The sequence below is a fragment of the Cucumis melo genome, chromosome 2 (assembly GCF_025177605.1).
Source record: "Cucumis melo cultivar AY chromosome 2, USDA_Cmelo_AY_1.0, whole genome shotgun sequence".
Classification (NCBI taxonomy): Eukaryota; Viridiplantae; Streptophyta; class Magnoliopsida; order Cucurbitales; family Cucurbitaceae; genus Cucumis; species Cucumis melo.
In genome coordinates, this window is record NC_066858.1 from 21,372,105 (window position 1) to 21,440,553 (window position 68,449).

Sequence of the window (68,449 nt, forward strand, 5' to 3'; positions counted from 1 at the left end):
TAAACATTCAAGCGAGAGAGAACCATATGATTAAGTATTAGAGTATGAACCACATTTGTATCAAATTTATATCAACTTAAGTTTAATTTCACAAAACATGTTTCTCTCGAAAACTTTTTCTCAAGGTTGCGATATATTTATTTATATTTTAATATTGTTTAATATAGTCTCTCGTGATGCAGGTTAAAATTGACCAATAATAAGTTACTGTAACATATTATTTTTGTACCTCAAAAGAAATTAGATGAAAGAAGAGGCTAAGGTAAGAGAAGTAAAAAAAATAATAATAAAAGAAAACTTTTTAAAAATGTAAACTTAGAAATTTAGAATATTCTCCTCTTGTTTCTTTTTTTTCTTTTTTTTTTTTCTTTTTTTTCTTTTTTTTTTTTTTTTTTTTTTTTGTTAGAATTGTTTCTTTTTTAATACTGCAATAGATAGTTTTCTCATTTAAAAAGCTTTAATTTTAAATGTTATTAATAAATAATATGCATTAGATCGAATTAAAATTATAATTCCATATTTGCCAAACTCAAAAGTTGTAACTAAAATTTGCACTTAGGACAAATAATTTAGCTCCTTAAAAACTCCCTTAAACTATAAGTTAGGAAGATTTTAAAAACAAACATTAGGTATGAAAATTGAGGACAGGAATACAACATCTCTAAATGAAACAAACAACAATTCAATTAATATATCTAAAGGTTACATCGCTAATAGGTAACTCAAAACATGTGGATTCCAAAAGATTTAAATCTTGTTGACAAACCCCAAATTGCATAAAGCTTTTCAATGGATATGAATGAATGAATGAACACCAAACAAACACAAAGCGGCGGCTGGTTTTTGTCTCTTTCTTTTCCCTTTCATCCACACAAATAGCCGAAACTGCTAAGCAACTTCACCCTTCATTTATAATTTGTTTTTTGCCCTTTGAACTCGCCTTAGAGTCAGTGACATGACCACCTCATTTATCATCTTCTAACTAAAAAGTCCACTTTACAGAGTCCTTCAACCAAAAATGGACAAACAAGCTTATGTTCATTTTTGTCATTTCCATGTTTGTCCCATATCATTTGCTCGTGCAAATAAACAATCCCTCTTTTAATAAATCTCTTCAATCACCACCACCACCCTGCTCTGCTATTCATTATTGTGTTTGCTTCTTTCTTCAGGAATGTATATTTTTATTTATGTCATGAATATGGAGTTGAAGACAATTGAATTAAATAATTCTCAAGGAGAAATGAAATTACAACACATTGTTTTGTTTCTTCTGTCAAAGATTTTCTATCCATATATACAAGATTTTATGTTACCTTCACTCTATCCTTATAAATTTATAATCCATCTACTGCTGTCACTACTTTTATGTTACTAGGTAGCCAATCTCCTCGGTTTCGATTGCCTGATTCACGGTCTAGTTCGAGAGCAACGACTATAGGCTTGTCTCTTGTGCTGCCTGTTGTCTTTGGAAAGCAAGCTTTGAGATGGTTGAAGCTTGGAACTAGGGCTTTCTCTGCCCATTCTTCTAAACTAGTGTTGCTTAACCATACCCCAGCTAAGATTTTTTGAAGAGCCTGGTCTTGTAACTCGATTGAGACTCCCTCAACCCCAATAATGGTGAAGAATTTTTCGTTGATGAATGTTTTGATGTCTTGGGTTATATGATTGAAGTTGACTGGCTTGAAGACAATGGCATCGTCGACGATATCTTGAAGTTCGGTTAGTGCTGGTGAAGCTGTGGTTGATTCCATCTTGCTTAGGCCATATTCATCTTCATGATCGATTGTGAGGTCGCTTGAGTTGTGTGATCCGTCCGGAGTATCGTCCTCTGCATTGGCAGCCTCATTCAAATCAAAAAACAAACCAGGATTAGTATCTTTCCTGGTTTTTGTGAACCTTTCTTCATTGCAAAGCCAGTTGCCTCTACGTTTTAATTGCTTTTCGGATAGAGATAACCTCAATTGCCAACTTTCACTGGCTAACGTTGCGAGCTCCTTTTCACTGAAGGAATTGTGATCTGAGAAGTACTTTAGATCGTCCGGTAGCCAAACAGTTGTGAGGATGAAAATAATATTACCGAGGCTGATTTCTCGACCATAGGAATCAATGAGACGACCACTTTCAATTGCTCGTTTTAAACTCCCACGAAATAGAACATCTGCTTCATCAATGTTCTCAAGAACTATCACTGAAAATGGATTCTTCCTAACAGCCTCTGCAATTTGATCTAACGGGGTTCTACCGCGGAAATTATTGTCCAATCCTCTACCATTACGTTGTGAACCAAGACAAATTGTAACCAGGATGGACCCAGATACCAGCTCTGAAATAGCTGATGCCATCTTCCTCTTGCCAACTTTGTCAGGCCCCGCAAATAATAGCCAAATGTCTCCTTTCGACCCAGCACCTTGACGTTTCCTGTTGCCCAATTTGCGTTGAGTTATTGTGTTAGCCACAGTGGAAGCCGCATCTCGCTGCCACCAAACCTTTCCCATAAGAACTTTAAGGATCTTCTTGTATGAATCAACATCTGTTATACCTAGAAGTTTGGCACTCTGAATATCCACAGACTTCATCTCTGATCTGGAAGAGTTATGATTTTGGTCCAAAAATTCAATGGTGCAGTCTTTACGAGTTTGTTCGGGGATGTCACTAAACTTCTCTTGCCCAAGAATCAAGTCCGTTCGTATTGAGCTGCAGTCAGATGGCTGGTTGGGTTGTGGATTCATATTCAGCTGAAGAGTTCTCCCAAGGCTTTTATTCAATTCTAACCTAGGCTGACAAGGCTGGCACTTGAGCAAGTTTTGGTTGTATAAACCCATCGTTGAGATCCCTGTTGGCATATTTCCTGTCGAACTCAAAATTTTCGATTGATAGAAATTGGGATGAATCTGCAAGCATGTTGTATTCCATTTCTTTTGTAGCTCTTGAGTCCTCTGCTTTACCATCAATTCTTTGTCCTCCTTATTCTGCAAAAAAACACAAAACATAGCTTAGCTTCGTGATTTCACTTGAAACTTATCACCCGAGGAAACAAAAATGTTACCTGTTTGGAATCAACTGATTCAGCATTAGGAGAATGATCTTTAACTTTTTGCAGCCAATGTGGCAGGGGAGAACAATTACTGTCTGTTTTGACTCCTGAAGAAGATTTTTCAGACTCCTCATTTATGAGTTTTTGTAACTCTTGTTCATACTTCTGCATACACTGTGAGCAACAAGTTATTCTCGAACCACAATTTAAAGACTCAGATTCATTTCTCAGCTGGCTAATGGGAGTAGGAAAAAACTTCAATGAAGACAAGCATTCAATTGGACTGCCAAGAATCTCCTTTGTTCCAAACCTAAATGAACAAAAGAAATCAATCATGAACGATTATGGCTAAACAATTGAACAAAATCATATAATGGTAAAATAATCACAAGATCTACAAGTCTAAGTCTAAATTTTCCAGCTTATACTCGATTTCTACAATGACTCAAAAGTTCTTAAGCTCAAGCAAATAAAAAGGATAAGAATCCAGAACCGAAAGTACCTTGGATATAAACCAGAGCGAGGGGCTTTAGCCACAACAGGAACAACATGTAAATCCCAATCACTTTCGATTGAAGGATGATAGATTTGGCATCTCAAGAAAGTTTCACAAGTAGCGGTTCCGATTAACCACAGCCGTCCGTTGAACCTTGTCAATAGCTTTCCAATCTTCTGAACGGCAGCACGGCCGGCCTCGGATATAGAACTCGCCGGCTGATCAAACAACCATTCTAGATTCCCAAGGTCAAGAATTATACTCCCAGAACTAGATTTGGCTAATTGGGACGCTACCAAATCTTCCAATTCATCAAGTTTTGTGGGTATTTGTACTCTATCTGATGCAAATTCCTTCTCTAAATGGATAATCTCAGCGTTCTCCAGCGACCCTTCACTCAGTTCTTTCTTGTTAATTCGTCTAAAAAATTCCTCTAACATTGCATCTGTTTCCGAATCCCCAACTACGATTGGATTTCTCTTGGTCGGTCTAAGCAAAATATCCACGATTCGTTTCACTTCCTCCTCTCTCGGTTTCCCCAATTGGTTAACGCTACCCTGATGCAAGCGTGGATTCAAATAAAGACTCCGATTAGGCGACGGCGAAGAGTGGGAAGAACCTAATCCAATCGGAGAGGAATTCACCACAGATGCCGACGAATTCAAAGACCGTTCAATAATACCCTTAACAGCAGGGCTCGAAAAGCTCGCTTCCCGCATAATCCTACTGACACTTGGATCATCGAGAATCGATATAACTAGCTGCTCGAACTCAACCTTCACCGCTAACAAAGGTTGTTGCTGCAATTCAGACGAGCCGCGGCGTTGATGAGCTTGAGCACGTTTAAGGGCGGCCATCAACGCATTGGAAATGGGTGGTTCTGAACCGGCGGAGACGTTTTGAGCCGTCGGTAACCGCTCGAGAGCAACGCTGAAACAGAGCTCAAGAGCTCTGCACTGAAGTGGGTGCGAAGAATTGGGATGGGACTTGATACAGGCTTGACGAAGAAACCCAGTTGGTGAAGCCAACAAAGTTGCAGCGACATGAACCGGCGTGGTCTGGCCATGGTTACGACGACCGGCCTCGGCAATTGCCTGGTTCAAAATAGTTGCCGCCTCAGACGTCAGAGTTTGAAGGATCGTACCAAGTCCAGCTCTCATTTCCAGAAATCGGGTCTAAACGAATTAAAAAAGCAAATCAATTTGGAAGTAGAAATCTGGTAAAATCCTTCTCCAATCCACCATTGAAAAAACAGAAGGTTGATAGGTCTCTGTTCGTATAGGTTTGTTTGAACTTTGAAGAAGTAAATTAAAAAGAAAAAAAATAGAGAAGAGGATTGGAAGGTGGTGAGAAGTAAGACAAATGCTCACTTTCAGAATAGAAATAAGGAAATGTGAATAAATAAAATTAGAGGCCTTTGTTACATACTTCTTATTGTATAATATAATATAATGTAGAAGAAGAAATAAGGAAATAAATATAGTTTGGAGTTTTGTTTGTTTTGATTTCCTAATTAAAAATCTGTTCCATTTCACTTTCAATTCCACATCTTATCTCTCACTTCTTGTCTGTCTGTTTGTACCAAATTTAACTTTTTATAATTAATTAAAAAGTAAAAAATTTTAATAAGTTAGAATTCCACCTCCCAAAAAGGTGACATTTAGATGATTAGATCCCTCCTCTCACATGAACCTCTTTTTCCTTTACTTTTCTCACCTTTCTTTGTCTTTTCACCTCCTTTTAAATGACAGATTTACCCTCCACGCCAAAAAGTATTCAATCATATTCTCTCACTCTTTTGTCCTATTACCTACTTTTGCTCTTCCATTTAATTTCTCTCAAATTACAATTTTTCTTTGGCTGAATTTCTCCAACAATATCATCTATCTTTATGTCTTTACTAAATTATCTAACTATTAAATACTAACCCACAAATTTTATTCTTTTTTCTTTTATAAAATATTTTATTTTTCAAAAAATTTATAATTCTTTTTCGTGTGATAGAAAGTTGAGTATAGGTACATATTGCACCTAATTCTTCCTCTCTTTTTTTTTAATGTGAATGATAAGAAAAATGCACAAAATAGCTTTCTCCTTAATATTTCAATTTTTTAAACTTTAAACATTTTCATTAATAAATAATAAATTGGGGCCCATTACTAATTTGCTATTAGTTTTCTAAAGAAAGAAATTATAATTTGTTAAAAAATTTCATGTAAAATGAGGAAATTTTAGATTTATAAAGTATATGAACAATATTTTAACATTTACATTATTACAAATGTTTCTTTTTTCTTTGAGATTTTTTTTTTTTTTTATTGATGAGTTTGTAGCATTTTTTCTTGCAAACATAACAAATTATATATATCGTTTTTAACAGTAAAAGAAGTTTGTCATGAATAATTTTCTTTATTACAATCGTTTTTCTAGTATTGCATTTGAGAGGACAAGATTTTTCTAGTAAAATAAGTGAAAATTAAGATTTGAACTTTGAGTTTCAAGGTTGATAAAGTATTCATATTACTCCTCTCCTAGTTATTATTGTTTTTCGCTAATTATTGTTATTACAGTGATAGCTTGCTAACTTCTAAAATAGAATATAATTGTTACTATCAATAATAGTTCACCAATGATAGGTGTGACACTCCAATACGCACATATATAAGTCTAATGAAAATAATACAAGTTTATCCATAACAACCATACAAATTTATTATTAAATTAGAACTATGAAAAATATAAATGTGCAACTTATATATATATATATATATATATATATATATATATATATATATATATATATATATATTAGACTTCAATTATCGATGATTTAATATTATTAAAGTTAATCATTCTAACGAACGTTATTTTTCATGATGGTTTAATTTATTGTTCTTTTTACACCGAAACCAAACTTTTAACTTTAAGTTTGTTTAAAGCAACCATCAATTAACGTGTCAGTTGTGTCATATTGATGTATATATCCTTAACCTAGAAATTAGAGATTTGAATCTCATTCTTACTTGATGTTATAACTATTGACATCTCCATCGTAGTCAAATTTATTATAGAAGGCATGCTTAATTTCTTTTTAAATAATGAAAATTTGAAGAAAGTAATCCATATTTAAAGATTGAAATTCATGTTGAATTAGATCAGAAATTTTATACCAACAGTTAGTTATTGTTTTTCTAAAGAAAATCTTGATCGTGATTGGTCAAAAAGAAATATTTTCAAAGGAAAGGGGGTATTTGAATATTCAAGTTTAGTCCGAGGGATAGATTCATCCAAAAATTTACTTTGCCCCTTCCTTATTTTTGGTCCAGCCTAATTTGTCATATGATTTCACTTTGGATAAGGATTCCTTCATATCTTCATTTATTAAGTTTTACTTTACAATGTATTTTATGTTCAAAATTGAAAAGTGGCAACAATAACAAAAAAAAAAAAACCTTATTATTAAATATATCCCATGCTAATATATAATGATTCAAGTTATTTCTCTTTTTATCATATATATATATATATATATATATATATATATATATATATATATATATATATATATATATATATATATATATATATATATATATATATATATATATATAAAGAGTCTTGAAGTCAAAATTATTAAAAGTAGAATGTAAAAGAAATGAATCAAAAGCATTTTTAAACATAGATGCTAAAAGCATTATTAAAAGTTAATATGAATCCAAATTTTAGAATTAATAGAAATCCATAGTTATTAAAATTTATAGCATGATTTCTTTGAGGAGGTAAAAGTTAAGGTCAACGTAATACAAATTGGATGTAAATTGAGTTAGACTTAATTATTTTCTTTTAACAACATGATTTAATAATTATTTAATATTCATCCTAGCAAGTATAATTAAAATTTAGGTATATAAACAACTTATTCTTAAAATATATTGCAGCCACTAAAGTTTCTTTGTGTTTTTTGGTTTACTGGCTTATCCACATATTTTTACAATAATTTTACATTGTCCTACCATATTCCTTAAATATAAATTTACTTTTAATTTATGTATATTTTCAAATATAATAAAATAAATTAAAATATTTATAATATATAGTAAAATTTTAGATTTTATCAATGATAAAAACTGATACACTTTTATCACTATCTATCAATATGACTGATAGAAGCATATTAGTGTCTATCCATGTCTATTATTGACAGAATCTGAAATTTTGTAAATAATTTGTCAAATGTGTTGTTTTTTTTAATTCTCCTTAAAAAATACTTACTTTTAATTTGACTTAAAAAAAACTATCATATCATAATCTAAATATATACTAGAGGTCATTTCTCTATCTAGTCAATGTTTCAATTTGATCGCATTTCCAACAAATTGATGGTCACATTTTTCTACAATATGTCACGATTACCAAAAAGTTTTACTATTGGTATAATCACCTTGATTCTAAATAATCAATCAATATTGACACTTAAAAGTCTCTTACTTTTGAGAGATCTTAGATGAAAAATGATCAATAAAAGAAGGTACATACAGAAGAACTAACCTACTAAACTCTACTAATCAAAGCATCATGAGTATTAAAATTAATTTAGAAAAAATAAGTGAAAGGCAGATTGAAATAAGAGGATTATTATTGAGAAATAATTAGCAAAAGTGTATACATACATACATATATATATATATATAATAAAGAAAATATATATTTGATGGGAAGTAGTTATAAAATTAAATAGGTCGGTGAGTAGTTGGTTGGCGTGGGTGGAGAAACAAAAACATTTGTACAAAATGGGAAAAACGAAAAGGAAGGGGCTGGGGCTGAGGCTGAGGGCCGTTTCATTAATTAGTTTTTGACAAATAAAACTGAGAGCATTATTTTGCATTACAAATTGCAAAGCCGACCAATAAAGAAGAAAGGAAAGAAAGAAGTCTATTTATCACGGATACGCTTCGGTTTTGGTTTTGGTTTTGGTTTTGGTTTGGTTTAAATTTGATGCCATACGGTTTCTCCCAGTTGGCGCCCCCTATGTCTATGCCCCACACCATTTGGCTGACTCCATCGCCACACAAAATCTCCACACCCATATTCTTCACTTTCACTTTCACCCAATCCCCACCCATTCCTTTCTTCCAAAATATCTAATCCTAAAAATGAAATCGACAAACTTTTTTTGTTTATGTCCAAAATTATGTTTTTGCTCTACAATTTTCAACAATGGACTTCTATTTTTTGTATTTTCAGAATTACATGTCCGTCTTCTTAGCTTTTCTTATTTGGTTATAATTGACATCGACTTCTCTGTTTTCTTTTTTGACCAAATTGTTGACTGATTGAACTTTTAAATTTATCATGTTCACCTATGTGTTTTAATGTTGTTGTGATATTTGAATCAATCAATAAAAATCGTAAGGAAAGAGAATGAGATCAATTAAGGAAGAAAAAGAAGAAAATAAATAAGGGAAAGAAGAAAAGAGAGAGAAGATGATAAAGCGAAGGAAATAAAAAGCACAGGAGTCCTTCTACGTCCTTCTCCGAACTTATATCTTATTCATTTTCCTTATGAGCTTCATGGAGCCTTTTTAATCTTAAACTACTTATATCTTATGAGATTTGATTATTTCTTTCGCACTTCTCTGACTCACTGCTCGAGCTACAGGAATGAGCTATAGAATTGCACATAACCTTTACACTGAAAGAGAAAGATTTCCAATTCAACACCAATTAGGGAAAGGAGATATATTGGCGAGACCGTACAACTTGTGATTTTGTAAGGACAAGTGTTCAATAAACCTACAAGATTGAAAATGATCAGTTTAGGTGGGAAAAGAGTCTAGATGCTTACGTTTACGCACGAGAGGAGGTCTTTTTCCTAATAGAGAATGTGCTAAGCATATGCTAAGATCGACTTATCATTCTTTCTCACTTGGCTATTTGCCTCTTTTTTTTTTTTTTTTTTTTGTGCTTCTAAAAGTACCATTTGCTCTGAATATGCTACTTTAGTTTTTAATGATAAAACTAGAAAGTCCAAAACCATTGAATTTCATCAAAAAGTGAGAGCTCATTAAAATAAAAAGAAGAAAGAAAATTGGGGGCTTCCCTCCGACCACTAGACCTTTCCCTTCTCGTCTGAGATTCATGCGCCTTTTTCTGCCTAGTAGAGCTTTTCTTTTGGTGGAGGAGTTCTAGTCTACAATTTATTGGGACTTTTTCCCTAAGCTTTCTCTTTCTGATCCAGGACTCTAGGCATTCTTCTTTTCTTCTTGATCATAATAGCTTTTAATCAAAGCGACTTCAGAAAAATAGAGATTAAAGGCTCTTCTCCTTACTTCTACTTTTGCTAATTAATAAGTCATGTACCGAGAACCCTTTACGGGCCTTTCGACCCCGATGCCTCAATGAAAACAAAAACTACAATTGAGCCTATTTTAGCTTCAACCAACTATTATATCTGAATTCTGCTTGCTTTCTGATGATTCCATTTCTTCTCATGTGAGAAAGGGGTTCAATCTTTGCAAGGAAGGTGAGACCTCTAATACATGAGGCTAACTTTTTCTTTTTACGTTGTAGTTTCACTTCTATTATTTATGTAATTTTATATTCATAATGAGTCAAATCCTAATGGATGAAATGAATAAAGAAGTAGTGACTTAACTGTGAACCTTGAGGGGCCAGCTATCCTTAAGCGTATTCACACCTCAACTCAAATACATTGAGAAAGGTGAAAGTGGATTCATCTATTTAAAGGATGTGTTAAATGAATGAACCCATTGAAAAACCCTAGGCTTTCTTGTTTTGGTCAGACACCGGAAGATCACTCACCCCGAAGCTAAGGCCCCACGTAGCGGTTAAGGGACAAAGGAAAGGTTTTGGGAGCAAGCTATCTCTCTTATATTCTAATGCCTACGTTGTTGCATCAATTCTTTCATAAGTTGTTTTGTTTCGTTAAAAGTTGCATCATTTCTTGATCCTAAAGGAGAAATAATTGGTTCAACTGGGAAGGTCAATTAAAGGGTAGAAACAAGGCGAGATATAATGAATGATTATTACAGAAAGAGGTTCTCGAACGCGAAGTCGTCCTCCCTTTCTGCTTAGTTGGCAGCGATTCTTCTTCCTTTAGAGGTATTATTCTCAAAAGTCTTTCATGGGGTTTTGTAGTAAGGTAATAGGGTTTGGTCTCACTATGGCGGTTCGAATCCTTTCGCCCCTGATAATTAAGTAAGAGGTCGTAACACAACCATGCAAAAGTTACTCTTGTATTATTTATATTCCCTTATAGAAGCTTTTCGCTCTAACATAATGGAAAAAAGATGGTCCCATCAAATGCACCATCACACTTCTTGATTAATAAGTGTGGCAGCAACATTTGTTGTCGCAGAAGTTGTTTACCCCTATCCCAAGGTGCGTGAACAGTTTGTTGAAGCATCTAGTTGTGCTCGAAAGCTTGAACGACATTCTTCTGAGATCGAAAATTTCTCTATAAGTAGAGCCTTTTCTGTCGTTGTGGCAAAGCTTATATTCTGAGTTAATCCACTCAATAAGGTGATAACCTTAATAATTGGAGGAGAGATAGGGGCACACGCAGAGTCATCCATGGGTTAGACCTGAAGCCTTACCTGACCAATCATTATAGAAAAACAGAAGAAGAGGCAAACTTTGAGATCCCTAAAAAAAGTAGACAAGTCACCTTTTTCATAAGTCACGAAACATCTTGAGGCAGCAAGGGATGTTTTTGTGGATGAGAAATTTTGCTTAGTTGTGTTTGCCTTTCCCACTACGTGAGGGTCTCTGATATCTTTCTACCTTTCCCCTCTCCTCAAGAGTGAGAGAAAAGATGAAATACCTCTAATCCCGCTTTGTGGGTAGGTAGGGAAAGTTGATTCGCTTCCTCCTGATGTGACTCATACAAAATAGTCTTTTCTGACTATCTTACTTAATGATAAAGTCAAAGATTTCTCGTTAAGTAAGGTTATTTGTCTTACTCAAGAGATCTCTCTCATTCACATGTCGATCAAGAAAAGCCTATGCAACAACATTCTCAACTGAAAAAGCAAGAAGAAAGCAAAGCAAAGATTCCACGTAGATTCATTCGTTTGATCGAAGGCAAACGGGGTAAAGATGAATATAATTAGTTTATTTTGATTTTTAATTTCAAATGTCACACGTATGTTTGGATTAAAATATTTAAAATATTACTCTTCTTATTGTAGCAAAAATTAGCATGCATTGATCTATTGAACCTATCATTGGAAAAAAAAATGATAGATGTATTAGAATTACATTTCGAAATTTTAGGAACCAAATAAGTATACAACCAAAGTTTTATGAATTGACGTGAGCTTATCGATGTGGGTTTTGCTTTACTTCGATAGAAAGATTTTGACTTTCGTACTTTCGTGAATCTCTAACAAGATCCTTTTAATGATTCACATTGAAAACTCAAAATCAAAAACCAAAAATTAAAAATCTTAAATCCCCTAGTATGGTGTTGTAAATTTAACACATATTCATTTTTTATCTTAAAAAAGTAAACAATTATCAATATTAAATATTAGTTAGTCTAAAGTTAGTTAAGTTTATAGCTAAGTTAAGTCATTACATTATGAGAATATCACTCTAATACTATTAAGAGATCAGCCTCTTTAATATTTACACCATAGCATATTCAATTCGAATAAAGATATGCATTTACGGTATAATTAAAAAAGAGTAGTTTGTTGGAATTTTTTCTTTTACGAGGTCTTACTATTCAAAAGAAATATAATTGTTAATAGTACTAAAAAAATACGAAGAAGAAAAAAAAGAGTTGTTAGGTTTGATTTTAAAAAGAAAAAGGTGAGGAGGTTGAAATAGTTAGCATATTTGATGATGATCAGGTCCCCTTTTTGTAACGCACGCTCTCCCCTCCCTTGGATTGTCTTTTTTCCCCCTCATCATACCTTTTGCCATCTTTCTTTATTCATATTTCATTAATCTTTTCTTTTCTTTCTTTCTTCTCTCTCTCTCTCTCTTTTTTTTTTTTTTTTTTTTTCATTTTTGCCGTTGTTTTGTGGGACCGCCTTACTTTTCAATTATTAAAATGACAATTATTCATTTTTTTTAATTTGTACTATTATATCTTTTCTTTTTCTTTTTCTTTTTTTTTTTGAAAAAATGGTTATTATTTGTAATAATTAGAAAGAAGAATCTATTTTCACATAAGAAAATAACAAAAAAAAAAGTTTTTTTTTTCAATTATTATTTTAAACAATCATGTTAACTTTGCCTTTTGAATTCCTCTGCATAAACATATTTTTAATTTATCAATAAATCCTTGAATTTAGAAAATGTTCTAAAATTTACTTTTTTTTTAGACTAAGATAAAAAAAAATTATCTTCCCTTTTCCCTTTTCTTATTCTCACGCTTTAATACAAAATTTATAAAAATATTAGAAAAATTGTTATGTACAAGAAAATATGAACTATTTAAAACATGAGAAACAGTTACGGTGGATAGTATAAAAAAAAAATTAAACTTTTTACGAAATATAACAAAAAAATTAATTGGACTATAGAGATTTCGATGAATTTTGCTCTATTTTGTAAATAGTTTTAATATTTTGCTACTTTTGAAAATGTCTCTTACAAAATATAGCAAAAAATACTTAAATAAGATATAGAAAGTCGGATGAATTTTACTATATTTTGTAAATGTTATAATATTTTGTTATTTTTAAAAATGTTTTAAAATCTTATCTAAATTTAGTTTTTAAAAATAAAAATAATATGAATCCTGCTTAAATTTTCTCCCATAATACAATAAAACAATTGATAAATTAGTATTTTTAATTTCTTAATTATCATTTCAAAGTGAATATAAAACTTTTTTTAAATGAAAATATTTCCCTTTTTAAGAATGTAATTACATAATATCCACTAGGACTACTTTATAATCCTTCTAGAATAGAAAACGTAATGAAAAGAAGGATGAAAAGACACAGTCTACCCCATTTTGGCTTCTTCTATCTCCACTTTTACCTAATAACATTCATATTTACAATCCATAGCTTTTCTAAAGGTGTTACTTGTTAGGTTGATAGCTAAAGGATTGCTTTCCAAGATTTATGATGAAATATAATGACATAAATAGACGACACAACAATTCAAAAGAAAAAAAAAAAGAAAAAAAAACCCCCAAACTAAACCTTAACTTTAACTTTCGGTAAATAATTACTACATGAATGGACAATATAGTAAATTTGCCATTATGAAGGTCAAACTTCAAGATGACACACATGGGAATAAAAAGCACTTGCAAAAAAAGTTATGAGAGAAAATATAGAAGAAGCATCCTCTCTAAAAAGTTTTGGTGGCTTCTTGCATCCAAAGCATGCATGTGGACTTTTCTCTCCAATCCCCACCATTAACTTTTCTACATAGTTTTAGAATAAAGCTAAGTTGTGTTGCTTTTGAGATGACCAAAAGAAAAGGCACCAAAAAGGTTCCTTTTACAAATCCCACATCTTTCCATTGTTTAATTTGATGATTCCATTATTATATTAATTAATTTTATAAATAAATAATACACTTCTAATTTTATACCTCAACCTTTTCAAAATTCAATTCATAACCTCTCCCTCTCTCCCATAACTTAAAAGTTTTTGTTGTAAGAGTGTAAGCAATTAAAATGACGTATAAGATAATGTGAAATAATCAAACCAAACCACTTTATTTTACCGTTGATTAATGAAGACAATAATAATAAGGGCGTGGACGCAACTTGTTTTTTTTTTTTTTTTTTTTTTTGTCATAATAATAATCTATTATACTTCCAACACAAGTTTCAAAAGGTGAAGAAATTTACCAAAACAAAAAATAAAGAAAGGGTCTATAAAGTTAAAATCAATGGCATGCACTTTTAGATACATTTGCAAAAGGACAGACATGCTTACCTAAGACCCTTGAGTGTAAAGTCTTGGAATCATTTCATCAAGACTTTAATGTCAAGATTTGTATAAAATAAAATAATACATAAATATGTTTTCAAGAAATGTCCCAAAGAGAATTCAATTTCAAAAGGATGTGTCTTTATTGTTGTTGTTGTTGTTATTAATTATTATAACTCTATCCACATGCTAAAGAATTGCCTTTTGCAATAACCAAAAAAAAACTCCTCCAAGTCTAACAATGTTAATTTATGACTACAACTAAATTAACATAGTTTATTATTTAAAAATAATTTTCAAATATATTTGTGTTTGGTAAACTAGTGGTGACCTACTTACTATATATATTTGGTAGGGTGTTTTAGTACTTTATACATATTCTTGTATTAAATAAAAATATTTTTCAATTATCATCTTATATCATTTATCGTATGTTAGAAAAATTGGAGAGTTTGATTAGACAGCCTCATTTTCTGAAATACTTACAAATGTGTTTTTATTAAAAAAAAATACACTTTTGAAAATTATTAACAAAATAATAAAATGAATAAAAATGAAGCCAATAAAGATCTTCTCTAAAAAAATTTAAGATATTATTTTGTCCCTATATATACTTGAGTTTTATTCCGTCTGCATTTTAACTTAATCCATAATAATTATAATAGACAGTAATTTTAGATATAATAATTTAGTGTTTAACAACATTTTTTAAAATTTATCAATCTAACAAAGGCTATCAATGATAAATCTTCTATCGTCTTTGATGGATTCTTATAGTCTATTAAGGATAAACCAATATTTACTAATATAATCTATCTATGATAGACTTTTATTTATAGACAGACTTTAACCGATTTTGTGCTATATACTTGAGAAATTTTTATAAATATAGAAAAGGCTCATGTAACAAAGCGTATGAAGTTGGCCATTTTTTAAATATTTCAGGTTTGTCCTTCCGTCTTTTTTCCTTTCTTTTTTCGCTGCGATTTATCGTCTTTCTCCCTTTTCTTTTGTTGCGATTTCTTTCCATCGTCTTTCTTATTTTCCTCCTCTTTTTTTAGGTGTAAAAGAATCGTGTATAAATAATCGTTTAGATAAATCTAAACAATCCCGTAAAAAAAATGATTGTGATAAATCCAAAGATTGTATCAAAAAATCTTTAAAAAATTGGTTTAACAAAATCTAACCAAATTTTGAAAAAAAAAATCAATACTAAAATAATCTTGAAAAAATAAAACAAATGTAATGATCATGTACCAAAAAATATTGAAAAAAAAAATTGTTTAGTCAAATCTAAACAATCCTCTACCAAATTTTGGAAAAAAAAAATCTAAACGATCTTATAACTAAATTAAACGATCATGTAACCAAATTAAATGATAGAATTGAAAAAATAAAACATTTAGACTATATTAAATCTTAAAATGTATTGACATGTTATTTTACTACCCATATTTTTTAAAAAAAAAAAGAGTCTTTTCAAGTAAAATATTGAATAGTGACATGAACTTGGACCTCTCATCCTTAGAAATAGACATGTAGCTCATGCAAAAGTTTAAAGAAAATTACCAATTTTTACTTCTAAATAAAAATTAAACTCTATAATTATTATATTAATTTAAATTCTAAACTTTTTCCTAAATTTTATTCTATCGATATCGTGAAAAATTTATAATTTAAGTCTATTAGACTTTTACACTTTTATATAAATCGATTAATATAAACATTTCATTACAAATTATCTTTGAAAGTGGATGTATTAATTTTTAAATATGGGTAAACTTTCTACACGTTACAAGGTAATTGATTTTACAAAAATAGATCAATATATTTTTGGGTTTAGTGAGAATAGAATGATTAAAATCAAAAACGAAAGTTTTGAAGGACAAAAATGTGATTGGAACAACCGAGTGAATTGCACTTTGAATTGATCAAGTGAACTAATAAATGAAAATGGGGCTGTGAAGTGTGAACTCCCAACCTCATCCTCAACAATGAAAAAGAGAGAAAATCACTTGTCGGCATAATAATGAATATTATCAGCACACTTACAAAATCAAAACTTGCACAAATATATTATGACACGCCACCTTTTTGCCAATATAACACAATAAATATTGACTTTTAGATCCACATATATTCATCACAATAAGTTGAGGATGGTCCAGGTAAGGCTAGTGTTAACAAGCCCATGGACGGTCCATGCTCAAGGAGAATTCAGAAATGACATGAAAAACCACCCAACTCCATACAAATATATATCACTCCAGAAATATTTAAAGTCGACTCGATTTGGCACCTTACAATCTCAAACATCATAGCATTAATAGACTTGAATGCAACTACAAGTGATTGACAAAAGAAAAACATTATATATGTTCTTATTTGACGATCTTAAAATAGTAGAAGGGTAAATAGTTTCCGCATAGAAACCTTAACCTACTCTTTTTTTTTTTGGGGGGTTGACTAAATTACTACAAACTCTTTTGTACAAATTTAAGCGTTAGAATATGATACGCTTGACAAGTTTCGAAAATCTTTCGTGCATTAGTTCAAAAGGCAAGACCAAACTAGGAGAAGAAGTTCATAGATCAAACCCTATGAAGAGGGGTACACAACAATGACAAACGCATGTGAGATATATCCACGTACCAACTCAATATAAATGTAACATAAAAAGGAATGCATCAAGCGGAAGAATCTGGATTGGAAATCTCAATAATTTGGAAGCTGAAATTGGTAATTCTTAGTGGTAAAATGTGGATGTATGGAAGGAGGGAATTAAAGGTTAGAGAGACAGTGGAGAGCAATGGACACATGTTTTGTTTCTTCTTTTCTCTTCCTACCATTACCATCTGATGAAGAGATTCTGATTCTCAGGAGGTGTGTAAGTATAATGTAACGTAAAGGCAAAGAACATTGAAGTTTATTTTTTTCTGCATTTGTTAAAAAAAAAGCCCACAAAAGCTGCAAATAGAAAGGTCAGAGGGAAAAACATGCGTTTGTAAAACAGCCGCCCAAAAAGTTGCCATCCAGAAAAGAAAAGAGATTGTACTAATTTAAGTCAAACTTCTCACTTTTTTCAAATACTCTTTCTGGATCTGATTCCTTTTCCTCCTCACATACCCTTTCCTTTCACTTTATTATTGTCTGCGTAGCTACATTAATCTCTAACCATTACGTACTAAAAATATTCTTAACGTTGCAGTATATGTATCTCTCTAGACACAGTACTTTTCAAATTAAAAATTGGATTCTCTCCATACAATGAACAAAACCCGATATAAGTAGATAAGTGACAGTTAAATCTCTAATGAATCAAAAAGTTTAGGTTGATAGAGGAAGGTAAAGATAGTATTATATTTTATTGATTAGTGATAAACCTTTGATACCGAGAAAATTCTTTCAACGTCACTAGTGATAGAATTGTATCGGTTCATGAATATAACAAAACTAGTGTAGATAGATATTAATCACTTAGTTTTGATTTGATGTATCCTTCGGCATATTAAATTATTGTTTATGTTTCATTTACTAGTTTTGATGTAACCTCCTAATGCACAATTTCGCAATGGTTTGAGAGAGATTTTTTTTATACATACAAGAATGGAGAGGAAAATGTACCCATCCATTCCAATTTCCTAAAGAAAAACAAGAATTTATAAGACCAACCTTTGGGGCCTCTGCACTGACCATAGTGCATCCCAAATGGGCCTCGTGAACTGGAAGCATGAGTTTTGGGGCAATCAACTTAGCTTTAATACCAAGTCGATCGATTTATATCCTTATTATTAAAATTCAATGATCTTGAAATTTCCCAATGAATATTTCAGATTTTATAAGAAAAGTATCAAATTATTCTATGGAAATATGGACGTGCCACGTTCATATTTTATTCCTTCATTCAAACACATCTGAACTGTTACGATTACATTCATTCTCACTCCCCCAAAAGAAAAATGATGGTAGTACATACAAGAGTTCTGCATAAGCTCAATCCAACTCATCTTGATGAATACACCACATGAAAGAAACAATCATACCCAAATGTACAAATGATGCTCCTTAACTCAGTATTTTATTCCAAGATTAGAAAGTTTGGATGTTGCTGATTATTGGCCTTGGTCATTTAACTCTTCCAACAGATACAGAGCTTTGCTTTCTTAGTTTATCATCGTTAATGTTTCTCATGCGCTTTCAGTTTGAAGACAACATGCTGCTCAAAAGAATCATAGGTTAAGAAATTTCAAAACTAACAGAGCAATCAATGGAGAAGGGGAAAGTAGCCAACGACAGAAACTTGTTGGTCATGAATGTATCTTTTGGATTAGATAATCAACCACTTCCTACCTTAATCTGCTTTCTCTTGTATGTGTATGTGATGTGAATTGAGCCATCACTAGCCTCGATGACGGCTGGATATGAGAATTCATTTTCTGGCTCATCCTCCAAGGTCATAACATCTTGCCATGAGTCACCATCATCCAGAGACAGGCCAACCTTAAGCACACCTCTCGATACCGTGTTATAAACAAGTAATAAACGACCATCCCTCAGTTTGACTCCATCAATACCTATAGATAAGGTTACATACTCAAAGATGAGACGTTTGAAATTTGGAATCTTAGTTGTAAGATCAGTCTTCTCCGCTTGTGCAGACTGAATAAAGAGCTTATAAGATCAGAAATTGCTAAATTTGGGAAGTAATCCAATTTCATAACGAAGATTCTAGCGAGATTGATCATTGCGCTTAAAAGTTCATGTCCGTGTTAGTAATTCAAACACATAAAACATATCAAATTAATATATCGCAATATCAAGAAGAATTTTATAGAAACTAGTAATTCAAGGTACTTGCACCCTCTCTTGAGATCACTCTCAAGCCCACCCACTAAATGCCTAACTCCCACTATTTATAACTAAACTCCATAACCGCCTCCCTGTCTAGCTACTAATATAACCTTAATATTCCTAAGAGTATGCAGATGCTTACAGTTACAGGTAATGCATGTAGCTCTGCCATGTTACCTGAGTTTGGATTAGGAAGATTTGTAGGGACTGCAAAGCTCCAGTTGTGACCACCATCAGTGGATTCGGACATACAAATACTACCGATACCTGTGAAGGATCGAAGTAAAACCCGCAGATTTCCATTTGCAGTCTGGTAAGGAACTGGCTGAATGACACTGAGAGATCGATTTTTCATGTATATTGGACCAAACTTTCTCCATGACCTACCTGAATCAGATGTGACCTGTTATATTGACATGTCAGCCACATTTTCCAGATTTTGAGACAAGCGAAAACCATAGAACTATTCATAATAACCTCCATCCATGCACCCCAAGAGTTCCAACTTTCAACTGAAGATCCGCAGAGCAAAACCCCATTTTCCAGCAAGATTGGCTACAGCATCAGACAAGAAAAGACAGTTTCTTGAGCAAAAACAGTTTAATTGAATTGGTAGATATCAGCACATATATTATACCTTATTCTTTATCGGTCCTAAGATACCAGGAGGAAGCTGTTCTCTCGCTGTCCAAGTAATGCCTTTGTCATATGACCGCTTCATGCACCCACTCCATCTGATTGTTATCTCCATCAGCATAAGATAGAATCAAACAAACTTGGAAGCATGAGGGTTTAACTTTTCACTCAAAAAGTTATTCAATATGTTAGAAAGTTGGGAATTGGACACTGGAGTGAACCAGTAAACAAAGGGTGCACTGGGATTTCAGGGAAAAGGTATGGAGGCTCTTTCTAGAAAATTCAAAGTCTAATTAATGAAACCAGCTAATGTGAGCATATCTGCTTCCTAAGATCATTTTATTTAAGACACCTTATATATAGCCTTGGTAGTTCTTGTTGGCCTGTTAAAGATGAAGAATTATACAGGGCTTGTCGGCCCTGGTACTGAACTTTCCGATATGATAAATGATGTTTTCAAATGACATGGATTTCAAATCATGTCTCACAAATTGCTGGCTGTAAAGACAACGCCACTGCACCACGGGAGGTCCAAGAAATCAATTGGAACTCGAAACAAATATAAAGAAAAAAAAATTAATGAATATGGCCAGAGCTGTTATTTCAGAAAACCATTATGAGCTTAAAACTCACACTGTTATTTCAGAAAACCATTATGAGCTTAAAACTCACATACTTTTGAACGTCTTGGCCCACTTTATAAAACAGAAGCAGCTCATCTGATGGAAGTTTGAATAAGACAGGGTTCCACATTGGAATGTCAGGCTCCTCATCAGCCACAATAGGGGAGTGCCAGGAGCCATTCTGCAAGTTATAATTTTAACAAGAAATTATTGCAGAAATAAGGGACTCAACGTGGGTATGGCAAGATAAAAAAGAGTTATTGCTTGTCCAACTATGTCTACATAACTTGAGTAAAATTGTTAAGAGCCCAGCCCTTCTAATGAATGCTAGCAAAAAATTATGTGTGGACAATCTAGCCAGAAATGAACATCAATGAGAAAAGTTAAAAGTAATACAAATATTTCCTAAGCCACTCAATATTATATGGAGTATGGACAAAGGCCAACAGCCGGTTGCGAGTCTTGTGACATAAACAAAGGCAAGAAGGGAGAGTAAATTTTATAAAAGTATAATTTGAGAAAGCACATCACCAAGCAAGTAGAACATAACTCAGATGAGAATAATGTCTAAGTATTTAGATCCTCTTGCATAACCCTTGTTTTTGGTTTTCGGTTTCTGAAAAATTATGCTTGTTTAACAATTAAATGTTATTGGGGAGTGAGAAAATCGGATCGGTTTGCTTACCTTAAAAGCCTGCAACCAAATCTTCACATCCGGTGCGCCCTCTAATGTACCACCAAAATATGCAACCAAGTAATGATCTTTATCAACCTGCTCTATCCAAAAAGAAAAAACTCAGATTCTCCTCTAACAAAATCAGGGATCCAATTATTATAAGACCAAATGAAGTTTCTCCATCAAACCAAACCTCCACAATTGTAGAAGCATGACAGTTGTTGAAAGGAACAGAATTGGCAGGAAATGTAAACTCCTCTAGCAAAGGCCCTTCAACATAACTCCCCTTTCCCATTTTCAAACTTCTAACAACTATATTCGAATGCCCTCTAACTAATATTCTGCACAACAAGTTGAACATAAGGAAAAAAAAATATATCATTTGCGCATTTAACCAAAGTTCATATTAAAGAATTAACATACAACATCAGCTCAAAACAGAATCCCAAACTTAAGTATCTAAAATACTTCATACAATATGAAAAACTTCAATTGTGGGTGTAAAAGAATAAGGGATAAAAAAAAAAAAAAAAGTAACAACCTTGGTCCAAATATATGAGAATGATGATACAAGCGATGAATACGCGAGGAGAACTTTGGGGTTAATAAATTGAATTTAGAGGTGAAGGTGTTTCCAAATCCTGGGGATGAAATACTGAAAATGGAGAGCAAGAAAAAGGAAATAAGAACAGCCCCCACTAATTTCCGCATCTTCTAGAAATATTGTGATGGGAAAAAAGCGGTCAACTTAGGAAGACAAAGACATTGCATTTTGAATAAACAGAGAGGGAAGAAGTAAGAGGGAAGTAGTTGAATGGTTTAGTACCTAAACAGTGGCACTCGCAAAGTCTGAAATTTGATGGTCTGATGTGATTCAGGTAGGAAATTGACGAGAAAACTCGAGAGCTGAGATTGAAAGTGTTGACGTTTGTTTGTAAGCATAACCGGATCGGCTCACGGTTGGATAATTACACATGTCTCTACTCAAAATTGAGTATAAAAACTCTAACTTTATCTGTCTTTTATTCCAAAGAAAAAGTGAGACCTTCTCATTTCAAAAAATAAACTAAAAGGTGATATATGGATCATTGTTCCAAATGTCAATTAATATTATCTCAAACTATATAGAATGACAAAAGCAAAATTTATTCCTTAATAATAGAACTAATAACATTGTTTAAAAGAACTTCAATAATATAATATAAAATAAAATCTCATGTTACATTATTTAAACCTCGTAAAATTTTTGAACGAAGCATAAATTTTTTGCATAAACAAAATGATCATTAGACTTTTGTAAAATGCAAGAGAAAGGTTGATTTATCGGTTGCATATATCGTTTATTTGTATATTTGGTTGATGAGTCAATATGAAATGTCGACTAGAGTATGGTTGTACATAGATAAAGCTTTCCAACTCGTGGAACCTTGTTAGGGATCCGATCAATGAATTTGGAATTGTAAAACAAATAATGAATGCAATATTTACGAAATCTTGGATAATATTCTTGGAAAATCTCAAGATAGAATATATAAAATGGAGGGTTTCGTGGATATCGTTAAAGCCACAGTTTATAGATGTGAAAAAATGCACAATGTCTCAAGGCTTAGTGACGGATGGAATTTCGTCGGCCAAATATGTGTCAAATAATAAACCTATTCACATACCAATGAGTAATCTTGGCGGCAAGTCCAGATCGATCATAGAGAAAATAATGATTCTCAAACAAATCAATTTTCAATTCGAGGTTACCAAAATGAGGGTATTTGATTTGAAATTGATGCAACAAAGTAATCTGCAGAGTAGAAAAGTAGAATGAAGAAAATTCCATGTTAAAAGACTCTAGCTTGGTTTACGACGATTTCTCCCTTATTCGAATAATTTCATTCATTGAACTATCTTTACTTAGTAATATGTAATTTTCACATAACTAATTTAATTAGAACAACCAGTTAAATTGTCTTAAGGTTTTAATTGTTCTAACCTCATACGATTCAACATAATGTCCAACACATAAAAAATATCAATTAAATTCATAGTTGAACCAAATATTACAATAGAAATAAGTGAAGTTCTCATGAATTCAAATAGACAAAAGGATAATATAAGAAACCCAAACTAGAAAATGAATACCTTTCATCCACATATCGGATGACGATGAGTTGTTCGGGATTGAAAACAACATGAAAAAAAAAAACAGGGTGGAAAGGGGTGGAAGTCGGCTAGAATGCGAAATAGGGTAAACATGGCAACGAACAAAAATAAATATAAAATTGAGGCAACACTGCGACCCCCAAGAGAAGCGTCGTTGTACTTAAGCATAACCACGCAGGAGCCTTCTACCTCAACTTCAGAGCACTAGGACAGCACTACGACGTTTGAACCATTTTTTTGCAACACAAAGGCTACTACCTTTTGACACTGCCTTCAACGCCATGGAGCCTTGTGGCGTTGAGGCTTCGACATGAGATTCCTCATATTCTTGCTATGTGCTGCCTCGAGTTGCTTTCGTTGATGTTGTATAACTTTAAATTGCCTGAATTAGCTCCAAAATGACATTAACTCCAAATTAAATCTATAAATTGCTCAAAACCTATAACACAACTAAATAAGAACGTAAAATTATGAAATGAGCTTGAATGAAACCGAAATAGATGACATATTGAATACGCTATCACTTAGCCCTTGAAGAGATACTATCTATAACCATCTTTTAGTCCCAAGGTAGATTTTAAAAAGCAATATATTTCAATAATACATGAACACAAGAACTTCAATTTTTTACGATTAGCTAGAGAGCTCATAACCAAGAGTGATACAAGTGATAAATATGTCTACTTCATGGGGACTCCTTTTTAGGCCAACAAGTAAATAAAGTTCATAATTCTTGGGAAATTGCCAAAAATAGGTTAAAAAAAGAGATTTAAATGAATTTTGGGACAAGTTTTCAAAAGAAAGACTTTTAGGACAATTTGGGTGTGAATAGACAAAAATGCCCTTCATTAAATTTCTATCGCTCTCTATTGATTGTTTCGCCTACCCACGTTCGCTTTCCCTTCTCTTTCGCATAGAACACCTGAAGTAAAAAAAAAAAAACATCTCCTTTCTTTGGCTTTTCAAATTTCCCGCTCTGCTCTTCGAAGATACTCCGACTGTTCGTCTGTCGTCGGTCCTCCAGTGCATTTCGTCGCTTCTCCTTTTCGAACCTAAGAATCAACTTTGAGCGTGTTCTCTTATTTCAGTGAGTTTTATCTGTAACCCATTTTCAATATATTTGCTTTTTCTTGGCTTGAATCATGACATCGACTTCAACATCGACCGACGGACCCTTCTACAAGATTAATCCTTCCCATCATTTTTATTCCCTAGTAAGCTGTTTGTCTCATTTGGAAAAGACAACACATAATATTAAGGCCAAACTCAAACCCGATCAATTAGCCTTATTTAGGAAAACAAAGTTTGGGCACTTTTTGGACCTAAATATTGTCTTCAATGGGCCACTCATCCACTACTTACTGTTAAGGGAGGTGGAAGATGAAGGAAAGGATTCTATAAGTTTCCTACTAGGGGGCGTTGTTTGTACTTTCGGTAGGAGAGAGTTTAACATCGTAACTGGACTATGGGGTCCTAAAGAGGACTATATTCAGTTGGGTGGGAACAGTCGACTGTTGGAGAAGTTTTTCAAAGACAAGGACTGTGTTTACGTTAGCGACTTAGAAGATATATTTTTGGAATACGAGGGTGATGACGATGATATCGTCAAATTAGCTTTAGTCTACTTTATAGAGATATCTTTGTTGGGAAAAGATAGGCGAACCAAAGTGGACATTGGTTTTTTGAAGATTGCTGATGATTGGAATTCATTTAATAATTATGATTGGGGTCGGATTGTTTTTGTACGCACGCTAAGTGCATTGAAAAGAGCCTTGGACAAGCAATATGCCAAGGGAAAGAAGAAATCAACACAGACAAAAAAATATACTATCAATGGATTTCCGCATGCATTACAGGTATTTGACTTCTTACTTCTTACTTCAAAACTTTAAAAAGATCGTTTAGTTATTTGAAACGATCGTTTAGTTATTTTAAACGATCGTTTAGTTATTTTAAACGATCGTTTAGTTATTTAAACGATCGTTTAGTTCTTTTTAACGATCGTTTAGTTATGTTAAATGATCGTATAGTTGTTTTCAAACGATTGTATAACCACTTGTTTATATATCTATATATATCTTGTGGCACTTTCTAAACTTGTTTGTCAAATGTGGAATAGGTTTGGGCATATGAGTCTATACCAACCATCATTGGATGTGGTGTAGATAAAGTAAACGATCATGCCATACCACGAATGCTGAGGTGGGTGTGCCAACAATCACCAAAGTCCCAAACTATAAGCCAGGTGTTTGACTCGCCAATGGTAAGTAGCAAGCAATAGTAACTTACTTAAGGATCGCGTGATTTTGTGCTTATTTCTTTGTCCTAAATACATTTGCCTTTTTCTATTTGCAGTTTATAATTAAGGCGGTCATTGAGATGACACCTGAAGAGGAGCAATTGAAAATTGCTTCAGGTGAACTTTTTGAAAACTTCCGCTCATCTACCATTATTCAGTCGAAGAATGGTGGTTCAAAAAGAGTACGAGAAGTTGTTAACGATGAAGATGAGTTGAAAAAGAGTAAGAAACAGAAGTCCAAGATTAAGATGAAAAAGGCTATTCGAAATCTCCAAGATCGAGTAGCGGTTGTTGAAGGCCAACTTAATACTATAAAATCCGATATTGACGAATTGAAGGGCCTGATGTCAACCATATTGAAGCACATTGGACTTCAAAGAAAGGTTAGGAATGAAACTGTTAAGTGTATTCACGTTAGTTGTTTCATATTTGGTAACCATGTTCTCGCTAATTCATTTTGAGGTTCCATAGGGTGACGAAGGGGACCACAAGGTGTCCGAAGGCTTGGAGGATGAACACATTGAAGTTAAAAAGAAGGTTTGGTTCCATGTTCATGCTAATATTGATGTTTAATTTCTATCATTATATACACTAATGCATTATGAGCTTCCATAGGGTGACGAAGATGTGTTGGAGAAGAAGGTTGATATTGGTTTAGAGGAGCCAATAGATGTCGTTGACGATGAGGACGTCATAGAGATAGAACCATTTCTCACTCAACGACCACACGTTCGGCCCGCCCGTAGGAAGCGTGCAAGTGTTTACCTATCAACCCCATTCACAACTCTACCTAAACGGTCTCTGACATCAACCACCAGCACCTCTGAGTCTGAAGCAATTGTTTATGATCCTATGCACAAAATACTTGACGTCCATTTAGATAGACTTCGAGCGTGGATTACAGACAAGCGTACAGACGATGAGCTGCGTGAAACCTTTCATGGGAAAAAATCGAAGGCTTTTTTCAGAGACTTGTTTATGTGTCGCCGGTGGTTGTCGGATGAGGTATGGGATTATCTTATCATTTATGCAATTATAATTTTATCATTGTTATGGTTCTATACATTTACTGCTTACTTTTGTTTGTATTAGCATTTGGATGCACTTTTTCTTTTCATTCGCTTGAAGATTAAGGCAGCCGGGATACCTTCTTCTCAGAACTTCACAACTGCGGACACAATCTTTATGGTTTGTAATCGTCTCGTTACTTTATGTATGTATTTGCGTTTGATATTTGTCTTTCGGTCTGCTATTTGCGTTTGTATGTTTTTCTTTGCAGCGCATTTTAGTTTCGAAGTGGCCCCTATACAAAGAATGTATTAAAGAGAATCGCCCGTTTGACTGGGACGAAGAGTATAGGTTGGTTGACTATGTTGTCGGGTCAAAAGTGGACTTCCAAGATCCTTGGGCAAGTGTTGATTACGTTTACTCTCCATTCAATGTCCATGGCAACCATTGGGTTCTATTATGCTTGGATTTGGTAAGTTGTCAAGTGAAGGTATGGGATTCGCTTCCGTCACTTACAACTGCCGAAGAGATGACAAACATATTACTGCCCATTCGACAGTTGGTGCCAAAGTTGTTAGATAGTACTGGCTTCTTTGATAGGAGAGGTAGATCATCGACATACAAGGAACCTTGGCCAGTTGTCATTGTTGACCCAATTCCACTTCAACGAAATAATTGTGATTGTGGCGTATTCGCAATTAAGTATTTTGAGTACATAGCTGCTGGTGTTGGTTTAGATACATTATGTCAAGAAAACATGTCATACTTTAGAAAACAATTAGCATTTCAAGTATGGACCAACCAACACTCCTATGTATTGAAATATTAACATAAATCACAAGTATCAATTGGCTGTTCTATTATTGTGTATGTTGCATTTCAATTAGTAGTATCGATTATTCTCTATGTTGCAAAACTACTTGTAGCTAAACGATCGCTGAATTTTTTTATGATTTTAAGAATATCGTTTAGACTTTACCAAACGATCGTTTAGACTGTACCAAACGATCGTTTAGACTTTACCAAACGATCGTTTAGACTTTACTAAACGATCGCTTAATATTTTGACGTTTATTAAGAAGATCGTTTAGACATCGTTTATTAAGAAGATCGTTTACACTTACCGAACGATCGTTTAGACTTTACCAAACGATCGTTTAGACTTTACTAAACGATCGCTTAATATTTTGACATTTATTAAGAAGATCGTTTAGACATCGTTTATTAAGAAGATCGTTTATACATATGTGCGCGATGAGTATTTCTCTACACGAATATTTTGTGATATGTATCTAAACGAATACAAATATTAACTCAAATATTCTTTCTCAATTTTGGTCGCGTTTAATTGAAAATATCACAAAGTATTTATTTTATAACAAAGTTTAAAATTATAATATGTTATTCTCTCTATAAAAATTACATAAAAAAATTATATAAACGAATACAAATATTAACAAAAGTATTTATTGGCCCAAAGTTCCAGCACATATTGTTGTCTAAACAGTTTCATGTTTGGCACAGTTAGACAACCAAGGTCACTAGCAGTTACAAGGCATTCAACAAATTTGGTACAGAAAATTCCACAATCCAATGAACGCCCTTTCTGTAATGTGGCCTTCGATCTGCGTATTGGCCAAGGGCCATATGTGAAACGATCTGAATGGAGGTTGACTCCAATTGCAATCGCGAGTGAGGCAATGCATCGTGCAGGCATTTGAAGAGCTTCATCAACAAGTTTCTGCTCAACATAATTTGGCATTGAGTCGAACACGTAGATCCTGCATTTTCTCATATCAGCTGCAATAGCCAACCAGTGTTCTTTTATGTTGATGCAGGTAATCACGTAGTTGACATCTCCCCACCCTGGTATGTCGTTGTAATCACCAACAGCAGTGTTGAAATAGTATTCGACATCTTTTTCTGTCCATATACTTAGGTGTGCTGTTGGGTCTGTCCATTCAGCTTTCTTATTATCTGGTGTCACCAGATGAGTATCAAAAATGTGGTTCCAAACAATGCAGTCTGGTTTATTGATTCCAGTCTTCAAGAACAAGTCAAAATTTAATCAGAATATAATGATGCAGTTTAACTTGTATACAAAAAAAAAAATTAAAGAATAACAACTTACCAGAAAAGAGGAATGTAATATTCTAAAAGAACGCTTGCAATGGTGCTTGAGATGCAACATTTTATTCTGCAAGTGGGCGAATAGCAGATCCAATGTCTACAAAGAAAAAATAAACGATCGTTTAATGAATGAAAGGAGAGGATAAGCGATCGCATAAGAAATGTACATGTGATCGTTTACGTAGTAAGCGATCGTGTAATATTAACTTAACGATCGTTTAGTTAATAGAAGCGATCGTTTAGTTAATAGAAGCGATCGTATATCAAATATAAGCGATCGTTTGGGAAGAGTACTTACGTCTCCATGTACCCATGTGTTTTCTTCAAGCTGTCTGAAAAAGTCTTTCTTTCTGGTTGTGGAGACTACTTTCCTTTCTTCATGGGTTGTTTTTCTTGATTTTTTCCATTGCAAGTATTCCTTCCATAATTTTGGATCCACTTTCCACATCGGATTATATGGATCTACTTCTCTGATTTCCACATCTGGGACAGGTGTTGTAGATACTGATATGATCTGAGCAGATGTTGTGGGTGGATTACCTTGTTCATCTTCATGTTGCACCTCTTTATTTGCTATTTTACATAGCTTTCTTCTCTTTATTGGTTTTTCTTCCACATCTTTATCAGGCACAGTTACTGGTTCTTTTTCAACCAAAGTAACTGCTTCATCATTTTTTTTCATCTCAACCTGTTTTTTTGTTGTTTCCTGCAATGTAATCGTTTAGTTTATGTAAACAATTCGCGGGTGTCTTTCGTTGTTTCAAAAGATCGTTTAGTTTATGTAAACGATCGTTTAGTTTTTTATAGTCGATCGTTTAGTTAATTTCAAACGATCGATTGGTTGTTTTAAACGATCGTTTAGTTTTGTTCGACCAATCGTTTAGTTTTGTTTAACTGATCGTTTAGTTAATTTCAAGGTATCGATTGGTTGTTTTAAACGATCGTTTAGTTTTGTTTGACCAATCGTTTAGTTTTGTTTCACCGATCGTTTAGTTTTGTTTTAAACTATCGTTTAGTTGTTTTCAAACGATCGTTTGGTTGTTCTTAACCGATCGTTTAGTTATTTTTAAACGATCGTTTACATATTTTTAAACGAACATTTAGTTATTTTTAAACGATCATAAAACCAGTGTTTGTGTTCTTAAATGAATAAGTCAATCGTTATTTTCGTCTTCTTCATCCATTTGGACGCACAGAAAGTAAGAATGTTGGGACAAATCATTAAGAAAACACATCATTAACAAACATTCATTAATTAGTGTAATACTTGGTACATTGGTAGGGAAATTTCTAATCTTGTATGCTCGACTTGTCGGTATATGAAATTGGATTGGTACACGTTAATCTGTTGTGACCTATTTGTTTACACCGACCACACTTATGCAATTTCGGAGCTTCACCAACACTTGGAATCCTCTTTTTCTTCGGTCGACCAACTCTTTTGACTACTTTTGGAGGTAAAACAGTCATATGTACGTAGTCTTCGCTTGTCTTCCAATCTGACTGATTCCCAACTGGGTAGACGGCCTCCGCATATGCAGCCAACAAACATTCATTAGTGTAATAATTAGCACATAAACTATAAACATTTATATTACGAACCCGTGCTGCAGCAATGGCATGTGAGCATGGTAGTTGCTCAGCTTGAAACTCCTTGCAAGTGCATTCTTTAGTCTGAAGGTTTACGACCTCCTCCTTATCTAAATCTTTGACATGAAATTGGTAACAGTCAATTGGGTTGACCTTCATTGTCAAAGCTCCTTCTTGTTTCTTTTGAATAACTAACTCTGCCCATTTGGTCAATGTAGACGTCACTTTAATGCCTTCTTCTCGACGCTCCCAAAACCAACGTTGTAGCAAAGCTCGAACATTTTCAAGGAATGAAGCAATAGGCAAATCTCTAGGTTCTTTCAGTATAGAATTCATGGACTCCGCTATATTTGTTGTCATCATGTTATACCGTCTTCCTGGGCAGTGAACACGAGACCATCGTGCTATTCCAACATCATTTAAATATTTCCCTGAACCATTAGGAAATGAAAGAAGATGTCTCCACGCTTCAACAAACGTTGATTCACGATATGTTCTCGATGCATTATAAAACAAAGTAGCAACCGTGTCATTCTTATATTTATCATGCAAATTTTGACTCAAATGTTGGACACAAAGGCCGTGGAATGCAGATGGGAAAACTGATGAAATACCCTTGGCGAAGCATGTTTTCCGATCTGTCACAAAGCCTAGATTAGGCACCTCCCCTATTGCACCTTTCAATTTTTCTAAGAACCACTGTATTGAGTCATCTGTTTCTCTATCAACTACTCCAAAGGCTAGAGGATAGATCTGATTGTTACCATCTAAACAAACGGCCACTATCAACTGACCCCGATATTTGTTCTTAAGAAATGTTCCGTCCATGACTATGACCGGTCTAATGCAATTTAAGAATCCTCTAACACATGCACCAACAGCCATAAAAAGATATTTAAAGAAACGATCATCTTCGAGTTCCATGTGAAATATTGTACCTGAATTTGTAAATTTGAGTGCTTCACCATATCTACGCAAAAGATTATATGACTCTTCAGGAGACCCTCGCACTCGTTCATATGCATTTTCTCTGGCACGCCATGCTTTCTCATAACTCATATTTATGCCATAGTCTTGCCTCATGTCTTCTATGATATCACGTGGTTTGTATATGCGACCGGGCCCCTTGAATTTGGACTTGATTAATTCTCCAACAACCCAAGATTTTGCTTGCCTATGGTCACGATTCAAAAACTCAAGAGAACATGAATGAACTTTCACATACTTTTTAATCTTGAATATATTTGAATCCTTCAGTCTAACCGCTCGCAATCTCCAACCACACTTGTTGTCGATGCATCTAACGAAAAGAACCTCTTTTGTAGACTTTTTTACTACAAACTGAAAATTTTTTTTCATTGCCAACACACTTAATCTCATTGACAAATCTCTCTTGCAAAAAAATATTTGTCCTACATCCAACTCTTCACTTGTAGAGCTTTCTTCCGACCAGCCACTTCCTTTTGTCTTCAACTTCCGACTAGAGGACCTGTAGTCAACTTTACCTTTTCCTTTGCAATCTTTTGTAGGAGCATCTCTTTGTTCTGGGATGTCAAACAATTCATTGTACATCTCAACTGACTCCAATGTAAAAGTATCATCTATTGAATGATATGACTCATATGATTCCCATATAGCCGAATTGGTCCCTATCATGTTATGACACAAGCCACCCTCGACTTCACCAATATCAACTTCATTCTCATCTAATCTATCCATTCCAATTGGAGGAGGATGAGGGTTTAAATTTTGAACTTGGTTGCTCCCAGATACTGAATTGTAATCTTTGTTTAACACTTTCATGCTTCGATTGCTTGTAGGCTCAAACGATAGGTATAGGGGGACCTCCAATGGATTTTCACTAAGAATATAAAACTTCAAATCACGGTCATTGCTTAACTCAAATGGAGGAGCTTCCTTTTCCCCTTTGATCTCATATATACATCTTATCTTTATGTCAAACTTTGTAGGGTCAACTTCTGCAAGGTCATATAGTTCAGACTGTAAATCTTTGTGTGTTATTTCTTTAGGGACAACAATGCCTTTTAACACTCCTCCTTCATATTTTCTTCGTCCCTCATCCCATTCACCACCGTGACGCACTAAAATCCGAACATGTGCCATCCTTAAACTACCTTAAGTACTTTTGTATCTTAAAAAATTGATTTGAACTTAAGAACCTACAAAATGCGTGCAAGATGTAAAGAAATGAATTAGGAGGTGTACCAATTTGATTTTGAAATAAATAGTGGAAGTTTGGAACGTGCGAGATGTGTGCGAGATGTGTGCGAGATACGTGCGAGATGTGTGCGAGATACGTGCGAGATAAAGCATGAGGGCCTAAGAGAGTTACTAAACATGCAAAGAATAGCTCTAAATGGATTAGGAGGTGTACCAAGTTGATTTTGAAATAAATAGTGAAAGTTCGGAACGTGCGAGATGTGTGCGAGATACGTGCGAGATACGTGCGAGATAAAGCATGAGGGCCTAAGAGAGTTACTAAACATGCAAAGAATAGCTCTAAATGGATTAGGAGGTGTACCAAGTTGATTTTGAAATAAATAGTGAAAGTTTGGAACGTGCGAGATACGTGCGAGATAAGTGCGAGATAAAAAAAAAATGCGAGATAAAAAAAAAAAACCTTAATTCCTTCTATTCCTATTGCTTACTCCTCCTCTATTTGATCCAACTAAATCCTCATCCTCTAGTTCAATTCATTTTTCACTAGCCATTGAACATTGAACTTTCTAAGAACCTAAAACCAAAATTTGACTAAACTAATTTACGGCAAATAAGTCCAATTCCAAAAACCAGACAATTACGGATGAAAATAGCACCAAATACCCTAACAAACATTTACTTACAGCAGATAAATTGAAAATCGGTTATACATGAAACTCACCTAAATAAGACGCTCGAAGTTGATTGAATGGTCCGAATAGGAGCGACGAAATGCACTGGACAACGACCGACGAAGGGCAAGCGACGAAGGGCAAGCGACGAAGGGCAAACGACGATGGGCAAGCGACGATGGGCAAGTGACGATGAACAACTGACGATGGCCGGAGTAGGTTCAAGTGTTCTACACGAAAGAAAAGAGAAGGGAAACGGAACTATACGCGAAAGAGAACGAATCAGAGAAGGGAAAGCAACGTGGAAGAGGGAAAGGAAAGGAAGGGCATTTTTGTCTATTCACACCCAAATTGTCCTAAAAGTCTTTCTTTTGAAAACTTGTCCCAAAATTCATTTAAATCTCTTTTTTTAACCTATTTTTGGCAATTTCCCATAATTCTTTTGATTATTTTAAAATTGAGGGCAAATCGGGCATTTCACCTTTTTCATAAAATTAAAATAAACATTTTGAAAAATCAATTTGAAAAATGTTTTTGGATTTGGGGTATTGGGTAATTTTCCAAAATAAAACCCCAAAACCGGAAATTGGTCGAACCTCAAGCAGCCGGATCGAGTTCGTCTGAACGCTGCAGACTAATGGCCTATGCGGCGGAGTCAATATGGTCAACGGCCGCCATGAGCGTCGCACTGACGTTTATCTCTGCCTCCGCCATCATATCTCGTAAAACTTCGAAACTTTTTTTCAGATCATATATGTCCTCTCTCTTAGTTTCTCCCATTTCCGATTTGTTTCTTACCGTTGAAGTTTTGTGGTTTTCCTCAGTTTATCTTGTGACAAAGAAGTCGAGAGAGTTGGGTACCAAGGTTCAACAGCTCGAGGCTTCTCTAGCAGCTTCGTTAAAGAAAACCGCCGCCGAGAGACAAGGCCGGATACGGGCACAGCAGGTATTTCATATCATTTGCTCCTCTGCATCGCTTCATGTTCCAGTGTTGCTATTTGATATTTTGGTTTCACTTTTCTCCCTATTTTTAGGCTTTAAGGAAAGCAGTTGCGGAACCCAAGTCTGATAGTGTGGAATGTACTTCATACCCCATGACGCCAATCGGTACTATCCAATCATCCTTCACTACTAGGTTAGTTTTTTTATTGCATTATCTGGTAGTTGAAACATGAATTTTTGGGTTTTTTTTCTCATTGTTCTGTTCACAAAACTTTTGTCAGAAATGGATATGTGTTAGCCATATTCTTCAGTTAGCTTTAAAATTCGAACAATCAATAACCTTTTTTTGGGAGGTTTTCTTTTTAGGAATGGGACTCCAAGGCAATCTTTGCTCGTACCTCTTGCAAGGGCACGGTTGGTGTTTTCTGCTCGCATTCCTCCAGCTTCCATTGAAGGTCTTGTAGAATATTCCCATTGCTGGGTCATATATGTCTTTCATTTGAACACAGATCTCGACAAGTTGTGGAAGGATCCCTCGAAATCAAAATTCAAGGCAAAAGTACGTTTTCTTCATTAGTTGATGCTCCTTCAATGTGGGACTCATATTTTTATTATTCTTATAATTTCCTCAAATCCCATAAAAGAACAGCTCAATGGTAGGTTAGAGTACCGAGGTTGAAAGGCGAAAGAGTAGGAGTCTTTGCTACGAGATCTCCACATAGACCATGCCCAATCGGACTTACCGTTGCAAAGGTAAGATAAAAATTTTGAGTGCTGTCGATGTGTCTTGCAAGTTTTTGGAGAAGCCCATCGTAGATCACAGACATGGATGAAATGTGTTTTCCCCCAACGAGTTCTAGATAGGTTTTGCCGTCACATGAACATTGTCAAACATGTTTTGTATGGTTAGGCTGAAATGTCATTTAATTTAGTATTAGAAATTCATGGTTTCTTCAAGCTTGCAGTTGTTGTAACTTGCAAGTGTTAGACAGCATTCAGATGCAATAGATAAATGGGGAAATTAAATCTAAGATTAAAATATCTGCTATGTTACCACTTCAGGTGGAGGCTGTCCAGGGACATGAAATTCTACTCTCTGGTGCCGACCTTGTTGATGGAACTGTAAGAGTTTGTTTTCAATTTTTCCGACCATCGAAAAAGGTTTAATTGAATTTATTCGTTACTTCTTGGGGTAATGATTGTTATGAGTTCTTGCTTTGTTTGAATTTTGTTACAGCCGGTACTTGATGTTAAACCTTATCTACCATACTGTGACAGTGTCCAAGATGCAACAGTCCCAAAGTGGTTACTGGTATGTCTTCATGTATTAATTTCTATGACTAAACGTTATTTTAGAATTTCCTCGATGCTCATGTTATTGCTATTCATCTTTTAAATTGTTTTTTATGTTGTAACTTTTAGCAACCATTCCGTCAGTTTGTCCCAATGAAGATTTATTCTGAATGTTGTGCTTTTCAAACTCCAAAATGTGGAAAATCTATTCTCTTATGCATGCCGGATGTGATATGACTAGTCGTGTGCAAATAACTTGAGAAATTCAGCTTTCCATATACTATTAGGTTCTTGTGCTACTCTCATAGTTGGAGTTATACTCTGTGACCATGTAATATGTTTATGTACATTCCTCTTGGCATTCTTAAATGTTATTTACGCTAACACAGGGGGACAGTGTATTGACTGTTGCGTCCATTTGCTTCTCTGAAGAATTTACGTCCGCTCTATCCAAGTGTTGGCCACTAGTGGTGAGTTTCTTTTTCTTTGATAATTAATTAATCATTGTTGTTTCATAATCATCATTATTATTCTTACTACTACGTAGATGTTCATGAGTTTTCGGGCCAACTTGGAATATTCGACAATATGCCAGAAATGTTCTCTGATTGTTTTGCACAGGACATGGTAAAATCAGTAGACAATATTTTACTTAGCCAGCATAAGTTTTCCTTAAAATTTTGGGTATTGGAAAGGTGTAATGTAAAATCAAGAATCTGGTTTCTTTGGTTTCAAAACCCACTTTTCCAATTGTTATATTTCATACCTGAAGGGGAGGGGAGGGACGTCTTGCTGGAGTTTTGGGTCATAATCACCCTTAGGTTGGTTATTCTGATAGAAAACTTAATAAAAGTGAAAACCTTTGTTGTCTCCTGGTGATATTGTTGCTTAAGGAGTCTAAATGCCTAAAGATAATTACGCCTCTGGAATTTTACATTATGGACGTTGGGAGAGAGAGAGCTGTTTTGTAGTCTGATTACCATTTTTGTGAAACTCCACGTTACGAAGAGCTAGTGCTCTCAACTTTCATATGGTACAAAGTAGGATATTCTGGATGGGGTATGCCATTTAGAGGTGTTTAGTGGTTTGTAATGGGATGAGTTTGTAATGTAATGTAATCCAAAATCCATATTTGGATTGAGCGTTTTGGGCTCAACTTGTAATATAAACTTCATTCCATCTTATAGGTTTCAATCCAACATTCTCTCTTCCTGTTCTCATGCTTCACAATTTCATTTCATTTCTAACACTTCTTTTGATTTTCAGATTACATTCCAACTGTCTAAACAACCCTTTAATTTTTTCTTCGGTTTCCATCATTTGCCACATAAATTTCTCAAGTATCATATTTTTCTTGTTTCAGGAAAAGAAATCACTTTATGCGTCGGAAGAAGAATTGAAAAACTTTGTGAAACAGGTGCTTTCTTGGGATATTCGATCAGTGTCTCAACGAAGTCGACCTCATTGCTCCCACATCAAGACAGTAACTGGAGACGAATTGTTGGATGAGAGTTCAGATTCAGATGGTCACGTAGATGACAAAGTTTCGAGTAGTTCACAAAGTTATTCTAAGAGCACAATCTATCACCTACTTGTAGATGGCTTAGATGTTTCATACACAATTGGTTACCATGGGGACGTGGTTGTGGACAAAGTAGAACTTGCATCACCTAGCTCGAGAACAAGAAGCAATTAACACAGAGCAAATTCTTCCGAATAGGCAAATCAGGGTTGTCTCATTACTAACCTTGCATTACTACAATTAAAAGGATCCCCTTTCTTGGGATTCTCCATTGAAATTATACTGCCTTGAATGGAGCTTAATCTTGCTCATCTTTCTGACGGAAAAAAAGCTGTAGGTTGAAATTGAGACTAGAATGCTGGATGAATTATGAGTTTGTTTGATGGTTAATGAAATGGTTTTGGTTGAAAAGGAGCAGCTGGTTGCTTACGAGTGAATCTTTGACTTTTACAACCACAATCTTAAAATAAGAAAAGGATATGTTTGTAACCTCTCTATTCCAAGTCACTATCAGGCTAAACTGATTCACGTTTGGGTTTGGATTTTGCTGTTCTTTTTTTTTTTTTTTTTTTATTTTCAAAAAATTCTTTGTTTAGGTTTATCTCTCTCTCTAAAAACGCGAATGAACTTAATGTCACTTCTCGATAATATTTTCGGTACGGCTACCCTTAATCAACTGAACGACAGCTGATATAATATTGCAAAAAGAAAAAAAAAAATTGTTCCTCTCAAGTTTTTGGTAAAATGTTTTAGTTTGATTTTAATTTAATTTATATGTTTTAAAACGTATATCCTAATCTTATTTGTTTTACTAAATTTTGACTTTAATTGATGTCTTGTTATTGATTTAAAATAAATATGAAGTAAAACTTTAAGTTTTAAAATTAAAGTGTAAATCTTATAATTTATAAATTAAATTAAAATAAAGCTCAAAATATGAATCAACACTCATAAGTCGAGGGTAGTATGTTTAATTATAATAATAATATAAAGTCCACTATTGTATGTTTTCATTGATGTTGTTGATATGCGTTGGTGGTAGTTGAGGTATTAAAGAACTTCATTAATGTTTTTATGAATTGTCAACATGTTAGCTTAATCTACCGTGTGTTAATTGAACGACATCTCAAATTCTTAATTATTGGAGGGCCACTTGCCTATATCACCAAACAACAAATGTTCTACTACCAAAAACATTATATGTATTCAAATATAACAATTTCTTCAATATTGAGTATTTTAAAAGCAATTTTCTTAATATAGTATTTTAAAGAAATTCTCTTTCAAGTGTTTTTATCTCACAATTACTTTGACAAAAATCAAGAATTGAGAAATGCTACAGATAAATGAACTCATGACAATCAAACCAAGGGTAGATATATTTTTTTAAAAAAAAGAAATTTGGGTAGATAATCTTTTTTACTTTGATTTACTTTTGATGACGAAAATTGTCTCCTTTCTTTCTATATATATTAATTTCTCTTTTGACTTTTGATGATGAAATTTGTCTTCTTTACTCACAACCCGTTTTCAAGGTTTGGCTTGTTATACTAAATATGGTATGTTTGACCTGTTTTGGTTTGTTTTCTTTTTTCTTTTTTCTTTTTTACCGACCATTAAGATTAAAGCAAACATCTTTTTATAGTTGTGATATGCCTACTTCTAACCTCTCGTCTTAAACTAATTACAAACATAACAATTAATTTAAAATAGTAACTAAATTAACACATTGTAAAAAAAAAAACTTAAAGATATATAAAGATAAGGTTTGATTCTTAAAATTATAAGTGATAGATTGTATCAAGACTAGAAATTTATCGGCAACAGAAGTTGTTGTGAAAAAAATTAAATTATAGAATATAATCAACATATAAGATGAATAGGAATAACAAAATAAAAAAAAATCATGACACCACCAAAAAGTGGAAACTTAGGACGAAAGTGGGTTGGAAAGGGGACTTGGCCCTTGGCCTAAGCCCGTGTGTTGTGATCTTGGTTAAAGTTAAAGTCGAGTCTTAACCAAATGTTTAATGCTTAATGAAGTATGTTTCACTCATTTGGATCCAAAATGTTATTTTAGACCATAATATGTTCTAAAGAAGATGCTCGATTGTCAAGGTCATCCCTAATCAAACATGAAACTGGTAACCTCTCGACTCGATTATCTAAGGCTACTTTGAAAACCTTAGAAAACAACCTAGGTCAACTTTGTCTATCATACATGAGTGAACTTGAGTCCTAACTCAAACTCTCTAGCTTTTACACTAATTCACTCTCTAACTTAAGCATGAGTGAATTAGTGTCAATAACTTGATATCACATAGAGTTTACGTTTTCTATAGCCAAATTTTAACATCAACAAAATTTATCATGAACCTATTGTCAATACATTTTGTGTATATTTGTAATTATTATAATATATGAGTTATACATTTAATTATTAACCTTAAAACCATCACCGTTACACTGAGCTTATGCACTTAGATCGAAAAACATTTGATTTAATTTAACCTTTAAGAATATGCGAATTCAAAAGAAAAAAAAATGTAAAGATAGCTTATATGAGCAATAAAGGTATATACCTTACACATTGAAAAAAATAATGATAATAAGAAACTTTAGAAATACAAAATTTAAACTCACATCATCATTATCTAAAACGACCATGAACGAACCTCAATGTTTTCGAATTTTGTGTAAAGTCAGAATATTTAGTTGACATTAGACGTAAAGATGAGGATTTGTCTGACATCGGCCAGCGCAGTCCCTGTGATGCCAAACAAAAGTCCCCATCACCGACGCCACTCTGTTTACTCCTCACTCACAACCTTCCAACCTCCCGCTTTTATTGTTCCTACTCACCTACGCTTTACTTAACCCCACGAAAACCACTCTTCCCCGCTTCTCAAACTCCCACAAATGGACCATTCCAGCGCCGGACCCGGTGCCGATACCGGCGACGAAGTTACTGTAGCAGCTCGCTCCTCCTTCATCGACTCACTCAAAGGCTGCGGCCTCTCCGGTATACGAATCGACAAACATGAGCTCAATACAAAGGTTATAATGCCCCAATATCTCCGCTTTGCCTTGCGTGATTCTATCCGCTTGAAAGACCCCATTGCCGGAGCCTCTGCCACTACTCCGCCGCAGAATATGGTCTCGCCATCGCCGGAGACCCCTTTGGTGGTCTTCATTAACCCACGTAGCGGTGGCCGCCATGGTCAGAAGCTTAAGCAGCGACTTCAGGAATTAATCAGCGAAGAACAGGTCCACTTTGTATTCTGTGAAAAAATCTCGGGATTCCCATTATTTTTTCTTCTTTTTACGTGTGTCATCTTTGGAATTTCCGTACTTGTTTTTTTTTTTTGTTTATTTGATTATTATTTTTGGTGGGTGTAATTGATGTATTTGAATTTGGTATCTGAGTTTGTATTGTACTGTTGTAGGTGTTTGATCTTTTGGATGTGAAGCCTCATGAATTTGTGCAGTATGGATTGCGTTGCCTGGAAATCTTGGCTGATCATGGTGATGTTTGTGCTAAACTAACTCGTCAAAAGATAAGGATCATGGTATTTTGATATTCACACTAACCCCACATAAAAAGATTGTTTCTATTGCTTTTAAATATTTGTTATCCAATGGAATTGTTTCGTATTGGAAAATTGATGAAGAAAACTTGAACCGGTGGAGCAGGTTGCAGGAGGTGATGGTACCGTCGGTTGGGTACTGGGAAGTCTAGCAGAACTTTACAAACAAGATCGCAACCCTGTTCTTCCTGTTGGGATTATTCCTCTTGGTACTGGGAATGATCTTGCCAGAAGTTTTGGTTGGGTGAGTTTTTGTAGTTTCAACTCGAACTTTTATAGGAAGGCATCATTTTTTCCTTTTCTACTCGAATTAAGAATCATTGCTTTTTTTTTTAATCAGGGAGGTTCATTTCCTTTTGTTTGGAAATCTGCTGTTAAAAGATCTCTCCTCAGGGCTACCACTGGTCAAGTTGGTTCTTTGGATAGGTGAGAATTTGAAAAATTTCCGAACGTTGAAGGTGTTTTTGGAGTTGGTTTAAACTTGAATTTCTCTTGATGCAGTTGGCATGTTTCATTGTCGATGCCTGCTGGAGAAAAAGTGGAACCACCACATTCTTTGAAGCTAACAGAAGAAAGTGATATGAATGAAGCTGTGCATGTAATTATATGCTGTTTCAATTATACTATACCAGTTCCAATCACTTATCCACACAAAAAAGAAGAAAATGTTGGAATTTGTTTCTCGGTTTGTGATTGGAAATGTTGTCCCATGGCTGCAGAAACTGGATGGCATAGAAGATTCACCAACAAAACTGGCTTGTTTTGAAGGAGTATTTTATAATTACTTCAGCATAGGTAAGTTGAACTCACTGGTGAAGTTAAACTTTGAAATGTATATGTTTAGAAGTGATTAGTTGTAATTTCACCAGCAAAGTTGATTGTGTCTTGAACTTAATAGTGCCATGGAGGATTAGATTAATTAGTCATCGTTCTGCTTCTCTTCTTTAAGACGATAGTCTATTTGCTTATCTGTGAAATCACTAGCAGTTGTTAATTAACCAATTCTATTAATGTACAATGCAGGAATGGATGCTCAAGTTGCTTACGGCTTCCACCATTTGCGCAACAAAAGACCATACTTGGCTCAAGGTCCAGTTACAAATAAGGTTGGACTAACAATTATATTTATCCGTCAAAAATATGATTTCTTTCTTGATTAGTGGTTGTTTATAAATCTTTTATTTTTGACAGTTAATTTACTCAAGTTATAGTTGCACTCAAGGTTGGTTCTTCACATCCTGCTCAAACAATCCAAATTTGAGGTGATAGCTTATACTTATCAAAAACCCAGTAGAATGCATATACATTCTCAGTTTCTAACCACATAAAGTTTTTCTTGTTGTAGTGGGCTTAAGAACATCCTTAGAATACATATAAAAAAGATCAACTGTGCAGAATGGGAAAAGGTTCCAGTTCCTTCCAGGTAGAACTGCTCCAGTGTGCTAATCATGGAACTTGTTTACTTTTTTTTGAGGACATTAATTGATGAGGTTTTTTTGGTTGGGCTTAGTGTTAGGTCTATTGTTGCTTTAAACTTACATAACTATGCAAGTGGAAGAAACCCATGGGGTAAGCTAAAGCCAGAGTACTTGGAGAAGGTACCCACAATGAAGTTCTGTTATGCTATGGTGTCTTTTTTAGTTGGCATTGTTGTTTTCTCTTCTTTTATGCTATAGATCGACTTAAATATTTATATTGTACTAGAGAGGTTTTGTGGAAGCACATGCTGATGATGGTCTTCTAGAGATTTTTGGCCTAAAACAAGGATGGCATACATCATTTGTAATGGTTGATATAATCTCTGCCAAACATATTGCCCAGGTGCTTCATCTTTTTCAGGAAAATTACTACTCGGTTTTCTACTCCGAACACGATTTGTGTTTTTGAACTGTTGAATGTTTGTTTACAGGCAGCAGCCATTAGAATTGAAATTAGAGGTGGGAAGCGAAAGAAGGCATATCTGCAAATGGATGGGGAGCCATGGAAACAACCAATAAGCAAGGAAAACTCAACGTTTGTTGAAATCAAGAGGGTCCCTTTTCAATCACTAATGATCAATGGGGAATGAAAGCTTCTTCATCTTTCATCGTCTCCTCTTCAGTTTGCTGGCTGAGTTGATATATTCTTTTTTGTATGATAATATCATATATATGTATGTCTAGATTATTCATGTTCAACACAACCCTTAGAACATCCCTGAGGCTTAAAAGTATATGTTTAGTAGGCAATCTGAACATGGGAAGGTGAAAATAAGAGATTTACTTATAACAGGGTTATATTTCATGTTTTTAAAAAAACTTAGGTTATCAATCAAAGTTACAATGCTTTTAAATTTGTAACAATTACGTTAGTAAGCAATAGTTCAGTCCTTAAATATTCAATTTGCGATAATTTCGGTCCTTCTTATGAGACTTCTTACACATGTAAATCGATAATTCTCGATGTAAACTATAATGACTATGTTGATAATTTTTTTTTTAATGATAGGAACGAACTGTACTTGATAAAATCTTTTAGGATAGGAATTAGTTTTTGCTAAAAGATCAGAAGTGTTCTCAAGCTTTTATATATGTGTTTGGTAGGAGATTTACGAATTTGATTCTACCTTAAGCAATTTTGATTGTCTGAAACTATATTTATAAACTATAAAATGAGTTAGAGTAACTATTTACTACTGAGAAATAATTAGGTTAAATATAAATTAGCGATATATTTATGGACATGTTTTATGTTGGTTTTTTATAACTATTCTTTTGCAATATTATATTATATAAAAGAATACATATTTTTGTAAATAAGGGAATTTGGATGTGTTCACACGAAATTTCATAAGAAATTTAATTCATGGAATCGAACTTTGTATTGATTTATGTATTATGGATACAATCTCTAATATTTACTCATTTGATTCTTTCTCTCACATGCTATTTAAACTTAGAACTTTTTGATCTTCGGTCTTCAAGAAGTTGTAATTACAAACTTCAATTTCTGGAATTCAAGGAAAGTTTGATATTCCAAGTCTTCGATTTTTCAGAAGGATGATCTCGAGGTTGATAATGACATGCACGTCTTTAGAGCCTTCAGAAGTTTTTGTCTTCAATTCTTCACAGCCTCGATTCCTCCTTCAACCAAAGATCTTCAAAATGAATTGGAATGTCTCTATTTACAAAGAAGGGATAGTTGCAAATTTAGCAATTATATTCAAAATAATTAAGTATATAGCAACATTTTAAAAAAATTGCAAATATAGCAAAATCTGTCAAAATCTATCGATGATAGGAGTCTATCACCGATAGACTATGTAGCAAATGTTGGTCTATCACTGATAAACCATAAGAGTCTATCAACGGGTAGGCTTAGGCCTGGGTCCATCTGCATGTTGGGTTTGGACTTGGGTCCATCTGCTTGTTGGGCTTGAGCTTGAGCCTATTTTCTTGTTGGGCTTGAGCTTGGGCCTATTTTCTTGACAGGCTTGGGTTCGAACCCATTTGCTCAGTGGGTTTGGGCTTGGATCTATTTGCTTGGTGGGTTTGGGCTTGGATTCATTTGCTTGGTGGGCTCGGACTCAGGCCCACTTATTTGCGCAAGCTCGGGTTCATTATTTCTTTGGTCCAATTTTTGTTCAGAGGCTTGAACTAGGTTCGATATAAGAAAACTTGACTACCCAAATCCAATCAAATTATAATCATCTCAATTTTGTGGTGATGATGTGGCGTGATTTAATTGGCCAAAATTTACTACAAATGCATTAAACAAATAAGTTACGTTTATAGATGAAATATTATATTGTTAAATTTTTTTTAATATAATTATACATTTAAAAATAAAAATTTGAACATCATCAACAGTCTTTTTTAAGTGAATGTATTTTGCAAAAAAGTTTCAGTGGAACCTACAATCTCATATTTCTTAAATTGTCTAAACACAGAAAATAGTTATTTTAAGATATTTTTAAAGATAAAAATAAACTAGCACATTACAATTTCTTTTATGAGTATAGTTAGAGATGCAAAATAGACCAGATTCTTTCCTTTAGATTCAACCACGCTTGCTGATCCGTATTGAAGTTGATATAATTAGAATGAGATTCTATTGACAAATGAATCATAATAAACATAATTTAGATTGTTAATCTGTCACACTTTACTTTCATCAATACTATTCGAGGTAACATTAATAGTTAACAATAAATCTAAAAATTCATCATTTTCATATTGTTACGGTAGCAATATTTGTAATGGTAAAGTTAATGTGACCCCGTAATTTTCAGCTACAATCTCATTGAACACATTTTATTTCTCCGTCAGATTACAAAAATTAACTACAAATTATAGCACATGTAATTTTCAGCTAATCTCTTTACAATTATGGAAAGCAGCTAAACAACAACAAATGTAATCAAGTGAGATCCAATTTTATCTCAGATGGATGTACTTGGGTCTCAGAAACAGAATGTTCTGATCCAGATTGAGTTGTTTGTGCATTATGTTCCATTTGGTCTTCGTTTACTGTACCCAAATTGTGTGGAGTAGAAGGGACAAAATATACTCTAGAATAAAAAAAACATAATACTTATAAACAATAACCATAATTTCTTTTTTATCGAAGGTGAATGTATTTTACAATAAATATTTATCAACAGAGCCAAGATTTCCAACAGATTACCTGAATCATCAAAGCATAGAGTTAATGTATTTTACATTAAGTATTCATGGATTGGGCATTATTCTCAGTTTAGTGTTCATTTTCTACGCCCAAATTGTGTGGGTTTTCAGTGGGATTGACATGGTCTGGTGTAGTAGCTTCTGCTGTCTCAGAAATAGAACTAACTCTAGAATGAGTTGGTTGCTGCAGAGATGATGAAGATTGGGCAGCAACCAAATTGGGGGTTAAGTTGACATGGTCGTCTGTAATGAGCGGTGGAGTAGCAGGAACTGAATGTACTCTAGACTGAGCTGTTTGCAGAGATGAAGAATGGAAATGCATTCTGTAAAAAAGCTTAACCTTTTCAACCAGTTTGGAGGTGAATGTAGACTCGACATAGCCAGTGGAATCGAGCTCATGTGTGAGAAAGAACTGGATCAAATATATTAAAAGCGATAACGAGTTGGCAACTATGGTAATAATGAATAAACCACCAAATCCCCGAACATCGAGAGGTGAATCGTTTGAATCTGGGATTGGTGGATCATCTTCATTCAAGAAGTATCTGTTCTCAATTTTCTTCATTTTGTCTTTATCTTCAGTTACATTTAATATTGCCCTTGAAAAGTAAGTCGCCAAGGGAGATCCTTTAGGGAAGGCCTGTTGATTAATTAATTTCAAAACAGGGCAAAACAGAGCTAATTCAAAATGAAAGCTGAGAAATAGTGAGAGAGAACTCACGAAACCCAATCCACCAGTTGCGTAGGTGGGTCCGACCATTCGAAACCCAGAAGGATTTCTCCGAAGGAAGACCTTAACGTAAGGAATTTCATCAAAAATTGCAGCAACTCCACCGTCATTGTTTCCTCTAATCAAGGCTTCCTTAAACTCATCGGGGTTTCCGTACGGTTTCAATTTGGTTTCATTAAGTAGTAACTGGGTTATTAGAAAAGATCTGACAAAGGAATCGTTCTGATAACCCACATAGTAACCCTTTTCTCTGATCTCATTTACATCAAGAAAGGAAGGTCGTAGCCTTTGCGCAGTCAACATGGAGGATAAGTTTGCAGTGTAACTTTGTGTGAGGATTAACACCGCAAAAACCCATATGATCAGCAAAAATCTGGACAAGTTGTTCAATATCCTCTCCCCTGAAAGAATATTGTTAACATTTGCTATTGTGTAATTTTGTATAGTGCAAAATTAAGGTTATTAAAGTGATGAAAGTGTACTAACTGTGAGCAAAGACGAGAGTGGAGAAGGAAAACCAAAAGATGAGGCCAATTTGTTGTTGGGGCGTGCCTGCTCCAAAGTCAGTGTTGACACGACATTCCAGTAACCAAACAACAAAACCTGTAAATATGAAAGAGATGAAGGAAACAAGCCAAAGATTCCATTTAAATGGCTTCAAGAAAATCCACATGTGCTGATCTTTCTTATCATTTCTCAAAGAAACCAACATTGTTACCCTGGATTCTGAATAAGGCAAGGTGAAGTCCACCAACTCCGATCGATTTGCAACTATTGTTATATCTCCAACAATTACATTGAATTTCTGCACGTCAATCTGGCGTAGAAGGTCATCGTAGGATCCATTACTCTTCCCATTTTTGTCCACAAAAGGAACGAACGTGTAACGAATGGGAATATCTAATACTTCAACAACAGATTTGAAGACATCGATGCAAAATCCAGTGGACTTTTGGGGGTGGATAATGTTGGCGTTTACGAACTCCGGGAAACCTTTGACTGGAATTCCTATAGTTAAATTAATCCAAGGTGGGTCGGTTGTGTGCCCGGGCCAAATTGGTTTTGAAATTGATTTGATTGAGAATAAAACTCCTTCAATCCAATTCCCAATGATCTTCTCCTTCTCAGCCACCACATTGAACACTTCGAAAGTTGGTCGTTTTAACTCTCCATCAACCAAAAAGAAATCTCCACTGATGCCTTCAAATTTTGTCTTCACAATTGCATCTCGCAGCTCTGACTTAGTGGCACTTCCAGGGATTGTGGGACGATTCACTTTCTCCACTGCCATGGCCAATGCCCACAACGTATTGTACGCCTGCACTGCAAAAATATTGGGCAATGCTGTTTTGTTGCACACACATCACCCATTGTTCATCTTAGGATGCACTCGTGTGTTACTTGTGTCCCCTCATTTATGGTTGATTTCGACAGTTAAATGGACCTTTTTTTTTTTTTTTTTTATGGACATAATGTGATATATCTTGTCCAATTAGCCACTAGCCAGTCCGTCAATGGAAATAAGGGATTTTAAACTTAAAATAGTCTAAACTTAAAATTTTAAACTTAGAATAGTCTAAACCAAGTTGTAGGAAGAGAAACAAATAAGCACTAATGCCTAAATTTTTAACCAGATTTCAAAACAACAAAACAACTTTTTAGTTATTTGATAGTTATTCTGGTTTCTAAATTTTGAAGTTTTTTTTGGAAATATGACATAAAGTCAAACTTGTGAATTGTTATTTATTATATATATAATAGAGACAAACTATCATTAAATGAAATCTATTATTGATAGATATATATTCTTAATTAAGATCTAAGATTGATAAATCTTTCATTAACGGAGATTTCATAACTAAAGATGATAATTAAGTCTATTACTTTAGAGGAACATTCACTAATTGAGATCTATCTGTGATAAATAATAATGTCTATAATTGATTACTCCTATGGTTGTTTTTTGTTATTATGTTTATCTTAAATATCTTATATCAATATATTTCTATGTAAGTTTATGATCAATTCTGTGATTAAGGTCTATCAACGGTGGGTGACCGTTATATTTATTGTTTGTTCACCTATTTGCTATTAAAAAAAGGTTAATTAATCTATGATATTTGATTTTTTTTTTTGTTGCTATCATCGATTTTATATCAATAGATTAAAAATAGTAAAGTCAGACTTAATATCAATTGTTTGTTCACCTATTTGCTATTAAAAAAAAGGTTAACTAATCTATGATGTTTGGCAATTTTTTTTCTATTATTGATTATACATCAATATATTCGTAAATATTCTATATTATTGAATAAATCATAATATTTAAAAAGTGAGGAAACATCTTAGAAACCCCTAAAGAAAAATTTATAAATAGAAAATATTAAAAAAAAAAGTAATATGAAAAATACTAATAATTCAGAAATCCTAATTTTTCTTTTAACGCCCTTCCGCAAACTCAAGATGCTAGAATCACGAACTTGAGTTTGCTAAAAAAAACATCTAAATCAAATCGATCTAGGATAGAATCAGAAACCTACAAAGAACAAAAATACAAAGAATTTCTAGGTTAAATTCAAACCTATGAAGAAGAAAACGATTAACTTTTGAGATAGAAACATGAATCATATAGAAATCTATAACAAAACCTATGAAAAACGAAACAAAAACTTCTAAGCAAGAACAAAGATCCTTATAGAAAGATCAATAACAAAGCCCAAGAACTACTGATTTGAAAACAAAACAAAGACTCGTATATATTTCTTTATTCAAAACCATACGAAGTCGGTTAAACAAAAAATGAACTAGACTAGATTAAATGAATTGAACCAAAAAGGGCTAATTGAATTGAACTGACCTAAGTAAATCAAACTAGTCCTACTTCAGAAACTAGAATCTACGTTCACTACAAGAAAATGGAGCATTTCCGACGCAGAAAAGGACGTCGGCATAAAGAACGTCGGGAATAAAGGCTTTCCCGACGCCGTCAACAACGCGTCAGGAGACGCGTCGGGAAAACACTCTTTACCGACGCATCACGAAGGCGTCGGCAAGTATATGTCGGGAAAAGGATAAATTAATTTTAAAAAACGAACTATTCCCAACGCCGTGAACAATGCGTCGAGAGCGGCGTTGGGAATAGGGGTTTTTCCCAACGCAGCATCAAACGTCGGGCAAAACGTTTAATGAGCGTTAAGAATTCCACTTTTCCCGACATTTTTTGGGGGATTTCCCGACGCCACGTCACTGCATCGGGAAATCCCCTTTAAATCGTTTCAGTTCTATAATTTACAGAACCGAGACCGAGAGGGAAAAAGAGAAGAGAAGCCGAGAGCGTCGTCGCCATTTCCGTCGCCCTTCCGCCGCTGTTCTGCCGCCGTCCCTCGCCGCCGTCTGCCACTTTAGGTAAGTGGAAAATGAAAATTTATTTAGTTTAAATTTATGTTTTAGGGTTTTTTTGATGAAAATTATTTTAGGATTTTCTTTTGGAATAGATTTTTGTTTGTTAAATGTATTTTTGTATAGAGTGTGTGTAATTTGTGGTTGAATTGAAATTTGAATCGTTTAGAGTTTAGGTTATTTAGAAAATTGAACTGAGGGGGGATTTTATAGTTAAATGAAAATTGAATAGGGGGTTGATTTGGGGAGGGAGTTTATTGTTAAATTGAAAATTGAATTGGGAGGGGGTTTATATTTGAATTGAAAATTGAAATTGGAGGGGGGGGGGTTAATAGTTAAATTGAATTGGGGAGGGGGGGGGGGGGGGGGAGATGTATAGTTAAATTTAAAATTGAATTGGGGGGAGGGGGTTTAAGTTAAATTGAAAATTGAAATATGGGGGGGGGGGGGAGGGGATCTATAGTTGAATTGAAAATTGAAATGGGCGGGGAGGGGAGGGGAGGGGGGAAAGTTAATAGTTAAATTGAATTGGGAATGTAATATGTGTGTTAAGATTTATTTTGGCTATCCTGCAGTTATGGTAGCCTGGTTGTGTTGAATATTTTTATTGTTGATTTGAGATGGTTATCCTGCAGTTATGGTAGCCTTTTTTGTTTTGAATTTGCTGGTTTCAAGGGGTGGTAGTAGGATAGCTTGAAGTATTTTGTTGTTAATAATTAGGTTGTGTTGGCTATCCTGCAGTTATGGTAGCCTCTATAGTTTGGAGGGGTTTGTAGGATGCGATGATATTTTGAAGTATTTTGTTGTTAATAATAAGGTTGTGTTGGCTATCCTGCAGTTATGGTAGCCTCTATAGTTTGAAGTTAGTTATTGAAAAATAGTGAAAATTCAGGGGAGTAGAGAGTGAGAGACATATGTTTCTAATCAAACCTATTTATGTTTTAGGGACTTAAACAATGGATAAGGATTGGATGAAACTTAGAAATAAGTTATCCCTTGAGTATAGACATGGAGCGACCCAATTTTTAGAATTTGCCAAATTTCACGTTGATGCTTACGGACGATTAAGGTGTCCATGCAAGAGATGTTTGAATTTAAATTGGAGCTCATTAGAGGGTGTGGAACCACATTTGCTGACTATTGGAATATCCCCCTACTACACAGAATGGGTGTATCATGAAGAGTCATTAAGCTATAGAGGTACAGAAAACTTTGAGGAAGGAACTAGTAGTAATCCTTTTAATGAAGGAACCAGTAGTACACAATTTAATGAAGAAAGTGATATCTTTGGTATGCTAAATGATTTACAAGCCCCTCTTGAACATGAAGAGGAAATAGAGGAATTTCGTTTGGAAGATGAAATGGCGATGAATGTTGGGGTAAATATAGATGAGGATACAACAAATAATATATTTCAGGACTTATTGAATCAAGCACGTAATGAGTTGTACCCCGATTGTTCTTAATTTTCGTCGTTGAATTTTTTGGTTAAGTTGATGCATGTGAAAGTTCTAAATGGTTGGAGTAACAAGTAGTTCGACATGTTGTTAGAAATCTTAAGAGCAGCGTTTCCAATGTGTAATAGTACTATTCCTAGTTCATTTTATGAAGCAAAACGAAAACTTCGTGACTTGGGCTTGGGATACGAGACTATTCACGCGTGCAAGTATGACTGTGTATTGTATTGGAAAGAGTTTGCTGATTTGAGACATTGTCCTACATGTAGCGAGGCTAGGTACAAGGTTAATCATAATAGAGGAAAAAAAATTCCGCATAAGGTATTCCACCACTTTCCTTTGGTACCTAGATTACAGCGCTTGTTTGTATCGCAGGAAGGGTCTGCTGACATGAGATGACATAGGGACAAACGTGTTGAAACAGATGATGTCTTGAGACATCCAGCTGATGCAGGGGGTGGAAGCACTTTGATTCTGGATTTCCTGATTTTGCTTCTGATCCACGAAACGTGCGTTTAGGCTTGGCTTCAGATGGGTTTAACCCATTTGGTCAAATGAGTACCTCGTACAATATGTGGCCTATTATGTTACTTCCTTACGATTTGCCACCATGAAAATGCATGAAAGAGACAAATTTCTTTATGTCACTGCTCATACCCGGTCCTAAATCTCCTGGTAGGTAAATTGATGTGTATCTCCAACCATTGATTGAGGAATTGAAAGAGTTATGGACTTTTGGGGTGCGTACGTATGACTCTCTTACAGGTCAGTTCTTTCAGCTATACGCAGCCCTGTTGTGGACGATTAATGACTTCCCGGCGTATGGTGACCTATCAGGGTGGAGTACGAAGGGGTATCAGGCATGTCTTAAGTGGATGATTAATAATTTTCCGTCCGCTGTCTTAAGTGGGCGGACGTTGGGAGAGAATACATTGAGGTCGTCAAGGGCGACCTCCAGGTAATTAAATGCATTACACATTTATATATGATTTCATTTGAAACATATCTAACTTTAACCAATCTAATGTGTTATGTTTGTAATGTGTAGCGATTGTTTGTGCTTGATTTCAATGATCAAGCAATGAACAGGTTTGTTGAGCATCAGATGCTCACGACCTTTAAAGAGTTCCGGGTCGGCTGTCATAGACATTTCAAAAAGTACAGCGACCCGGAGGAGGCTCGTGCCAACCCACCAAACGCATTGGTTGGACGTGATGAGGATTGACACTTCCTCTGCGACCATTATATCAGCCGTGCATTCCAGGTATTTGTCATGATTAATTATGATAACAAGTTTTAATATGTATAAGAAATAAACAATATAATTGTTTTAATGCAGGAGCAATCATGGACGAACAAGGCTGCTAGACAGAAGCAGCCTTACAATCATAGTAGCGGGTCCAAGTCGTTTCTACAACGACAGTATGAGCTCGCTGAAAGAAGAGGACAGCCGGTCGATCGTGTGGAATTGTTCCGAGAAACACACGTTCGAGTTGGGACATTCGTGTCGCAGGCCGCCGAGGATGCGCATGTAAGTTATGCCCTTATTAATTATCCACTTTCATTAAATATTTTTGCGCGTTACCTAACATAGTTTTTAAATTTGTTGTAGAATCAAATGCTGGAACTCCAATCCCAGCCTACCCCAGAGGGTAGTCAGCCACTCTCTGAGGATGAGATATGCGATCAGGTGTTGGGTAGATGACCAGGCTACTCAAAAGGCCTTGGTTGGGGACCCAAGCCGAAGGCTCGCAGAACGGCGAGTACAAGCAGTTCGTCGACATCTTGTTCGCAGTCCACATAAAAAAAGATTGAATTACAAGCTAAACTTCATGAAGCTTTGGAACGGATTGAAGTACAAGATAGAAATCACCAAGCATTAGCTTCACAAGTGGAAAGTATGAAAAAGATGATAGAAGAACTAACTCGTGCACAACAGGGACCACCACATGATCCCTAGCTCTGTGATACGTATATGTCTCTATTATTCTTAACTTTTTGCAATATATGATTTTGTACTAAACTTAGTTATTTTTATACCATTTTTAGGACCGAAGGTGTATAATAACTCGCGTACGCACCTCGTTAGGAGACTTTTTCTTAATGTTTATGTTTTTTCTATTTTAGAACTATATTTTGTTATAGTGAACTTATTTGTATTATTTATTTTAATTCTATTTTTTTAATTTGTGTTTGTATATTTCTTAATTTATTTTAATTTATATTTAATTTGTTTTAATTTAATCCAAAACGTCGGAAATTTTTTTTGAGATATCCGAACATTATTGTGAATGTTTGAGCAAAATATTATAAGGAAAAAAGTAGAAATAAAATATTTAAAATATATATATAAAAAGGAATTTCCGACGAAAAGAAACGTCGGGAAAAAACGTCGAAAAAGAGCTTTTCCCGACGCCTAAACATGCGTCGGCATAGGCTGCATCGGGAATACCCCATTCCCGACGCATTTCTCCCGACGTTCTTCCCGACGCCGTTTGGTACGTCGGGATATCCTTTCCCGACGTACTTTTCATTTTCACCGACGTTTTTTGGCGTCGGGAGTACCCCCTTCTCTTGTAGTGGTTGTTTGAAACCTTTCTACCAATATTTCGTGAAACCCTTCATTTGGTAGAGATCCACGACGAAGATGAAGTATGAGGTGGATCTAAACATAAGAGAATACGACAGAAGTAGATTTGAGCAAAAGTGGAGTGTAAAGGCACCGACGGAAGTAGATTTGAGTGGAGGTGGACTGCAATGACAAAGTTTGCACTAGAAGAAATCTGGTCTTTAATGTCGGGTGGAAAAAATGAAAAATAAGCTTTAATGTCGGTTTTCAAAAGGCGGATGTTTAATGTCGGTTTTAAACCGACATTAAAGCTTTATCTTTAATGTCGGTTTAAAACCGACATTAAACATCATGTTATTTAGAACCGACATTAAAGGTCTTTTTATTTTATTTTTTATTTTTTTAATTTTGTAAAAAGGTGAATTTTTCTCTCTCTTACTTTACTCTTTTCTCCTTTCTTCTCTACCAAACCCTACACTTTACTCTTTTCTCCTTTCTTCTCTACCAAACCCTATGAAGGTTTTCTCTCAACATTTCTTCCCTTTCTTGCTTTCTCAATCTCATCACTTTCTCCCCTCTCTTCTTTGATCAGTCGCCAATGCGTGTGAACTCGTCGCCGTGCTATCATCGGAGGCAGCTTCTTCCGTTGCCGCCCTTTAAACAACAAATGGAGATGAAGAACGAGTCGATTGAGCTAGGCAGTGGATCTGATCGGTTTGCAAGAAGGGGTTGGGCGGCGGTGTCTGAAGAACGGGGAGGCGAAGGTCTGGTAGACATGAGAACTTTTGTCATAAATCTGATACATGAGAACTTTTGATGATTTTACAAGTGTTTTCCTACTTTAGTATTAGCATTGAAATGATGTTGATTTTAAGCAGGTTGTCTTCTCTGTGTAGCGTAGTTTTTTGAATGTTAACGAAGGTCGATATAATCCCGAGATGTTGCCGGTGATATCTCAGGAAAAATGGCGAAAGGGTTCTCAGGTTTAGCCTCTTTGTTTACTTGTAAAATAACATATTTGTCTTTGAGTATTGATGAATTTTTGTTCCAGTGGATTACTTTGGTGAGGAGACATGCTGAAGTTGTAGTGAATGATGAAATAATATTCCCTCTCTTTAAGAAATTTTGTAAGGTGCGGAATAAAGTTATCAAGTAATTAATTCAATTTAAGCTCTTTTTTTTTTTTAGCTATTTTGTTTTTGGTTTTTAAATTTTTAAAAATTAACCTAAACATCTTAGCCAAATTCGAAAACCAAAAATAAGTTTTAAGAAACTGTTTTTTCATAGTTTTTTAAAAAAAAAAAAAAAAACCGAATAGTCACCATAATAATCAAGCAGTATTTGTAATATCATCTCATGATGATGAGATTTATCTTTTCTCCCTTTTGCAGCGATGGCCGCCAGCGGACCACGATACTAGAAGGAAAACAACAGTAAGTCATTTTGGTTAAGAGTAAATTGTAATGTAGTTGATTTAGAAACAGAAGGTTGACAAAAAATGGTATTGTAAATTAGGAGAAGTATCATCGCAACTGCATACCAGATGAGCATTATGTCCAGACTTTACTTTCAGTAAGTTGCTTTTGTGGTCTTCTTTTGCCTTTTACTTCTCACTTGCACTTGAAAATTGTATTCAACCACAACGAAAACATTCAAAGTTTAAAACTGTAAATCAAAATTTTGTTAGTCCCTCTGGAAGGCCATTGTTAAATGTGCAACATCATTCAAGTAATTAATCCATTTAGAGTCCATTGTTTTGTTTTGTTTTGTTTTCCCTTTTTGTTGAGTATAGAAGTCTTCAACAATGGAATTCCATCGCAAACTAAGAACCTTTTTGTAATAAAAGAGGCCAAATTTAATTTGTTCACGTAAAGTGTTACTAAAAAAAGTCACTCAATTTTATATTATAAAATAAATAGAATGAATGGAAACTACCAAATTATAAATTTCTTGTGAATTATACCTAATTATGGTTTCAAACATCACAATTTACAAATTCAAAGAAAAACTTTATATATATAGTCTTGTATATCAACGGATATAGTTGTCCATTTTGTCGGAAGGTAATTTTTCCCCAAAAAACTTTATCAAATGAAGGTTCTTGCATCTCCATTGTTTTTCATTGGTTCCTTTGCATAGTTATCACTAAACTCCTGATGGTTGAGGTCTTTTTAGAATATTATTTCACTTGCCACACATGATGATCCAGGCACATCACACATGTGAATGTTGTCTAGTTGGTGTCAATAGTTTCAATCTTGTGATGACCCCTTTGATGCCTTGCATACAAAACAAAAATGAAGGAGGCTAAAATATGACATATCCAGCATGAATTTTGTTGGTTTACTGTATTTTTATTTATTTTCCAATGCATCTCAAAATATGATTTTTTAACTCGTCACCAAAAGTTTGCATCCCAAATGATTGATGACCTTGGAAGCTCAATTATTCCACTACTTAAAAATTGAACATTTCCAGTTTCCTCCTTCCCGACAATGTACAGATTGCTATTAGTTTTCTTAATCTATTGCTTTAGTTGTGCATGGCTTGGTTGCAACCTGTCAAATTAACCTGCTACGTTTGATCAAGTGTAAAGCTTTGTGTTTGGTATTTGGTTGCAGGTTGATCCAAACACAGGAGTTTCAATGTATGAATCAGATGACATAATCAAGTATCTGGTTCAGAACTATGGTGTGGACTCATCACAATTGATATGATCAATTTGATCCTACTTTTATTTTTCTCATTATTTCTTATTGTGTGCTTACTCAAGTTAAAGATTTCTTTTTGTTCATTAAAGTTGATCGTTCCTTCCTTATGTTGCAAAGAAAATGAAAAGTTGTTCCTTTGGAGACATTTAATAAAATTGGGATTATCATGGCTTCTGTGCTAGGATGACACACATAAATCAAAAAGTGGTCAAAAGAAAATGAGAAGGCTGATAATTTTAAAAGTTTTGCCAGCATGCCAATGTTGAACTAGTTAGGCAAAAGAATTTTTCTTCAATGTCGAGCATTACACTCCTAAAACTTAAATTTTGTGCGTTTAACCACTATATAGCAGTCTTAGTGATCAAAATATACTATATCTAGCCGTGTCTCATTCTAGTTCTTCATGATGCCTTGTGTTCATGTAGGTGATGGAAATGTACCTCTTTCCTTGTGTTCATGTAGGTGATGGAAACAAGACTTTTGACGGTTAGTAGTTGACACCTCTTTTCTTTTTGTTTCCTTTTCGTTTCGATGTATTTGTTGAACTGTAGAAAAATTGAGATTGGGTAGGGTTGGAAGTTTCTTTATCGGGCTATATTTAACAAAGTTTTTTGTTGCAGACATTGTCAGAAGGCTTTGCTATGATTGGTCGTCCAGGCAGGATTAGATATTTTCAAATTTTTACTTGTTTAAGTTATGATTCTTAGTAATTTTGTATATAATCTTATTTTGGAAAGTAACCAAGGATATGTTTTGGGAATGATTCTAAAATAGTCAAAATCACTCTTAAACATGTTTCTTATCATCTAAAACTAATTTTATTAATTTGTATGATCGATTTGAATATATAAAAAAAGATTAATAATTTCGAAACCAGTCTCAAACATGCACCGTTAGGAACCAGAAACTTATAGCTTGCCCATTTGTTGCTTATGTTATTTGCAGGGTTCTATCTATAAGCCATCAAAGCTTCCACCTGCTCCACTAGAAATATGGGCATATGAGGTCATTTAATCGGACTTTTTTCAAAATTTATTGTTATAAGTTCATTATATTTCATGACTTGAAGTGGATATTTTTATGGTTCTCTTCCCTTGAACAATATTTTAAATCTCTATGTTTCTTTCATCTCACAGGGTTCTCCTTTTTGCAAACTTGTTCGTGAAGTGCTTGTAGAGTTGGAGTTACCACATTTAGTACGTTGGAAAAGTCTCTTGTACCGTTCATTTTTCAAGGCACACTATTATTAATTACATACACTCACTTATTAATATCGTCTAGGATCTTTGCATATAAATCTTTGTCAATATGGCAATGGCCTTTTAGGTGGTGTAAGCGGTAGAAGGAAAAAAGATTACTGAGTGTGAATATTGAGTATTAGTAAGAAAATATTGGGACTGATATTTTGATATTTTGATATTTCTACTAGCAACTAGGTCATAACATTGTTACTTATCAATTCAACCATCTTGATGTCTTTTACAGGGAGTTATCACTAAACAAATGACTGCAATAGAAGAAATGGTTGCAAGTGAGTACAATTAGCCAGACCCTCATCTTTGTGACAAGATCTTGAAGTTGGTCATTTGTGAAGCGTTCTACTTTGCTATTAGTTGCAGTTTTAGCTATTGCTCTCTCAATATATTCTTTTTCTTTCTTTCTTTCTTTTTTTCCAAAGGATGATCAGTGTAATAATTAAGCTTCATAATTTCTGTTTTTGGATCAAAGTTGTATATAAATGTCACATTATTAAGATTTCATTTTGTATATGTACAAGTAAAAGATTTCATTTTTAACTATTTGGTGTCATACAAAATGGACAATAATGCAAGGATTTAATAAAAATAAATTTGAAAAAACGACATTAAAGACAGCTTTAATGTCGGTTAAAAAAAAATTAAAGACATCTTTAATGTCAGTGGAAAAACGACATTAAAGATGTATCATAAGTGACATTAAAGACATATTTAATGTCGGTTATCCACCGACATTAAAGATGAACCGACATTAAAGGCCTTCAATAACACCTTCAAAGATGTCGGTTTATAACCGACATTGAAGGGCTTTAATGTCGGTTTATAACCGACATTAAAGATGTCTTTAATGTCGGTTATAAACCGACATTGAAGCCCAACCGACATTAAAGCCCTTTAATAACGCTCGCAAAGATGTCGGTCGCCAAGCGACATTAAAGGCCTTTAATGTCGGTTTTAAACCGACATTAAAGGCCAAATTTCTTGTAGTGTTGGCAGGGGCGACTAGGTTATGACGACATGGACGACCAGAGATTTGGTTTCAGAAGGATAGGGTGGGGACGAATCTACGTATTTGAGCGGTGTGCAAGGAGACCTAAATAGATATGATGTCGTTTGAGCGAATATGAGCAAGAGATGAATCTAGCTAGGGTGGTTTTAAGTGAAGACAGAGCGGAAGCGGCAAATTTATACTTGAGTTTGCCTACGAGTATTATTGATAGAGGCAGAGGTGGAACAAGGACAGTGGCGGCAACGTCAACTAAATTTCAATAAGATAAAATCCTAGAACTTTGATATAATGCGGAAATTTTATATTATTGAATAAATCATAATATTTAAAAATAAGAAAACATAAGAGAAACTGCTAACGAAAAATTTATAAATGAAAAATATAAAAAATGAAAAATAATAAAAAACAATAATTCATAGACCTAATTTTTCTTTTAACAATATTAAAAATAGTAAAGTCAGACTTAATATCAAACATAAAAGATAAACAATAGTTGAAGTTTAATTTGAAGAGAGCATTAATGCACAAACCTAAGGAGAGCGAGAGTGAAAGTCGTTGTTTAAGCTTCGTTTGAAAATGTTGAAACTCTTGGGTAATAGGTATGTACGGCCTTACGCCCACAATCCCTTGCATGGAGTCCATAACTTTAGAATTCAACATTGGATCAACCAAAGAGGAAAGGCCATCAGTAACAATCCATGCATATCCTTCACTCATCATTCCCTCTTTCTTCGCCACACTCAAAACCTTCAACCCAACGGAAACAGTCATGTGAAGGACAAATATGGTTTTGCGCATATCCTTAAGTCTACTTAACTTCTTTGAAATTTTGGCACTGGTGGCTGACGGAGGGATGATGGTTCTAACAACCAATCGAGTGCCATTTTGTTGCAAGGCGTCCGCTAGATATGGGATGATCCCACGTCCATATTCCGTGTCTTCGTATATTGGAACTATCTCTCGCCATCCGTACATTTGAATGATCCCATTTATGGCTTCCACTTGGGCCAAGTCGTTTTGGGCTACTCTTATGAAATATGGGTTTTGTTTTGGGGACAAGGAGGGGGAAGTTGCTGTGAAAGAGATTATGGGAATTTCATATTTTCTTCCGAATTCTGTTAGGTACATGGCTTGTTCTGTAGTTTGAGGTCCGATTATGGCTTGAACTCCGTCTCTTAACAACTCGGTTGCTGCAGATGCTACTTCGACCACATCTCCAGCATCCTTGAAGATAAAGGAAATCCTGGTTTTGTATTTGAGATTTTCGGCATAGAAATCAGAGAAGGCCATTTGGATGGAAGTGTTGGAGAGTATTCCCACAGTTGTATTGGGATCAAGCACTACACCTACTTTGACCAACTCACCGCTGGCACTGGCGCAAACCACCGCCCACAGAAGCCACACCGTAATGCTGCAGCATCCTCCATCCCGACTTCCCATAACCATCTCAATAATAATAATGGCAAAATATTTAGTTTTTGGTTCTTAGAACACATTCTCTACTAGATTCTCCATTTAATAGCCCTGCCTTGTGTGTTTATTAATAACAGTGGAGATGTCTTAGTGTTATTGGCTGAAGAATAAATAATAGTCATTCATCATGATGGCTCTTCAATATATATTTTGCTCCCGTATGCGTAGCACGTACGCATTGAATTTTTCTTCGGTTAGTTTATACTTCTCCATTTACTTTTTTTTATTATATATTTTTATTGAATATATAACGTGAATAATGTTTGTTCATAAAATAAATTAATGATACATTCGGTTTGAATTTTTTAAATAGTTTAATCATTAAATATAAAAATTAAAAGATAATGTAATAAGAAAGTTAAAATTGTGTTCTCAGAAAAAAAATTAATAAAATTAAAAATTGGTACACAATTATGAGAAACCTGTTATGAAATAAAAAACAATGAAACAAGCAAAGAGAAGAGAGGAAGAAGAGATTATTAATAGATTCATATAAATGTATAATAACTACATCCATAAGATGTATGTTAAGCTTTTCATACACAATAAGATATGTTAGGATATCTTATGGTATTGTATCCACCATAGGAGAATATGTATCTCTCATATAACTAATACCAGTTCTTTGCGATAATTATTATGGAACTTGTCCCACTTTCTATTTGTTTTTCTTACAAATATTTTACTTGTATTCTGGATGTTCGACATTCTCTAAATGTCTAACTAGTTCTCACGATTTGAAACATAAGTTTATTTTGATTGGATTGTTTCTTTTCACATAAGTCAATCCTTTCTGTGTTGTCGCGACATTTTTCATTATGTCTAAGTACACATTACTTATTTTCATAAATAATATCATGAGCAACATTGTATGCAAAAATGTTATCAAGTACTTATTTAAATATGGTTCCATTTCTTGTCATGACATATAATTTTATTGAGATCTCTTTACTATCCTTATTTACTTTAAGATTCTTATTAATACTCATGTTTAGGATTTCTTCTAGAATATTCATATTCTTAATTGATCATTAATTGACTATTTCTTCTTCAAGGATCTTTCTCTTTGGAACTCACATTTGCCTATCACGCTTCAAGCGTGTAGTATTGACAACTTGTTGCATTAGGATATCATTCTTAGATAGTATCTTCACTATAACTCGGTCACTTTTTTACAATTATAAATGTTATGTAAATGCATCTACCTTTGATTTGATATCATTTTATTCCAAATGAGACATCTTTTGAACTTCTAGTTCAAAGTAATTTGTATGATGATTTAAATGAGACAATACTTATGCATTTCATTCAATTTATTTTTCCAATATTTTCTTAATTCCTCCCCCTAATGTTGAAAAAATTGTCTCATTAATGAGAACTAGCAAATTGCATAATAAATATATCATCAATCTGGAGTTTAATTGTTCTATCATCTTAAAAATGATCTCATACAAATTTAGAAGCTTTTCTATTCAAACATAAGCTACAAGACATTCGTTCACTTATCTCAATTAATTATCAAATATTTGATGATAAGTATATCTATGGCCATCAATAGGATGCGCCAACAAGAATTAATAAACCATGAATCTCTTCCTAAAAGCATGAGAGTTTCAATTTCAATTTTCGCTAGTGAGAATTTGATAATTAAGCTCTTGAGAACAAGAGACCATTTGACAATTTACTAAATGAAAGAATCTTCTAGTTATTCAATGGATGTCAATGTATATTTCCAATCATACATTAATTTTATTATTGACCCAAAATGACTCTCATGTCAAATAAAATTATATTTGGATCAATGAACTTCACGTTCATTGTTGCATATATATCAATTACACGAATGTGTGTGTAATATAATTGAGAAGTAAAAGTAGACAAATTTTTACGTGCACTACCCGCAGAAGATTATATATAATATATGCATATCATATATTATTCTTATAATCAATCTCTCTAGATGATATACATATATTATAACATATACCTTCCCAATTTACTAAACTTCGCTTTGATAGATTTACAAAGATAGTAAAGTATATCAATACTATCAATCAAGACGTATTGTTTACTTTTAAGTATATAATATGCATAGATTACTATATGCAACACATAAATATCAATTATTCTTATTCTCTCTAAGAGATTAAAAGGAAATCCAAATATTTCGTCCATATATAAATGGGCAAAAAGAATAATCATCTCTTTAGGAGATTGTAAGTAATCTGTGATATCCAAATAATATCATATTTATAAGGTTAAAATAAAAACTATAATCTCTTCGAGTGATACAAATAATTTATTAAAGTTTACTTTCATACATCGCTCTCCTTTTCATCGTTAAGGATTTTAAATTTTCAAATAGACTCTTAATGTACAATAAGTACAAGATTATTGTATCTTTTCCGAACATATTTGGAAAATAAAATTCTTATATAGTTTTAATCAAATAAACTCTTCTTCTCTATTAACATAACTTCGATCTTACTAAATATTGTAACATTCTCTTTAGGGAATGCTATTAAATTATTTGATCAAAATTTACCATATTTTTTATAGAAACATATGCTCAATATAAAATATAATGTTTCAAACTTTCTCTATCAAATTGTTATTGTAAGAGTAAAAGATGTTTAGGTATGTGCAACTACTGGTGCACGGCAAAAACAATAAGCACTAATTGATTTATGCAACTTCAGGTGCAATAAATCAACATTGAGTTTAAAAAGTAATTAACTATTATACATAACTTTCATAAAATTTATCATAAGAGAATTTAATCAAATATATATAATCACTACATATAAAATTTTTAAGACTCACAAAGTTCACATGAGAATAATTTAAATATTTAACAATCAAATAAGTTTCGATATAATCATGACACACAAATAAAATTAAAGATAATATTGAATACTTATTCTCATATTTGAAAAATAAAAGAAAAATTATCATAATTTTTGTTAAGAATAATGAAATTCAAATTAAGAAAACAAATATCCTAACTTTACTTTCTATATATATAACAAGCATATTTAAAGATATAGAAAATATAAACCTTTTAGAAAATGTCTGAATCGAATATTTCCAAATATAAGAATTATATTTAAAAGTAAGACATGATTTAACACCTTAATCTAAATAACATTAGAACATTTATAGCATACATCTAAAATGATACAGATTAATCTATAAGATTTAACCAAAAAATTAAAGTCAAGAAATACTTGATATTTAATATCTTTTCTGTTTTGAATCACTCAAAATTGGGTCATTCAAAATAAGGTTATTTAAGTTTTTCAAACATAAATTTTATTCCTCAACAAATACGAAAATTGTCTATGGTCTAAAATAGTAACCACACACATATATATACATATACTTCAAATATAATTTAAGTTTGAATATATACTTATTCAACACATATGTCATGATATACATATCTCATGCATCCAAAATTTAACATCACAAAGTTTTACCATGAAATGACATACATACCTTGAAACCAACAATCAAAGATTGTTTTTTCATTAACTCTATGCAATTGCAAATTTTTCTATTTAGTCATTCTACTAAAGTATGAGGATAAAGTACATGCAACTTTTGTCGAACATATGAAAATATGAGTAAAGTTTTTCGATTCGATAAAACCAAATTGTAAAACTAATAACAAATGTACCTTAGCAAATAATTTCACAATTAACATATATTGCATACTTAGTCATCAAATGTTTAAATTCTCTTTCAACTTTATGTTTAAATTCAAGAAATATGAATGATGGTGATGAGAAGATCAATGATGAATACACCAAATACATATACGACAAAATCATCAAAATCAAAATACTCACCATATTTGAACAAAATTCTAAATACCTAAAAAATTATAGAGAGAATTCTAGCAGGTCTTTAACAAGAATCAAAATCAATTTCTACAAAGCCTTTAAAGTAGATTCGTGTTGATAACGTGTTATGAAATAAAGAGCAATGAAACAATAAAAGAGAAGAATAGAGAAGAGAGGAAAAAGAGAAGACAATTGAACTCAATTGTGATGTGTATACAAATGATCTCTACAATATCTATTTATAGAGTTGTGAGAATAATGGTTACAAAACCAAACATAAATAGGGGACAAAAAGGTTATGAAGATTAATGGGGAAGTTAATTGATGAATTTATAACCTAATGAGGTTATGAACATCTAATAATATTTAACTTTAATTTAGAATATTCATAATACAGCCTAATATCTTGAGTATAATAATTAAAATTTAAGATATTAATGAAATATTGCTGATAAGGATGATCAATTCTATATTTTTTTAAAAAATTTAGAGATTGTTTAATAACGTCCTCGTTTCTTGTTTCTTGATTTTGTTTATTAGTTTTAAGAAACATATTAGTTAATAATTGTTTTCATTTGTTGTAGGAAATGTTTCTCAAATTTTGCCTAATCTTGAGAAACAACACAAATTAGTATTACCTATTCTGTTTACAATTTAGATATTATTGTTTTGAAATAATATTAAAATTCCTTTTATTGGGTGCTCAATTTCTCTTGTATTGGATGGCAAATTCAAATCAATAAAACATCCATAAAATCTAATATTTTTGCTATATTTTATAAATAGTACTATCATTATTTTGTCATTTATAATGATTTTTTAATTATCTTTTTTTATTTTTTAAAAATAATATCATCTAATAATTATGGTAAAAAATAAGGTTGTTGTAGAAGTATCGTAAAAAATAGGTAACAAAGTCGTGTACCCAACACACGATTAAATGAACTTTCAATACCTAAAACAATTTACCCTTATTCAAAAACTTTACTAATAATAATTTACTATATATAATTATATTTTTTACCATATATAAGTAATAATGTTTGGTAAGTGTTTCCTAATTTACTTGTAACTAGAAACTTTTTCTATAAACAAACTTAATTTTTTAATACCGATCATGCCAAAAAAGAAGTAAAATCATTTGAATCTTTTTTTAAATTTATTTTTATATATTTTTAAATAAACAGTCCAACAAAATTAAATTTGCATTCTCAAAAGAAAATATTTCCATCTCATTTAAAATTTAAATTACAAAGTAAATTGTAGGATAAAGATTGGGTTACAAACTTACAATTTTTATTTCATGTATTATATTGATAAATTTTCATAAATATAACAAAACTACTAAAATATTTATAACTCGGGTAACAAAGCCCATAAACTACAAACAAGCGCTGTAATCTAGGTACCAAAGGAAGGTGGTGCAATACCTTATGCAGAATTCTTTTTCCCTCTATTATGATTAACCTTGTACCTAGCCTCGCCACATGTATGACAATGTTGCAAATCAACAAACTCTTTCCAATACAATACATAGTCATACTTGCACGCGTGAATAGTCTCGTATCCCAAGCCCAAGGCACGAAGTTTTCGTTTTGCTTCATAAAATGAACTAGGGATAGTCGTACTACACATTGGAAACGCTGCTCTTAAGAGTTCTAACAACATGTCGAACGACTTGTTACTCCAGCCATTTAGAACTTTCACATGCATCAAATTAACCAAAAAATTCAACGACCAAAATTCAGAACAACCGGGGTACAACTCATTACATGTTTCATTCAATAAGTCCTAAAATATATTATTTGTTCTATTTTCATCTATATCTACCCCAACATTCATCGGCATTTCATCTTCCAAACGAAATTCCTCTGTTTTCTCTTCATGTTCAATAGGGGCTTGTAAATCATTTAGCATTCCAAACATATCATCTTCTTCATTAAATTGCCTACTACTAGTTCCTTCATCAAAAGGATTACTACTAGTTCCTTCCTCAAAGTTTTCTGTACCTCTAGAGCTTAATGACTCTCCATGATACACCCATTATGTCTAGCAAGGGAATATTCCAATAGTCAGTAGATGTCGTTAGAAACCCTCTAATGAGCTCGAATTTAAATTCAAACATCTCTTGCATGGACACCTTAATCGTCCGTAGGCATTAACGTGAAACTTGGCAAATTCTAAAAATTGGGTCAGTCTATACTCAAGGAAGAACTTATTTCTAAGTTTCATCAAACCCTTATTCATCGTTTAAGTCCCTAAAACATAAATAGGTTTGATTAAAAACATATCTCTCTCACTCTCTCACATCCATAACTTATTAGAAACATATCTCTCTCACTCTCTCACATCCATAACTTATTAGAAACATATCTCTCTCACTCTCTCACATCCATAACTTACTCCCCTGAATTTTCACTATTTTTCAATAACTAACTTTAAACTATAGAGGCTACCATAACTACAGGATAACCAACACAACCTAATTATTAACAAAAAAATACTTCAAAATCTTCACATTCTATAAACCCCTCCAAACTATAGAGGCTACCATAACTGCATGATAGCCAACACAACCTAATTATTAACAACAAAGTACTTCAAAATCTTCGCATCCTACAAACCCCTTCAAACTACAGAGGCTACCATAACTGCAAGATAGCCAACACAACCTAATTATTAACAACCAAATACTTCAAGCTATACACACATATTCCCCGTTCAAATTTGAATGCAACCATAACCACCCAATTCAAATTTGAATTCAACCATAACCCCTTACAAATTTGAATGCAACCATACCCCCCCCCCCCCCCAAATTCAATTTTGAAATTAACTATAAATCATAAACCCTAAACCCTTCAAATTTAAATTCAACCAAAAATTACACACATTCTATACAAAAATACATTTAACAAACAAAAATATATTCCAAAAGAAAATCCTAAAACAATTCTTCTAAAAAAACCCTAAAACATAAATTTAAACTAAACAAACTTTACATTTAAACTTACCTAAGGTGGCAGACGGCGACGGAACGACGACGAGGGACGACAACGATGACGGAACGGAAGGCGGCGACGGCAATGACGACAAAACGGAAGCCTCGACGCGCGGTTCTCTCCTCTCTTTCCCCTTTCGGTTTCAGTTCTGTGAAATATAGAATTGAATCATTTATAAAGGGGATTTTTCGAAGCAGTCGCGCGACGTTGGGATATCCCCAAAAAGGCGTCGGGAATACCATTATTCCTGATGCTCATTAAAAGGGTTTCCCGACACCTTATGGTGCATCGGGAAAACCCCTTATTCTCGATGCTGTTCCTGACGCACTCTACACGGTGTTGGGAATAAGGTGTATTTTTAATTTAATTTGGCCTATTCCCGACGCTCTTTGGCCGACGCATGTTTGATGCGTCGGGAAAAAGTCTATTCCCGTCGACTCTCCCGACACAGTGTTCATAGCGTCAGGAATACACTTACTCCCGACGTTATTTATGCCGACGTCTTTTTTGGCGTCGGAAAACCTTCGTTTTCTTGTAGTGAAATAAAGAACTTGAAATAACAATAACAATAATTCAAGCTAACATTATAATGAAGCATGATAAACATACACAATGCACTTAACGGAGGAATAAAGGGGCTCCAAACAAAGGGACAAAACATAAAGGGAGATCCTAGAGAAGTCAGTGTGTGCTAAACGATGAAAGAATACTTTTATTTAAACATACAAAAGAGGGAGAAGATCATAAAGTATCTAACACGGGGATGCAATGGAATGGGAACCATGGGACATATTATAGTAAAGGAAAAATGGTAATAAATAGGACACCAAGCATTAAAGAACCAATTGATTCGATCCCAAACCATACATTAGGTTAGGACAACATTGATAGTTTGGGGGGGAGGGGAGGGTGCTGAAACAGAAAGGAACTCATTGATGAAGCATAGAACTTGTTGAAAACATAATACAAAACAGACTGAAAACAAGTATCAGGCAATGAAAAAAAGTAACAAAGAAAAAAAACCAATAAGCCCCAAACAAGATCAAATGGAATGCGATTGAAAAAAAAAATTGTAGTCACACCAATTGATACCAAAATGAAAGGTATACATGTGCACAGAAAAAAATTAGAGTGGTCGAGACAGGGGGGGTTTAAACACAATATGTTGTATTCAAAGGAAAAAGCAAACCAAATTGAATACAATATACAAGGAAGCAAGAAACGGAGGAGTTGACCAAAAAAATGTATGCGAACAAACCGAAAACAATCAACGAGCAAAGATTAGTGATGATGTGAAAGAGGAATCGAAGAGTGCCCACCAGCAGCGGACTCATCATGGCTACACAAAACTTCGATGTTGACCGACGACCCTTGTCGTGCTTCATCGAGGCCCTACTCGTCTTCCGTTCAACTTGGTGTAGCATTTGTCACTTGATGCGCCTTTAGGTCGAAATGAAAGTGACACAAAGTCCAAATCAGAGCGGCAAGGCTATGTCAGAGTGGCAAGGGTACATCGACTCGACGACTGTTACAACAAAGTCGTGAATGGAAAGATAAAAAGGAAGGTGAGAAGTTTCGGAGTCAACGTGCGTAAGTGGCAACCGGTCACGAAACCAATTGGGGAGAGGAAGAGATCCGTTTTGAGTGGAAAATGAAAATAGAACGGAAAATGAGGAATAATACGAAGAAAAGAGAAGGAAAATCTGACAGATT

The 68,449-nt window shown here is 33.8% G+C and overlaps 9 protein-coding genes across 19 annotated transcripts; 5 read left to right on the forward strand and 4 right to left on the reverse strand.

Moving 5' to 3' along the window:
* Positions 1–1,202: 1,202 nt before the first annotated feature.
* Positions 1,203–5,045, reverse strand: LOC103494314 (protein SUPPRESSOR OF MAX2 1). The gene is made up of 3 exons (XM_008455443.3): positions 3,540–5,045; positions 3,050–3,347; positions 1,203–2,972 (listed from the first exon to the last, which is right to left on the reverse strand). The coding sequence occupies exons 1-3, from the start codon at positions 4,691–4,693 to the stop codon at positions 1,338–1,340; spliced, it is 3,087 nt and encodes a 1,028-aa protein (XP_008453665.1). The 5' UTR covers positions 4,694–5,045; the 3' UTR covers positions 1,203–1,337.
* Positions 5,046–18,313: 13,268 nt separating this feature from the next.
* LOC103494313 (uncharacterized) lies at positions 18,314–22,324 on the reverse strand. Of its 2 annotated transcripts, XM_008455441.3 has the most exons (10): positions 22,071–22,248; positions 21,786–21,899; positions 21,438–21,585; positions 21,254–21,340; positions 20,622–20,749; positions 19,947–20,043; positions 19,787–19,864; positions 19,487–19,712; positions 18,809–19,032; positions 18,314–18,674 (listed from the first exon to the last, which is right to left on the reverse strand). In XM_008455441.3, exons 1-10 carry the CDS (start codon positions 22,184–22,186, stop codon positions 18,636–18,638), a joined length of 1,257 nt encoding a protein of 418 aa, XP_008453663.1. In that variant the 5' UTR covers positions 22,187–22,248; the 3' UTR covers positions 18,314–18,635. The 2 variants fall into 2 exon arrangements, with proteins under 2 accessions (XP_008453663.1, XP_008453664.1); XM_008455442.3 differs by lacking the exon at positions 21,786–21,899 and having other exon boundaries at positions 22,071–22,324.
* A 1,823-nt stretch (positions 22,325–24,147) lies between these two features.
* Positions 24,148–25,763, forward strand: LOC127148102 (uncharacterized). Its single transcript, XM_051080943.1, has 2 exons — positions 24,148–25,254; positions 25,518–25,763. The coding sequence occupies exons 1-2, from the start codon at positions 24,541–24,543 to the stop codon at positions 25,677–25,679; spliced, it is 876 nt and encodes a 291-aa protein (XP_050936900.1). The 5' UTR covers positions 24,148–24,540; the 3' UTR covers positions 25,680–25,763.
* Positions 25,759–27,568, forward strand: LOC127148101 (uncharacterized). Its single transcript, XM_051080942.1, has 5 exons — positions 25,759–26,080; positions 26,169–26,234; positions 26,313–26,702; positions 26,790–26,885; positions 26,977–27,568. Exons 1-5 carry the CDS (start codon positions 25,778–25,780, stop codon positions 27,532–27,534), a joined length of 1,413 nt encoding a protein of 470 aa, XP_050936899.1. The 5' UTR covers positions 25,759–25,777; the 3' UTR covers positions 27,535–27,568.
* Positions 27,569–28,106: 538 nt separating this feature from the next.
* On the reverse strand, positions 28,107–29,536 carry LOC127148103 (uncharacterized). The gene is made up of 3 exons (XM_051080944.1): positions 29,134–29,536; positions 28,837–28,932; positions 28,107–28,749 (listed from the first exon to the last, which is right to left on the reverse strand). The coding sequence occupies exons 1-3, from the start codon at positions 29,515–29,517 to the stop codon at positions 28,159–28,161; spliced, it is 1,071 nt and encodes a 356-aa protein (XP_050936901.1). The 5' UTR covers positions 29,518–29,536; the 3' UTR covers positions 28,107–28,158.
* Positions 29,537–33,830: 4,294 nt separating this feature from the next.
* Positions 33,831–37,445, forward strand: LOC103494312 (uncharacterized). Of its 4 annotated transcripts, XM_008455437.3 has the most exons (10): positions 33,831–33,999; positions 34,102–34,223; positions 34,312–34,384; positions 34,586–34,633; positions 34,729–34,778; positions 34,880–34,972; positions 35,282–35,341; positions 35,457–35,531; positions 35,902–35,982; positions 36,876–37,445. In XM_008455437.3, exons 1-10 carry the CDS (start codon positions 33,915–33,917, stop codon positions 37,206–37,208), a joined length of 1,020 nt encoding a protein of 339 aa, XP_008453659.1. In that variant the 5' UTR covers positions 33,831–33,914; the 3' UTR covers positions 37,209–37,445. The 4 variants fall into 4 exon arrangements, with proteins under 4 accessions (XP_008453659.1, XP_008453657.1, XP_008453660.1 ...); XM_008455435.3 differs by having other exon boundaries at positions 34,312–34,412; positions 34,586–34,778; XM_008455438.3 differs by lacking the exon at positions 34,880–34,972.
* A 2,340-nt stretch (positions 37,446–39,785) lies between these two features.
* LOC103494309 (diacylglycerol kinase 7) lies at positions 39,786–42,897 on the forward strand. The gene is made up of 12 exons (XM_008455434.3): positions 39,786–40,301; positions 40,481–40,603; positions 40,728–40,865; positions 40,962–41,047; positions 41,123–41,219; positions 41,341–41,416; positions 41,645–41,727; positions 41,813–41,883; positions 41,967–42,044; positions 42,132–42,219; positions 42,326–42,442; positions 42,531–42,897. The coding sequence occupies exons 1-12, from the start codon at positions 39,954–39,956 to the stop codon at positions 42,687–42,689; spliced, it is 1,464 nt and encodes a 487-aa protein (XP_008453656.1). The 5' UTR covers positions 39,786–39,953; the 3' UTR covers positions 42,690–42,897.
* Positions 42,898–45,176: 2,279 nt separating this feature from the next.
* Positions 45,177–47,419, reverse strand: LOC103494308 (glutamate receptor 2.8-like). 2 transcript variants are annotated; one of them, XM_017045907.2, is made up of 3 exons: positions 46,502–47,417; positions 46,007–46,416; positions 45,177–45,925 (listed from the first exon to the last, which is right to left on the reverse strand). In XM_017045907.2, the coding sequence occupies exons 1-3, from the start codon at positions 47,304–47,306 to the stop codon at positions 45,356–45,358; spliced, it is 1,785 nt and encodes a 594-aa protein (XP_016901396.1). In that variant the 5' UTR covers positions 47,307–47,417; the 3' UTR covers positions 45,177–45,355. The 2 variants fall into 2 exon arrangements, with proteins under 2 accessions (XP_016901396.1, XP_016901395.1); XM_017045906.2 differs by having other exon boundaries at positions 45,177–46,416; positions 46,502–47,419.
* A 6,393-nt stretch (positions 47,420–53,812) lies between these two features.
* On the forward strand, positions 53,813–57,886 carry LOC103494307 (glycosyltransferase BC10-like). Of its 6 annotated transcripts, none has more exons than XR_007818734.1 (10): positions 53,815–54,204; positions 54,319–54,423; positions 54,492–54,572; positions 54,832–54,873; positions 54,956–55,012; positions 56,062–56,131; positions 56,577–56,637; positions 57,097–57,156; positions 57,288–57,347; positions 57,637–57,886. XR_007818734.1 is itself a non-coding variant. In XM_051080946.1 (9 exons), the coding sequence occupies exons 1-6, from the start codon at positions 54,379–54,381 to the stop codon at positions 56,615–56,617; spliced, it is 336 nt and encodes a 111-aa protein (XP_050936903.1). In that variant the 5' UTR covers positions 53,813–54,378; the 3' UTR covers positions 56,618–56,637; positions 57,097–57,156; positions 57,288–57,347; positions 57,637–57,886. The 6 variants fall into 6 exon arrangements, 2 of the variants coding, with proteins under 2 accessions (XP_050936903.1, XP_050936902.1); XR_007818735.1 differs by having other exon boundaries at positions 54,342–54,423; XM_051080946.1 differs by having other exon boundaries at positions 53,813–54,423.
* The last annotated feature ends 10,563 nt before the right edge of the window (positions 57,887–68,449 follow it).

Bases quoted from the DNA above. Each gene is read 5' to 3' on its own strand.
- LOC103494312 (XM_008455435.3), top strand. From the start codon at position 33,915: ATGGCCTATGCGGCGGAGTCAATATGGTCAACGGCCGCCATGAGCGTC. The intron at 34,413-34,585 runs GTTAGTTTTTTT...TTTTCTTTTTAG, and splicing joins CAATCATCCTTCACTACTAG to GAATGGGACTCCAAGGCAAT. The intron at 34,779-34,879 runs GTACGTTTTCTT...GCTCAATGGTAG, and splicing joins AATCAAAATTCAAGGCAAAA to GTTAGAGTACCGAGGTTGAA.
- LOC127148103 (XM_051080944.1), bottom strand. From the start codon at position 29,517: ATGAAAAAAAATGATGAAGCAGTTACTTTGGTTGAAAAAGAACCAGTA. The intron at 28,933-29,133 runs GTAAGTACTCTT...TTTTCTTTGTAG, and splicing joins ACACATGGGTACATGGAGAC to ACATTGGATCTGCTATTCGC. The intron at 28,750-28,836 runs GTAAGTTGTTAT...TTGTTCTTGAAG, and splicing joins TATTACATTCCTCTTTTCTG to ACTGGAATCAATAAACCAGA.
- LOC103494309 (XM_008455434.3), top strand. From the start codon at position 39,954: ATGGACCATTCCAGCGCCGGACCCGGTGCCGATACCGGCGACGAAGTT. The intron at 40,302-40,480 runs GTCCACTTTGTA...GTACTGTTGTAG, and splicing joins AATTAATCAGCGAAGAACAG to GTGTTTGATCTTTTGGATGT. The intron at 42,443-42,530 runs GTGCTTCATCTT...GTTTGTTTACAG, and splicing joins CTGCCAAACATATTGCCCAG to GCAGCAGCCATTAGAATTGA.
- LOC127148101 (XM_051080942.1), top strand. From the start codon at position 25,778: ATGACACCTGAAGAGGAGCAATTGAAAATTGCTTCAGGTGAACTTTTT. The intron at 26,081-26,168 runs GTTAGGAATGAA...GAGGTTCCATAG, and splicing joins ACATTGGACTTCAAAGAAAG to GGTGACGAAGGGGACCACAA. The intron at 26,235-26,312 runs GTTTGGTTCCAT...GAGCTTCCATAG, and splicing joins ACATTGAAGTTAAAAAGAAG to GGTGACGAAGATGTGTTGGA.
- LOC103494313 (XM_008455441.3), bottom strand. From the start codon at position 22,186: ATGCTTACAAACAAACGTCAACACTTTCAATCTCAGCTCTCGAGTTTT. The intron at 21,900-22,070 runs GTACTAAACCAT...CTCCATTTTCAG, and splicing joins TTGCGAGTGCCACTGTTTAG to TATTTCATCCCCAGGATTTG. The intron at 20,044-20,621 runs GTATGTGAGTTT...GATAACAATCAG, and splicing joins GTGGGCCAAGACGTTCAAAA to ATGGAGTGGGTGCATGAAGC.
- LOC127148102 (XM_051080943.1), top strand. From the start codon at position 24,541: ATGACATCGACTTCAACATCGACCGACGGACCCTTCTACAAGATTAAT. The intron at 25,255-25,517 runs GTATTTGACTTC...AATGTGGAATAG, and splicing joins GATTTCCGCATGCATTACAG to GTTTGGGCATATGAGTCTAT.
- LOC103494308 (XM_017045906.2), bottom strand. From the start codon at position 47,306: ATGGCAGTGGAGAAAGTGAATCGTCCCACAATCCCTGGAAGTGCCACT. The intron at 46,417-46,501 runs GTTAGTACACTT...ATATTCTTTCAG, and splicing joins CACTCTCGTCTTTGCTCACA to GGGAGAGGATATTGAACAAC.
- LOC103494307 (XM_051080945.1), top strand. From the start codon at position 54,405: ATGGCGAAAGGGTTCTCAGGTTTAGCCTCTTTGTTTACTTGTAAAATA. The intron at 54,573-54,831 runs GTGCGGAATAAA...TCCCTTTTGCAG, and splicing joins TCTTTAAGAAATTTTGTAAG to CGATGGCCGCCAGCGGACCA. The intron at 55,013-56,061 runs GTAAGTTGCTTT...ATTTGGTTGCAG, and splicing joins ATGTCCAGACTTTACTTTCA to GTTGATCCAAACACAGGAGT.
- LOC103494314 (XM_008455443.3), bottom strand. From the start codon at position 4,693: ATGAGAGCTGGACTTGGTACGATCCTTCAAACTCTGACGTCTGAGGCG. The intron at 3,348-3,539 runs GTACTTTCGGTT...TTGTTCATTTAG, and splicing joins CGCTCTGGTTTATATCCAAG to GTTTGGAACAAAGGAGATTC. The intron at 2,973-3,049 runs GTAACATTTTTG...GTTTTTTTGCAG, and splicing joins AATCAGTTGATTCCAAACAG to AATAAGGAGGACAAAGAATT.